Source organism: Arachis hypogaea, chromosome 13 (assembly GCF_003086295.3).
Source record: "Arachis hypogaea cultivar Tifrunner chromosome 13, arahy.Tifrunner.gnm2.J5K5, whole genome shotgun sequence".
NCBI lineage: Eukaryota > Viridiplantae > Streptophyta > Magnoliopsida > Fabales > Fabaceae > Arachis > Arachis hypogaea.
The window spans coordinates 48,316,409-48,385,709 of record NC_092048.1 but is presented as its reverse complement, the minus strand read 5'-3'; the positions used below and the strand labels follow the sequence as shown (position 1 = coordinate 48,385,709).

The following is a 69,301-nucleotide window of genomic DNA, read 5'->3' as shown; positions in this document are numbered from 1 at the left end:
TCCTAGGGAGAACGATCCGGAATTAAACTTTCGGTATTTGATTTAAATTTATGACGTCTTTTACAAAACTTTAAAGAGCGTTGAATTCCAATTTAGAGCTACGAGGAATCTTGAGCTTTTTTGTACTTGTAAAATTTTTAAACTGGTGTTTAGCGTACCCCAAATATAAAAAAATTATTCTTCACATACAAGTTATTTACACATACAAATTTATATAAGTCATTTATATTGTATTATTTAAAAATTTTTGGTGTATGTGTATTGATAAGTTTTGTATATTCAAAATTCTTCTTCTTCTTTCTTGCATTATAAAAGTAAATTTTATTAAGTTAGGGTTAACTTGTATAAACTTGTATGCCAAAAAGACTTGTAAGTGTAGCAGGTCTCAATATAAAAACATGTAGTTCCCTCATATTTTACTTTTCACTTTTCACCCTTCACTATTCACTATTCTAAGTAATTTTGTTCTTCTATTCCTTTTAAATTTAATTTATTGTTGTATTATTTTATAATTTTAACATATTTATTTAGTTAGATTAAATTTTCATGTTAGTTATAGTTAGTTTGATAATTATTTAGTTTGATAATTAGATGATATAGTTAGTTTAGATTACTATCTATTGTTAGTTTAGATAATAAACGATTATGTGTAAGACCCAAAACTTTTGAAAAGTCTTATTATGATCAAGTATCAAAATCATATAGTTATTTATAGCCTTAATTTCAGAAATTATTTTATTAAAGATAATTAAGGCAGATTGTGATTTATTGAATTTGAGACAAGTTATGATTTATTATCCAATTTGATAATTATTGGATTATTTTCTATAATTATATTATAAAGTTGGTAGTTGTGAAATAATAAGGATTTTTATATGATTCGGATTAAATAATTAATATTTTAAATATTAATACTGTTACTTTGGAAAATAAAGGGTTTAATTATATTATTTCTAATTATTTTGATTTGGACATTTTATGGAAAATAATTTGTAAAATTGATGAGCAAATAGTATTTTTATACACTAATTTTGTTGGGTTAAAATTTGTTCCTAATTACTATATTACCCCTACTTTTATTTGAAATTAAAAAATTAACCCTCCTAAGTTTCAAAAATGAAACCCTAATCCTATACCCAGCAGCCGCCACCTTTCTTCTTCCCCTCAGCAGCTGCAACCTCTCTTTCCCAAGCAGACACACACACGCACAGCTTCCCCCATAACCCAGCAGCTGCGCAGCCCTATCCTAGCCACAACACAGTTTTCTATCTCTCTTTCCATGAACGGAAAGCAATAGAAGCAGAAAGAGAGAGATGGAGCAGAGTTGCGATCCGGGGAGGGGATGAGCCGCGCGGTCGTCGGTCACCTCGGCGCCGTGCTCAGATCGCGTCCAGCCCTCGTCGCCGCCGACCCGTGACGCTGCCTTCAGAATCGCGCGAAGGACAGAGGGAGGAGAGAGAGAGAGATCGAGGCGAGCCTTGAGGAAGGGAGTTGCACGAAAATGGAGAAGGAGAATGGCATCGTCCCTTGCCGTGATCGGAGCTTGCTGCCGCCGCGTTGCTCGGGACTGTCGCGCTGCCACTGTCGCTGGGAAGACCGCCGCCGCTGTCCGAGAGGCCACCTCTACTGCGAAGGTGGGAAGCCGCTCTGCCCAATCTCCGTCTGTGCTGCCAGACCCACCGCGGCCAGCTGTCACAGGGTCACCGTCAAGCCGTGTCGGAGGAGGAGCGCCGCCGCTGTGCCTCCATCGTCACTGAGGACGCCGGTTGTCACTGCCGCCATCAGAAAAGGGCTCAGGTCGCCGCCGGTGTCGCTACCGGATAAGAGAGCTGCATCTCTGTGATTCTGACCGCTGGGGATGGTCCTGTGACTTCCGAGATCTCCGCCGGAGCTCTGGGCTGAGCCTCTACCGCTTGGGACCCTGCTGCTGTCACCGAAAAAGGTTGCCGGTAAGGGTTTTAATTGTGGTTTCTGTCTTTTTTGAATTCCGGGAATACTATAGTCGCTGCGTGTTGGTTTCAGATGTCGTTATTGGAATTTGTCGCCGCTGCCGCTTGAGGTGGCTGCCAAGCTGTTGCCGAGCCGGCCCGGAGAACGCCGCTATTTCGGTTCAGCCGTCCTTTCTTAGTTTCGGTAAGTATTTATGTTTCGGAAAGCCACGCGTTAGTATTCTGTTGTGTTCGGTTAAGGAATATGAGTTTTGATAACGTGGGGTTGAGTCCTGATTATTATATGTTGCGAATAGTGTTGTGATGGTTATTGCGAAAGTGGCTGGGAGCTGAGGTTTTGGTTGCCGTCAGTCCGGGTTGAGGCGGAAAGGACTTGAAGAGGCGTTTGGGTTATGGAATTGCGTTTTGAGATAGGGGCACTTTCCAAAACTATACTTTATGTATTGGAATTATTACATATGGATACTAATGTGAGAAAATGTGTATTTGGTGATTATATCGGCCTTATGTATTATTTGATTGTCTCGAAAGCTTATGAATGATTGTTTGGCTGAATTGTTGTGTGGCTTTGTGAAATGTAATGTTTGGAAGTTGATTCTTTAAAGATTTGAAATATGAGTTTAATCCGTTGAGGATTGGTTCGAAGTGAGTCAATTATTTTGATGATGTGAAAGATAGAATACTCTTGAAATTCAGCCGGGGTTGCTTTAATTGATTTGGTTTTGATAAATGATTTATTGCTGAACTGATTCTTTTAAACTTTGGGAACGAGTTAAATCGGTTGATATTGAGTTGATTTTGAAATGGTTTCCTTGAGATATGCCACTGAGGTATTTAGCTTGCTTTTGAATTGATTTCTGGTTTCGGGCTGTTAAAAAGGAATGAGAAAACGGTTTAGTTGGGACCCGAACCGGGTGGCAAAGTCCAAGTTTTAGGGGAGGTGCTGCCGAAATTTCTATAAAATCCGAGTCTTTATTGAAATGTTGTCGGGCAAATGATGAGTTAAAGACTTCTACTATTTTATTTGAATTATCAAGAAAAGGATGATTCATGCTTTCGAAATGAGTTAGTAAAGAGGAAATTGTGATTTAGTCTTGCTTCTTAAGAAAGGCATTGTATCTCTTTCAGGAGAAAGTTATTTAGATGAAACTTGTGTTTTAAAGCTGTTTGAATGTAAAAAGGGTTTATGCCTTTGAATTTGACTTGGGGGTTTCAATTAAAAAAGTTTTAATGATTTTGAAAGGACCTGAATGTCTATTGACAAGTTTCATTTTGAAATATTTTGAGAAAGGTTTTAAGTACTCTTTGAATTCTGAATTCTGGCAAGACTAAGGCAATTTTGAACAGTTGAAACGCTTTAGAATTTATCATGGGGGTTGAAGTTGGTTTTGCCTAAGTAAAGGAAACGGCTTTGAAAGAAGTAAATGATTACATGACTCGGTTTGGCTTAGATCCTATTTTATTACTCAAATCGGAAAGTCAAGGTTTTAATGATTTTAAATGAATTTGGCGAAATGAGTTATGTTATTCTCCCCTAAAGACTTGGGACTCTGCCAAGGAACTTTTGTTATAAAATCCCATTGTTGGATGGATGATTTTGAATATTTCAAAATAAATCTTTAACTTGCCATGGTTATGGAAGTTTGGAAAGAGGATGCCGAGAGTGGCATTGTTTTCAAAGGGGAATTTACCTTGAGTAAAAGTGGCTTATGAGCCTGAGATGATTTGAGAAATGAGGTCTTTAAAGCCAAGGCTGAAAAGAGTTGAAACTCGATTTCAAAGTGAAATGAATTGAGAAAAATGATTTATGGCTTAAGTGCCGATTTTATGAATTTAATGATGTTGAATGGTGGAAGTGCTGTTTTATTGTGAGCCAGAATGGCTGTGTATGATTTATGAATATTGGCTGGTTCTGGATTGAACCGTGAGCCGGAATGGCTGTGTATGATATTGATTTATGGCTGATTGTCGAATGAGTTATGGGCCGTATGGCTGACTATGAATTATGAATTTAAGCCGGATGGCTAAGATGGATGTTGATCCATGGCTGGGACTGAATGAATATATGCTTGAGATACCTGAGTAGTAGCAAGGGTTGTGGTTCGTCCCACTTGCTCCAGGTTAGAGACTGTGACGCCTGGGTAGTAGCGGTAGTAGTGGTGATTTCACTCGCTCCAGGTTGAGCTTTTAAACACCCGCCTGGGTAGTAGCCGCAGTAGTGGTTATTCCACTAGCTCTGGGTTGAGCGGGTAGTAGCAATGGGGTTGTAGCTCAAACCTACTTGCTCCGCGATTGCTGTTTCTGTCCATGGTTAGCTACCAGGACATGTCGGGTTGGCTATATAACCGACAGATGATATCATCAGCCACTAGGGACAGGCATGCATCATATGCATTTATGTGACATTGTTTGGGTGTGCATATTATACTTGGTTTGCCTATGTGATTAATTGCTAATTGTTCTACTTGCAATAACTGTTTGCTTGTGCTTGCATCTTCCTATTTGTGTTTGCTACTGGGACTCTGTTGGATTGTGGTGATTAGTTGATGGTTGGATTGTTTGGGCCTAGGGCCGTGGTTGAAATGAGATGGACCGATGGTTGGTTTCGGTTTTGTGTGTTTCTGATTTGGAAAAATATGAAAGGCTATTTTGTTTTAGCATAGATAAACCGTTTTGAAAGACTTTTGAGTTTTTGAGAATTGAATGGTTCCTCTTTCAGAAAAGATTTCCGACTTTGCTTTTATTCTAAACCGATGTTTTTGAAAAGAGGCATGAGACGGTTATTAATCACTGGTACAGTTTATCTTCAAGTATCCTATTACAGTAATTCCCAAAAACCCTCTACTGAGAACCCTTTCGAGGATGATGTTCTTACCCCCCTACATTTTCCCCCTTTCAGGATATGGGCGCAGAAGTCACGAAGAGTTTATTTTGTTATTGAGATGCTCTGTGTTGCTTTAGATTATTATTTTTGTACCCTCGCCTTTATCTTGATTTATTCTGTAAGAGGGATAGGAATTGTATTGGTTAATGTTTGTAATATTATTTATGTATATGTATGTATATATATGGATGTACTCTTTATGAGTTTTTGTAAGTTGTATGGTATCTATGGATGTACGTTATCGAACGAAAGTAATTTTCGGGAGCGGTTTTGCGGTTTAAAGTTTTAAACAGGCTCATATTTTAGTATTAAATAGTATAAGTGTCGTCGTAATGTCCGACCTATCAGAGTCGCGCAGCCGGAAGCGTGAGCTTTGGTAGTTATGGTGTTACATTATGGTATCAGAGCAGTCCTTCCTGTAGAGCCTGAGGAATAGACCGACTATGCTTCAACTGCATACTCTGAGTGTTTGTCATGTATTAGGTCTTGTCGAATGACGAGAATTAGAGCTTTATGCACATGACGGTCTATTGATTAACGATGTTAGTCTCGCATTGCATAATTCTTGGAATTAAGTTTGGCCGGCTTAATACCAGTGAATTACGTATATGAAAGCACTGATGGGTTATCATAGATGAAATCCGAGTTTTGAGTAAAGTGAATCGCGGGTTTTGGAAAGGTTGGAAACTATTTCTCGAGGCTATTCAGTTGTGTATCTTGGATTTTGTTCGAGTTGACCTGTTCTTTTATATCCTAACTTGAAGTTCTTGTTTGCTAGTCCTCTTTGAAAAGCAGTTTGATTTTTCAACTCTATTCCTCTATCCATATTGATTCTTGTTTGACCTTAAGTGCATATGCTGGTTTAAGATCCTTGTTGCATTTATCTTCCTCTGTTTGAGTTCTTCTTGATTCAAGTATTCTTTGATATAGCCTTGAACTTGTCTTAATGTGCTGTGACTTTTAACTCCGGATTCCGAGTTCATTCTTAGAGAACTTGTTGATTCAATTTTCCTCTTATTTGACAGTGATTACAGCTAATTTTGAGATTTTTATAAAAATTGCTGTTGACTAGATATACACTTATCTATACGTGGAACTTTGAAGATTTCTTATACAGTTTAACAACTATTTATTTCTAATACCTCACCTGTACTTTTACTGGTTTGCGAAACCGCATTTACCTTAAATTACAATTTGACTTTCTAGTAATTTTACTATAGTTCCAATGCACATCTTCATTTGATTATGTATTTGGGGTGTTTTTCAAAATTCTGGAAAGAAAGGGAATTTTTCACTTTTATCCCGATTGAGTTTCATTTGATAAACTTTACTTAATTCATTTTGATTTGAGTTTGATTTAGCATACTACATGGTTTATGCTATTGTTGTTCTTTTGAAAATGTTGGACTCATAGCTTTCTTCTTATGATCAGACTCGCTCCTTCTTAAGCTTTTCACCTCTATGAATGTCATACATGATTCTGTTTTTAACTAACCTTTTACATCTTGTGAAATTACCATTGATCTTGGTTTGTCCTCTCTTGTGAATCTCATCCGTATGCGAGTCAGTTTGATTTGTTTCAAATTAGTGCATTGTTTATTCTCTCATTTTCTCTACAAGAATTTTTAGTTAAAGATTTACCTTTGAGAAATTGCTAATGATTGAGTTGTCTTTTCCTATGACTTTTGTATTCTTTTGGATCAATTGAAAGCTTGTTTGATGACTCATGCCTAGTGAATCTTGTTTGGACTACTTTGGTTTAAGATCCTTTCTTGCAAGGCTTGACTCCTTTTTAGTACATCTTAAACTTCTTGAATGTTCTTCTGAGATGGTGATTTTAAGAACACTTTTGGGAGTCTTGTTCTGAACTTTTTAAAGAAATTTTGGATTCTCTTGTAAGAAGTTTTAAACGGAATTTATTTTCTGTTGCTTGATTTAGATTGAAACCATTGTTCGATTTTGACGAAGTTAATTTAAAAGTTGGCATGCGCTATTTTAAATGAAGTTTTGAAAAGCTCCATTGTTTAGTGGAAACCAGTTCGTTTGTAACGCACCACTTATTTCCTTTACCAAGTTGTAAGCAAGTTTTTACCACGGAGTTTCTTTTCTAAAAAGAGTTTAACTTCCTCTTTCGTACTTGCTAAAACTTTTATACACACTTGTTAAATATGGACTTTGGAAATTTTTGAACAAGCATTTGATTACTTCCGAGTTTTTATGAATTGCTTTTGGTTAGGTCGTGCACCTAACTATCTTTCTAAAATACTTGAGGAAATATTTTAGCTATTAGTCGAACTTGTGTGCATTTTGTTTTAGAACTCTACAAAGTCTACTTCAACATGAATTTGCATTAAAGCAAAGACACGATTATGCTTTTGTTACTCTCTTGAAAAATGGTTGTTGCTTAACTTCTCTTTTAGACCGCAAAGTGATTTTTTTCGCAAGTTTTCGGCTCTTCTAATGAACAGCATATTTGGAAGTATTTTAATTATGCTCTTGAGTTCTGTGAGCTTGGTCTTGGGTCTGAGATATTCTTTTCTGTAAACCTTATACCTCTTCGACTCAGCTTGAGTTTGTTTTAAACTGATGCGCTGGTTTTCTTCCTATCGATCCTGTTGAACTTCTTTGATCCAAGGATTATCTTTGAAGTTGTCACTTGATTTATTTCTAGCAAACTTCATTGCTTGAGCGTCTTTGGTTATCTGGAAATTGGATACCTTCCCTTAAACCTGAGTATTACCCTTGACAATTGTCTCTCCGTTCTAAATCTGGTATCCTTCTGAGTAGACTCGAGAATTGTTTTGATATCACGTGCGACTTGTAGACATAGTAACGCGATGCGTTAGTTCTTTAAGATGTGATGTGTGTATACGGAAGTTGAAGCGGTAGGTGTGCAACGTTATGAGTTGTGGGTGTTTTGTTCCTTGCGGATGGGTTTGCGGTTGTAAGGCTTGTGATCGAGTATGGGATTGTAAAGTGCTTGATGGAGTTGGAAAGTTGAAACCTTGGGGTTGATATGAGATTAGTGTGCGGATATTGAGCCCATCGTTTTAACTCCATCCTGTTTTATAGCCTTTGATGCCTTGCCCTATTATCACATGATTGACCCATATTATCTTTTGCATTGAGCCTATCTTGTAACGTTTGCTTTGCAATCACACTCCTACCTTTACATCCTTATGCTTATGACTACTTTGAAAATAGTATATATGATTATATTGAGATATTTTTGCTTCTTCCTTAAATGTGTTCAAGGGTGAATTGTTATGGAATTTCTTTCCTTTTGAATTAATTTTCGAGGACGAAAATTTTTATAAGGTGGGTAGGATGTAAGACCCAAAACTTTTGAAAAGTCTTATTATGATCAAGTCTCAAAATCATATAGTTATTTATAGCCTTAATTTCAGAAATTATTTTATTAAAGATAATTAAGGCAGATTGTGATTTATTGAATTTGAGACAAGTTATGATTTATTATCCAATTTGATAATTGGATTATTTTCTATAATTATATTATAAAGTTGGTAGTTGCGAAATAATAAGGATTTTTATATGATTCGGATTAAATAATTAATATTTTAAATATTAATACTGTTACTTTGGAAAATAAAGGGTTTAATTATATTATTTCTAATTATTTTGATTTGGACATTTTATGGAAAATAATTTGTAAAATTGATGAGCAAATAGTATTTTTATACACTAATTTTGTTGGGTTAAAATTTGTTCCTAATTACTATATTACCCCTACTTTTATTTGAAATTACAAAAGTAACCCTAACCCTAAGTTTCAAAAATGAAACCCTAATCCTATACCCAGCAGCCGCCACCTTTCTTCTTCCCCTCAGCAGCTGCAACCTCTATTTCCCAAGTAGACACACACACGCACAGCTTCCCCCACAACCCAGCAGCTGCGCAGCCCTATCCTAGCCACAACACAGTTTTCTATCTCTCTTTCCATGAACGGAAAGCAATAGAAGCAGAAAGGGAGAGATGGAGCAGAGTTGCGATCCGGGGAGGGGATGAGCCACGCGGTCGTCGGTCACCTCGGCGCCGTGCTCAGATCGCGTCCAGCCCTCGTCGCCGCCGACCCGTGACACTGCCTTCAGAATCGCGCGAAGGACAGAGGGAGGAGAGAGAGAGATCGAGGCGAGCCTTGAGGAAGGGAGCTGCACGAAAATGGAGAAGGAGAACGGCGCCGTCCCTTGCCGTGATCGGAGCTTGCTGCCGCCACGTTGCTCGTGACTGTCGTGCCGCCACTGTCGCTGGGAAGACCGCTGCTGCTGTCCGAGAGGCCACCTCTGCTGCGAAGGTGGGAAGCCGCTCTGCCCAATCTCCGTCTGTGCTGCCAGACCCACCGCGGCCAGCTGTCACAGGGTCGCCGTCAAGCCGTGTCGGAGGAGGAACGCCACCGATGTGCCTCCATCGTCACTGAGGACGCCGGTTGTCGCTGCCGCCATCAGAAAAGGGCTCAGGTCGCCGCCGGTGTCGCTACCGGATAAGGGAGCTGCATCTCTGTGATTCTGACCGCTGGGGATGGTCCTGTGACTTCCGGGATCTCTGCCGGAGCTCTGGGCTGAGCCTCTACCGCTTGAGACCCTGCTGCTGTCGCCGGAAAAGGGTGCCGGTAAGGGTTTTAATTGTGGTTTCTGTCCTTTTTGAATTCCGGGAATACTATAGTCGCTGCGTGTTGGTTTCAGATGTCGTGATCGGAATTTGTCGCCGCTGCCGCTTGAGGTGGCTGCCGGGCTGTTGCCGAGCCGGCCCGGAGAACGCCACTGTTTCGGTTCAGCCGTCCTTTCTTAGTTTCGGTAAGTATTTATGTTTCGGAAAGCCACGCGTTAGTATTCTGTTGTGTTCGGTTAAGGAATATGAGTTTTGATAACGTGGAGTTGAGTCCTGATTATTATATGTTGCGAATAGTGTTGCGATGGTTATTGCGAAAGTGGCTGGGAGCTGAGGTTTTGGTTGCCGTCAGTCCGGGTTGAGGCGGAAAGGACTTGAAGAGGCGTTTGTGTTATGGAATTGCGTTTTGAGGTAGGGGCGCTTTCCAAAACTATACTTTATGTATTGGAATTATTACATATGGATACTAATGTGAGAAAATGTGTATTTGGTGATTATATCGGCCTTATGTATTATTTGATTGTCTCGAAAGCTTATGAATGATTGTTTGGCTGAATTGTTGTGTGGCTTTGTGAAATGTAATGTTTGGAAGTTGATTCTTTAAAGATTTGAAATATGAGTTTAATCCGTTGAGGATTGGTTCGAAGTGAGTCAATTATTTTGATGATGTGAAAGATAGAATACTCTTGAAATTCAGCCTGGGTTGCTTTAATTGATTTGGTTTTGATAAATGATTTATTGCTGAACTGATTCTTTTAAACTTTGGGAACGAGTTAAATCGGTTGATATTGAGTTGATTTTGAAATGGTTTCCTTGAGATATGCCACTGAGGCATTTAGCTTGCTTTTGAATTGATTTCTGGTTTCGGGCTATTAAAAAGGAATGAGAAAACGGTTTAGTTGGGATCCGAACTGGGTGGCAAAGTCCAAGTTTTAGGGGAGGTGCTGCCAAAATTTCTATAAAATCCGAGTCTTTATTGAAATGTTGTCGGGCAAATGATGAGTTAAAGACTTCTACTATTTTATTTGAATTATCAAGAAAAGGATGATTCATGCTTTCGAAATGAGTTAGTAAAGAGAAAATTGTGATTTAGTCTTGCTTCTTAAGAAAGGCATTGTATCTCTTTCAGGAGAAAGTTATTTAGATGAAACTTGTGTTTTAAAGCTGTTTGAATGTAAAAAGGATTTATGCCTTTGAATTTGACTTGGGGGTTTCAATTAAAGAAGTTTTAATGATTTTGAAAGGACCTGAATGTCTATTGACAAGTTTCATTTTGAAATGTTTTGAGAAAGGTTTTAAGTACTCTTTGAATTCTGAATTCTGGCAAGACTAAGGCAATTTTGAACAGTTGAAACGCTTTAGAATTTATCATGGGGGTTGAAGTTGGTTTTGCCTAAGTAAAGGAAACGGCTTTGAAAGAAGTAAATGATTACATGACTCGGTTTGGCTTAGATCCTATTTTATTACTCAAATCGGAAAGTCAAGGTTTTAATGATTTTAAATGAATTTGGCGAAATGAGTTATGTTATTCTCCCCTAAAGACTTGGGACTCTGCCAAGGAACTTTTGTTATAAAATCCCATTGTTGGATGGATGATTTTGAATGTTTCAAAATAAATCTTTAACTTGCCATGGTTATGGAAGTTTAGAAAGAGGATGCCGAGAGTGGCATTGTTTTCAAAGGGGAATTTACCTTGAGTAAAAGTGGCTTATGAGCCTGAGATGATTTGAGAAATGAGGTCTTTAAAGCCAAGGCTGAAAAGAGTTGAAACTCGATTTCAAAGTGAAATGAATTGAGAAAAATGATTTATGGCTTAAGTGCCGATTTTATGAATTTAATGATGTTGAATGGTGGAAGTGCTGTTTTATTGTGAGCCAGAATGGCTGTGTATGATTTATGAATATTGGCTGGTTCTAGATTGAACCGTGAGCCAGAATGGCTGTGTATGATATTGATTTATGGCTGATTGCCGAATGAGTTATGGGCTGTATGGCTGACTATGAATTATGAATTTAAGCCGGATGGCTAAGATGGATGTTGATCCATGGCTGGGACTGAATGAATATATGCTTGAGATACCTGGGTAGTAGCAAGGGTTGTGGTTCGTCCCACTTGCTCCAGGTTAGAGACTGTGACGCCTGGGTAGTAGCGGTAGTAGTGGTGATTCCACTCGCTCCAGGTTGAGCTTTTAAACACCTGCCTGGGTAGTAGCTGCAGAAGTGGTTATTCCACTGGCTCTGGGTTGAGCGGGTAGTAGCAACGGGGTTGTAGCTCAAACCTACTTGCTCCGCGATGGGTGTTTCTGTCCATGGTTAGCTACCAGGACGTGTCGGGTTGGCTATATAACCGACAGATGATATCACCAGCCACTAGGGACAGGCATGCATCATATGCATTTATGTGACATTGTTTGGGTGTGCATATTATACTTGGTTTGCCTATGTGATTAATTGCTAATTGTTCTACTTGCAATAACTGTTTGCTTGTGCTTGCATCTTCCTATTTGTGTTTGCTACTGGGACTCTGTTGGATTGTGGTGATTAGTTGATGGTTGGATTGTTTGGGCCTAGGGCCGTGGTTGAAATGAGATGGACCGATGGTTGATTTCGGTTTTGTGTGTTTCTGATTTGGAAAAATATGAAAGGCTATTTTGTTTTAGCATAGATAAACCGTTTTGAAAGACTTTTGAGTTTTTGAGAATTGAATGGTTCCTCTTTCAGAAAAGATTTTCGACTTTACTTTTATTCTAAACCGATGTTTTTGAAAAGAGGTATGAGACGGTTATTAATCACTGGTATGGTTTATCTTCAAGTATCCTATTACAGTAATTCCCAAAAACCCTCTACTGAGAACCCTTTCGAGGATGATGTTCTCACCCCCCTACATTTTTCCCCTTTCAGGATATGGGCGCAGAAGTCACGAAGAGTTTATTTTGTTATTGAGATGCTCTGTGTTGCTTTAGATTATTATTTTTGTACCCTCGCCTTTATCTTGATTTATTCTGTAAGAGGGATAGGAATTGTATTGGTTAATGTTTGTAATATTATTTATGTATATGTATGTATATATATGGATGTACTCTTTATGAGTTTTTGTAAGTTGTATGGTATCTATGGATGTACGTTATCGAACGAAAGTAATTTTCGGGAGCGGTTTTGCGGTTTAAAGTTTTAAACAGGCTCATATTTTAGTATTAAATAGTATAAGTGTCGTCGTAATGTCCGACCTATCAGAGTCGCGCAGTCGGAAGCGTGAGCTTTGGTAGTTATGGTGTTACATTATGTAATTGTGGTAGGAGACTAATAGATATTAGTTAACGAAAAAATTTTAGATTATTATTTTATTTGAACTAATTAGGTTTAGAGTAAAATTATAATTTATAGTTTAGGTGTTTAGATTTATTTCCAGTGTGTTTGATAATAAGCTAGTTAATTTTATTTTTTTTAATTAGATTATTGTTTCATTTGAACTGATTATGGTTTAGAGTAAAATTATAGTTTATGATTTTGGTATTTAAATTTATTTTTAATATGTTTGATAACAAGTTAGTTAATTTTAAATTATTTTAGTTATATTATTGTTTCATTTGAGCTGATTATAGTTTATGATTTTTGTATTTAGTTTTAACTCCTTGTTCTTAAAATGTGTCATGAAGTTGGTAGCAATATGTCTTGTACAAAATGCTTGGAAGGCAAGTGGTGATTTTCATCCACTTCCATTGGCATTTAACGCAGCATTAATCGATTTGTGCTTGTCTGAAATCACCAATAGGCCTGGTTGGAGTATCATATGCTGCCTCAAATAAGAAAGGAAAAATGATCAAGCTTCATTCGTCTTACCCTCGACTACAGAAAATGCAATAGGCAATATGTTTGAATTGCAATATAGAGCAATAGCTATAAATAAAGTGCCTTCGTATTTACCATACAGGTGAGTGCCATCAATGGAAATAAGTGGTTTGCAGTGCTTAAAAGTATCAGTACAAAAAAAATGTTCAGAACACTTGATAAAACATAATACTATCGACTGAAGTAGGCCAAGACTGTGTTACAAGTTGCACCTAGGTACCTAAATAACCCTTGTTGTTATAATATATAAGTGATGAATTAATTAAACATAGATAAGTAAAAACATTGTAATGAATCTTATAAGGTAATAATACATTTGCATTGCGAATAACCAACGAGAAAGCTCGTTGTATGATTTTTTTCAATCTCTATATATTTTAGTAATGACTCTCTACTTTGCACGTCTGTATGACACCTTGTAACTAAAGTAATTTTTCACATTCCCTTGAAAAACTCTTATGCCGATGGTTGGATTTGCTTTAATCATTGTGAATATGTGCTGAGCAATCACCTTCGAATCTAACCTTCTATAGTCTTAATCCATTGACATTTGCATACAAGTATGAGGACCATTGTATCTCCTCACCTCCTATTAATGTCCAAAACATGAAGTTCGCCGAGAGAGGCAGTCAACCTTGTGAAAATGACAAAGTTCGTTGAGGGGAGCGACGAACTTGCTCTAGGCACCAAAAAATAAAATTGGGTTTTTGAAATTAAAATTGGAATAATTTTTTTTGGAAATAAAGATTTTTTATTTTATTATAGAAAAAATTCTATGAAATTTTACTATGTTGTTACCCATCTTTATAATAATAAATAGTTTCTAAAAAATAAGAGTAATTATCTAAATTCGTTTTTTGAAATCGGATACTTTAGTTCCTCAGGTTTCAAAATACAAAAAATAGTACTCGATGTTTACTTCCGTTAAATAATACAGTCTCTCTCTATTAGTTACTAACGGTAATTACTGACGTAGAACGTTGACTCGTACATGTAGCCATTAAGTGTTCACGTGTACAATCTAGACAAATCAATCCCAAAAATGAAGTATAAAATAGTCTCCGAAGAATTAAAAAATCTCAAAGTTCCTAAAAAAATTAAAAAAAAATTTCAAAATAATCCCTTTAAATTATTTATATATAATTAATTTTAAATTGATAAATTTTAATTTTTAAAATGTTTATCTATTTACCTCTAATTTGATTATTCATATGTACAAAAAAAAATTTATGCATTTTCAAATTCTAAATTATAAATTAATTTTAAAGTTTTTCAAAAAATAAATTAAAATAATTAAATAAATTTATAGTTATTTTTTATCATATAAAATATTAATTTAATTTGTAAGTATCATATTCTATGATCATTTTTTAATGATGAATAAGAGAATGAACTAGTGGAGAATTTTTATTTAACGTAAAATTTTTTACACAAATAATTGAGAATATTTGTGCAAATACTCATGAAAGTAACACTTTAAAATTTGCATGCAATACAAACTAAGTCATCTATGAAATCAAATTAGTAAGTTTTGGTCAATTACAAGGTCAATGTGGATGATTTACATAATTGCAATACAATGTGAAAACTCCTAATACTTTACAATACTTGAAGAAAAAATGTCTTGGCAAATTCAAGCGTTTTGTTGATGTTTTATTTTTGAGTTTTGAAATTCATTGGTAGTAAAATTGCATAAAATTGACATGCAGTTAAAGCTATTTGTACTATTACAATTAATAGTTATATAAAAAAATAGATTTTTTCACTTATAAATATTTTTTAAGTTTATTTAGCGCCAACATCTTAGAAGTTTAGGTATATAAATAATGTTTTTTATAATGCAACAATCTCTTAAATTTAGTTGTTTATGATTTTTACATCACCTCCATGTAAGTATCATATGTTAATAATTAAATAATATTATTTTTTATGACATTTTAGTGTCAATAAATAAAATTATCTTTTTAGATTATATTTTATTATTTTTTGTATTCTTTATTTATTATATATCTTTTTAATAATATTTTATTATTCTAATTAATAAAAATATTATAAGACGTTTACTTTTGAAAAAGATTAAAAACATTTGAAGATATTGTTTTAAAATTTTAAAAATTTTTTAGGAACTGTTTTAAGATTTTTTAAATTTTTTGAAGATTATTTTGTACTTTATTTTAGGATTGATTTGTCTATTTTTCACATGTAGACACTTAACAGCCACGTGTGTCAGTTAATGTTTTACGTCAATAATTATTGTTAGTAACTAACGAAAAGAAATTGTATTGTCTAACAAAAATAAACGTTAAAGACTATTTTTTATATTTTGAAATTTTAATGAATTTCAAAAATTTCAAAAAATAATTTAAGTAATTACTCTAAAAATAATTAATAGACGGTAAAGATTATAGGTGGTAATAATTTGTAAGACTTTTAAAAATTAAAAAATATGTTTTATCCTCTGCCAAATGTATTTATTTCTTATTATATCTGTATATTTTGTGTTTATTAAGTGTTTATTACACTATTCAAACACAATATCTATCTCACATTTGATACCTTATATATAGTTGTAAAGCTTTTAAAAAATTTAAAAAGAAAAATATGTTTTACTCTCTGTCAAATGTATTCATTTCTTATTGTATCTTTGTATTTTGTATGTGTTCAATTTTTTTTTAGTTACGGTATTCAAGTGTTTAATTTCAGTGTGAAACATGAGAATATTGGATCATTTTAATATTTTATATTACTATAATAGTAGTATAAAATGTCATTGTTATTTTATAAAAAAATATTATTTTAATTATTAAAAAATAAAATATTAATAACATTTGGTAAAAAGTATTATTTAAATTATAAAGAAATAAAACATAAATATTATTAACGTTTTGTAAAAATTCACAACAATATATAACACATAATTTAGATTATTTTTCAAAATTTCACCACTCATAATCTAATATATATATATATATAAGGCTTCCCTTTGCAGCGTTTATTGCGTTTTTTACCCCCTCAAAATTGACTCTCCCACTGCTCAAGGGACAAACGTTGGATGGATCATGGATGCATTTCAAAGTTTGAATTGCTACAAGGCAAAACAGTACAACTAATAATACCTCAATCAATGGCCTGTCCCATAATATAAGAAAAGAGATATAATATTTAAACACTTGAAATTTTGATATTAATAATTAATAAATACGAAACTCAAAAGAAAAAGAAAAGTAAAAGAAATTAGTGTGAAATATCACATAAAAGTCGCATCAATATGACAAAAAATACTAAAATTTAAATGTTCAAAAAAAATTTTCTCTAATATTAATCAATGAGAAGACGACGAAAGAAGTCTCAAGATGTAGACACATGTGGACCGAAATGAATGGTCTATATCCAGCCAATGAAAGAGGGTGTGCGGCAGACCAACACCTTCCCCATTCCCCATCGGATTCAGGTCCCATGAAAAGGGAAAGGCTGAATCTTCAACTTTTCAACTTTATCCAACCCAGGTCATCTTGCCTTTGAAATCATTAATTTAACTACTAACACAAAAAACGTTGGTATATCTCATTAGCACATCATTTTATTCATTTCGGATATATATACCCCTCATCATTCAATAAATTCTTCAAATTAAAACCAAATTATGAGTTTAAAAATTAATTATTTTTACTTATATAATATATACCTATTTAATTATATTTCTTATTATAGATAACTATATTTAAGTATTAGATATTTTATAGATATATTTTTCTTAGCACCAATTACATATTTAAGCCTTAAATTCAATATTACTAATTAGAAAAAAAGGAATGTTTACTATTTTTTTTTTCAAAATTAAGAATGAAATTCGAACTCACAATTTCTAAGTGAGTATAAAAAGAATATGCCATTTAAACTTTTAACTATATATAAGTGTCAGAATTATATTTTAGTACACAGAGATGTAGTGTTGATAAAAAAATTTGATTATACTACTATAAAAATTTTGATTATTCAAGTTTGGAGTATTTAATTATTTTGAGCCAATTATTTTGTTAAAAAAAACATATGAAACAACATATATAAATATACTAAACTATATAATGACTAATTTAGCAACAAAGTTTTCACAATAATATTTGTTATAATAATTTTTAATTATATATAAAATTTAAATTCATGGATGGTATATATTAAATAAGATATTTAGAATATTGAACAAATAATATATAAAAAATAATTTCCTACACAACATAACCTAAGTCAGTCCAAAGGAGTAAGGAACATAAGCTAAGTGTGGTGCTGTTGAAGTTGTCCTTGAGTTACCAATGTCCACCGTACCCATAAGGCAAAGATGGCCCCCCACATATTCCTTAAAATCTCAAGCAGAGATGCCGCCGCCGCTGCGAGAATTCTCGGCGGGAAAAGGATGGGAAAAGAGCCCAACAGGTGTTCTACAAATTGGGCAATCAAAGTGAGAGTAAAGCCACATGTCTATACAAAGAGCATGAAACGAGTGCTTGCACCTTGGAAGCTTCCTCACTTCCTCTCCTTCTTCAAACGCTGATAAACAAACAGGGCACTCATCGCTACCACCATCAACAAAAACGAAAGAACCTTCCTTTGATGTTGCTGATGTCATTTTTTCTTTCTTGTACTTGAAACTTGAGAGCAAGTAGTTCCTTTGCGATGCTGCATAGTAATTATTGTTTTCAAAGCTTCTAACTCCTTCACCGGAATTAGTGGTAGTAACAACCACCTGAATCAACCTATTATTATTATTTGGTGTTGTTGGAGACTGATCCGGCGCGTTGCGGCGGCGGTTGCAGCGTTTGATGATGATGAGGTTGTATATGGCAAGCACTATGGCTGCGGTTCCAACCACAACAAGGCCATAGTACAACATCGGCATGCCGTTCTTGTTGCTTGGGGTGGAAGATGATGGAGGAGGGGGTGACACTGTGAAGGGGCTTAGAACATCGCTCATATTTTTCTTTGGTTTTGGGAAAAATTGTTGGGCGAGAGGGAATTTGGAGAACGACAACAATAAGCTTGGAGAATGTATAATTATTTTCGGGACAACTTTAGACATTAGAACATATCTTATCCATGGGGTTAGATGATACATTTATTACGCATTTAATTTTATTTTTTTGCAAAATTAGATTAATATTATTACAGAAATGTTTGATAACTATAAAAAATCAGCCAAAAACGATCATAATTTATATTATTTATCATTTATTAATGGTTGTGACAATTAATTAATGTTAAATAAGATAAATTCTGTCTGTTTTTTTTTTTTTGCCTAATATAATCAGTATAAATTGTTTTAGTTAGTGCATAATCAAACTAAATCCGATATTCAAGTTAAGCTAAGTAGGTCATTTACAAATAATCTGTAATAATTAAACTACTGTGCGGCCAAAATTTTTACATAGGTCATGCATGTATACATGCACGTTCTATTTCGTCTTTTTATTCGTTGTTCATTTTTTTTTTCTTATTTATTTCTCCTCTGATTTTTCTCCTCTTTCATTGTTTTTTTTTTTTCGGCTTTCTTAGATAAACAATAAAATTTGTGAAGAACACGAACAACGAACTACAATTCTGATCCAACAAAATTTTAAACAAAAAAATTTATTCCTAATTATCTTCACCAAAAACCTTATTTTACACATTTCAATTTTAACTATCCTTTTTTACTCTATTGACCACCGCAACACTACACTCCCAAACCCTCTTATCGACGGCACTCCATACAAGCATGGACCTACATTGAAGGAGGAGTGGGCATTTGCCCCACAGGATTTAAAAAAAAAACTAATACATACCTTTATACATATATATCCAAAATAAAATATAAATATTTTTTTTGTATTTTATATTAAAAAAATATTTTATTAAATTTAATATTTAATAATAATTATATTATTAAATTTAATTTAGTATAAAAATAAAAAATAAAAAAACTCAAAAAATAGTGATAATTAATTTTATTATATTAGCAATTAGTTAATAATTAAATTAAAATTTAGTTTTCTAATTAAACACAACTTATATTATTAGTGACCTTTTAAAAAATATTTAACATAAAAAAACATATTATCTATATATTAATATACTCTATTAATATTTATTATTAAAATAATCTTGATTATAGTAATTATTTTGGATAAAAGATTTATTTATACTATAAAAATTATAATAAGTAGATTTTATAATTAAATATGAGATAATAAAAAGTAAAATAATTGTTTAAGAATATATGTAGAAAAATAATATTTAGTCATGTTAAAAATAAAAAAAAGTCATTATAAATTATTTTTTTATTATTTTAAATATTATATTGAGTGAAATTATCTTTTTATTATTTTAAATACTATAATAAGTGATTGTGTGTATGTTTCTAATTCTTATCAATATGTATAGATAGTTCTAATTTAAAATTTTAAATATGTCTAAATAAATTTGGGTTGGTCGAGTGATTAGCTTAATCGTCAGCTTAAACAAGTGTTAGGAGTTCGAATTTTATTTCGTGTGTGTAGTAATTCATTGACCCTCTTAAATAAAACTTAAAGTCATGATAGATTAGTTCTTAATTTATTGGATATTGTGAAAAATAAAAAATATATATCTATACCTAAATTTTATTATTTTTTTGCCCCCACAACTAAATTTTTCTGGGTCCGTCACTAACTCCATACTTCATCGGCCACACCGGTCAGTGTTAATCCGTCTCTCATAGCAAGCATCAACATTGTCGCTTCTTCTTTATCTAGCCCTTTTATCGGCGAAAAAACTAAACATATAATTAAAAATGAAATTAACCATCCGCATACCTAATAAAATGAACATCTAGTATAATTTAATTGTATATACTTAAATCCAATCCAAAAAATTAAACATCCAATTTAAAATAAAAATAACCATCCACATATTTAGTAAAATAAACATCCAGTATACAACGATACCAACACGACACCTACAACACTAACCATGGTTCTCCGCTAGTACCACATAGGAAGCCAGTTTCTAAGAGTACCTCAGGGGGTACCATGGGAGCATTCACAACGGTTGAGGACAGCTCACCCTTCAAGGCACCAAGCACAACCTCTGCAATCTTAATAGCAACACCCTCCTAAACCTCTTTAGTGCTAGCTCCAAGATAAAGGGTCACGGTAATGTTGTGGTGTTGAACGAGTTTGTTGTGTTTTGTTGGGGGTTCCTCAGTGAACACATCAAGGGCTGTCTGAGCCACAATTCCGTCATCAAGGGCCTTAACGAGTGCATCTTCGTCAATAACACCTCCTCTAGCCACGTTGACGATGCGGACGCCCTTCTTCATCTGAGAGGAGAAGGTGCTACGGTGGTCGAACGGCGCAGCTGCCTACGCGAGAAAAAGGGACTAAGGTGGTCGTCTTTGCTGCTGCAAATTGCAGGGTGAAGAAGGACAGCAGTGGTCAGGCGACTCTACTACGAATCGCGAAGTGGCGTGGGGTTGCATCGTGTGAGGAGGAAGCCGCGATGGTAGACGGTATTTGGCAGCGCTGCACCTTACGGTGGTTGAAGCTACGGCGCCGTCCGTCGTGGCGTGGTAGAAGGAGAAAACGTGAGATGGAAGAGGGGGGAAGGGTTGAGATGAAATGGAAACGTAATGTGATGGAAGAAGTTACATTACCTAACCCTAATAATTTAAATTCAAAAATTGATTATTAATTATTCTAATAAATTGAGAATCTAATTTAATAATTAATTTAACCTTCTTTTTTAAGCCATTGTTCATGCTGTTGAATATTTACATTATTTATTTATATGTTTTTCTTCCAACAGATTTTATGGGTTTTTTTTTTTGTTCCCTTTAATCCTGAGGTTCTACAATTTGGGCCTGAGCTAAAAGAAAATTTTGCTCAAAGTAGTTGGCCCAAAAATTAACAAAATAAGTTATTGTAATTTACTCTCCTAATATGTCAATTCTTAGATGTTATTTTTGAACGGTTAAAAAGTACGAAAGAACACTTATTGCCCTTAAATCAAAGGATGTGTGTTCCTTAGATGCAGAAGCTTATAATGTTAGCCTAATTTTTAAAGTAGACTAATATAATTATGTTGTATTTTAAAAAGGTTATGCTATAAATTTACATCTAAGAAACTGATGCGACTTGGTTTAAGGGTAAGAAGTATTCATTCACACCTTTTTAATCTGCTAGGACCATCATATAGGAACTGTTACATTGCAGCTATAGACAAGGAATATGATGGTGCAACACTAATATTTGGACTATTAAATATTCTTAATAATAAAATATATTTTTTAATTTTTTTAATAATTATTATATAATTTTATTTACAAATTAATTTTTTGTTTATTATTTAATTTTAAAATTTATTTTTTATTTTATAAATTATTATTTTATTATTGATCTATTTTATTTTTAGAATTCTATCTTAATTTTTTTAAATTATTTTAATTTAGAAATCCTAATTTTATTTTTTTACTTAAGATTAATAATTGGTGCATAATTTATCATTAATTTATTTTTTAATTAACCAATTCTATAATTGTAATCGTTTATTAATCTCTTTGATTATCAATTTAGACATAAAAATAAGTATAAAATCTTGATCATGCACGTCATGCTTCAATTTATTTGATTCAAAAATAATTATTATCTTTTTTGAAAAAAAAAATTATATCTAATTTTGGGCATTGAACTTGATGGCAGTTCTAACTCGAGCGGCGGTGGAATGAGTTTCGCTCCAACGGCACTTGGACCTTCAAGCCCCTCAAAAGCATATTCAAACATGCAAATGTTTATTTTTCAATATTTGATATCTGCTGTCAGGACATTTTTAACTCTGGTGATGTTATGACCGAAAGGATCGTGTAATCATAATTCTCCTTGATTTTGTTTTTAACATCACGTTGATCCATTTTATTTATTTCTGCATATCTGTATTTCACCTTGTGCATTCGGGTATCATTTGTAATTTATCAATTTGGATAATTTAATCGATTGTGTTACTAATGCATAATTCAATCGATTGTGTTATACTTCTAATCGATTTTTTGACACTACTCATTTCTTATCAATTGTTTGGTGTCAAATAAATCGATTGAATTAACAACAAACACGATTTTGAAATTTTCTAATTTTTACAAATGTAACGGATAAAAAAAAAGGACTCGTTAATTCACATTGTCAAAATATTTATGGAGGTCATGATTAATGGAAGATCTATTTTGTTATTATTTCTAATTGTTAATAAACATAAATGATGAATAATAAAATAATGATTATAAAATAAAAATAGGTTTTAGAATAAAATAATAGATAAAAAATTAATTTATAAATAAAATTAAATAAAGACTATTTAATAATTATTGAAAGATTAAAAATATATTTTATTACTGAGACTATTTAATAGTCCAAATATTACGGAACATCAAATCCTTTGTCACAGTTTTATTCACTGATGTTGAGTTGAGAACACAACTAATTTAAATGATGATGACAAACATTGATTTATTGGGTTAAATATCCAATTAGTTTTGATTACTTTAGTTAGTAATACAGGCCAAACATTAAAGAAGCAGCAGCCCAAAGCAATGGAACCAAAAAACAAAGATTGTTGGTGGGTTCTTTAATCTATAAACAAAATCCAAAGAAATGAAACAAAGAAATTAATTGGGCTGAATGGAAAGTCAAGCGAATCCAAGCTCAAGTTGATTTATCCAAGTTGAAGCCAACTAAAGCCAACGTTTACAAAACTTTTTTCGGTTAGATTCAAGAAGAGAGAGAGAAAGCTTTATCATTTTAGTTCATTCACCAGAGAAGAATAAAAGAGAAAAGTAAATCAAAAAAGCAAAGGTCTAATCGTCCTAATCAAAGCAGGTTAAACTAAGTCAGAGGATAAAGGTGATTTATTTCTATTTACATGCAAGTTAATTTTTTCACTTCTTTTTCATATTTCTGCAACACCATTTTGGGATAAATGGAGAAAGCGGTTTCTGAATTTTACTGCTGTGAATCAATGGTCTACAAAATTACTTGGAGCTAAAGTACATTTTCAATGGTTTGAATTTGGGATTATCACTAAATAAGCTCACTTCTACTATCATGTTGTCTTCGGTCAAACAAATGTTTCAAAAGTTGAAATCCCTAATTTAGGGGTTGATTGAAGAAAGAGAAGGGATGAACCATGTGAGCTCAAGATCCAAGGAGTTGACTTGAGAGAAACCCTAACTGGGTCTCAGCACAAGATACAAAAAAAAAAAAAAAGAAAAGGTTTCTGATAAGAGATCAAGGAGAGAGAACCCGAATTGAGAGAGAGTGAAAATCTCACAACTAAGTTTGAAGTCTTAGAAGCATTACACCTACACTAAAGGGAGCACTCAACTAAGATAAAGAACAAAGTAATGAGTTCAGATGCTAGGTTCTGTGCATAGAGTTAAAGCTGTGATTCATCAATCTCCTTCATATTTTTTTGTTTTGTATTCCTGTTTCAATGTATATCTTTCTGCATTTTCTTTGAGAGGTAAAAGGCAAGAAAGAGAGACAATGAAAAAAATCAAATAGTGAAAAAGGTTGAGAGAAACACTTGAGAGAAAAACCAAGAGTGATTTTAGATTTTTCTTGGTTGTATTTTTTGTCTTGTGTCAAGTACCTGTATGGTGCCCCTTACTAAGTTGGGTAAACAATCAGTATAAAGAGTTTAGGTATTAGCATAACCAAGTTAAGTTTAGGAAAAAACTTGTGTGTCCAAATAGGATTGTGTGAATCCTAGAAAATTAGTGTAGGTAATACTTTGACTATAGTAAAAATTCCACCACAGTTATGGTCGAGACTGGATGTAGGTTGCATTACACAAGACAACTGAACCAAGATACATGAATGTGTCAACTTCTTCCTTTCCTTTGCTGTTCAGTTTTTTAAAATTTATGAGACAAAACGAAATTGTCTTTATCTTCCGCTACACAGATCAAACATAAATCTAGATTGAAATTTGATATTAAAGACTTAAGTAATAGAAAGTAAAAAAATGCCATAAATTTAACCCCTTTTCTCTAAATTTTCTGTAACTTTCAACTGATTTTACTGTATTAATAGAGTAAATTAAAATTAAATTATTTTGTTAATTAAATCCTTTGCCACAGTCTTATTCACTGATTTCACTGTATTAATTAAAATTAAATTATTTTGTTAATTTTTTAATGGGTCAACTACTTTAAATAAAACAAACCTTTTAGTATGGGCCCAAATTATGGAGCCACTAGGAGTGAATAAAATTAACCCACATTCATTTCACATAATAGTGTATATATAATAAGAGACAATTTTAATATTTTTAGCTTATGTTGTTCAATTCAGTAGTTTGATTTTATTTTTTTAACTCTCTTCAGGTGCTTCTGTCACATTAATGATGATCTGAGAATAAGAAAGAAAATTTAGTCATTAGTGATAAAAAAAAGTTCTTATAATTTTCGAACTTTACTTAACCAAATTAAATGGATATTAAATAAATATGAATTGGTCTAATTATTATTTGTATAGCATGGTTAGTTAAGAAATTAAAGTTATGTTTTTAATTATTTTTAATATATTAAAAAACAATTTTTTAATTAAATTTTAAATCAGTGTATTAATTGAAGGCAAAGTGGTTCGAAAATACCTATTAAATTTATGTAAAGAGCATAATTTTTCTTATAAATGTTACTCTAATTTATGGTGTTATTGATGAATATTCTTTTACCATCGTTGATCAAAAGTAAATTTGTCAAATACAAATTGTAAATTGCTTCTATTTTTTGTAAGTTCATAACTTCACATTGATATTTGCATTTACATCTTTGTTTGGTTCTTACCTTGTAACAATCTTTTGAAAATCGTTCAAATAAATTCTTTTAAGTAATATTTGAGAAGAAAATTTTTATAAATATACTAAATCATAAAATAAACAAATTTATATTTATTATTTAATATCATTTAAATAAATAATTTATTCACTAAAATAAAATTTAATTTGTTCAATCTTATTTTACTTTCAATTAAGAAAAAAAGTATATCAATTTTTTATGTCATCATAATCATTTCAGTATCTCCTATAGTATATTTTTATCATAAAAACACTAATAAAACACTGTGAAATTAAAAACACTAATAAAACACTGTGAAATTAAATATATTGTAAAATTGATTTAATTTTAATTTGGTTATTTATTACTAATACATATATTATGGCTTGTACTACGTAATAAATGATATCGTTTTTGTTTTTTGTTTTTATTTTTATCTTTTTTGTTGTTTTTCTAGACAATGAAGGATATTGTTATCATAAGCACATAAGCTTTTTAAGAATAGTAGCATTCTAACAGGTTTTGTGGTCGTTCACTTCAATAGTGGTTCTACAATTTTGGACCCGAGATAAAAGAAAATTTTTATTTAAAGTAATGTGTTATGGCAAATTTTAGAAGGTTAAATTTAACGATGTGTGTATAATTTTTTGGAGTGTTTGAAAATATTCTAGATGATTCTGAAACGTTTTAGAATGCCTTAGAAGGTCTCGGAATACCCTATAAGGTTTTAGAAGACTCTAGAAGGTGATAGAGTATTCTAGAAGAGTGTGGATGTATATAAAAGTATAAAAAGTAGTATGGAATAATCTAAAAATATTTACAGAAATATAGTAAGATTACTATAGATATTTGTAGTAAAAATTCTAGATGATCAATCTCGATCGTTAATTAAATTTAATCCTAACCATCCATATAGGAGGTGGATGGCTATAAGTAGGGATGAGAATTAGAGTTTGGGTATGTGTGAGTCATTTGTAATAAACACTTGAGTAATCAAGTGTTCTTTCCACCAAAGCTTCATTTCTCTTGTGTTCTTAGCTTTCTTGCTAAATATTGAGGGTTAGACTGACCTGGTCTTAACTTAAGAGGTTGAGCAAGTCTGAGTGTCGGCATGGTAGCATTAAAGTGTGTCCAAAGCCGTGATAATTTGGCATCAGAGCAAGATTCGAGAGGGAGCACAAGTGACTTGTATGTATGACTTCTAGTGTAACCATGGAGCATGTTGAGTCTTAAAGGGGTAGAGATATTGTTCCTTCTCAATGGAGAAGCAAGAAGGTGTGCTCTTCAAATGAGCGTAGTGGTAAAAACTTCTTAGAAGAGAGAGTTTTGATGTTCGAGAATGTTCTATTGTCTATGGATGAGTGCTTCCAAAGGATAGAACATAACAAGGAGACCCTGATGTAGGAAAATTGTCGGTAAAGAATTTCTCAATGAAATCTCGTTGCAAGTATAGTTCTAAACCAACAAACAATTCTCAACCAAAGTTTAATTTTTTGTCACAAGTACAAACCCCAATAAAAATAACCGAAGTATTTAAACCTCGGGTCGTCTCTCAAGGAATTGCAGTGAGGTATGCGTATTATTGGTTATGGTATCCAAGGGGTGGGTTGGTAAAAGTGCAAGAAACTAAAAGTAACAACTAAAGAAAGCAAGTAATAAAGAGAGACATTCATGGCAAGGATTAAGAATCTAAGCTTTCTATCCTAATCACTAATCATATTACAATAATTATCAAGAGCTTATCTTATTTAGTCATCTCCAACAATGGAAGAAGGTACAATGTTATCTTCACACAAGAGAAAGTTAAATAAGACTAGTTAATCTCAATCCAAAAGTCCTAATCAATTTACTAATTGAATTAGCAAAATATTAGCGTCGATGGAAACAATATTAACTAACAACTCTAGATCACCAACATAAGTTGGGTATTCATGACTCAAGATTGCCTAATTCCTCTTTCCAACCCAAGAATGCTAAAAAATCTACTCTAACATCCAACCAAGTATTTTGTCAAACACTTGGAAGGCATAAAAGGAAAGCATATTAAATTGCAAGAAATATAAAAACTAACAACTACCCAATACAAGAAATCAACAATAGCAACTCAAAACAACAATAAAAGAACATCAAACATTAAATTGCATTGAAAGGAAATTCAAATCCAACAAAAGTGCATCAACATAAAAGAGGCATGAAAAGGGAAATTAACAAGAAAACTAAGAAGAACAAAGATGTAAGAACAAGAAATTGTAAAGGAAACAAGATGAAAACAAGAAATTAAACCTAGATCTAAAATGCAATTAACCTAAAACCCTAATTCTAGAGAGAAGAGGGAGCTTCTCTCTCTAGAAAACTAACCTACATGGTCCTAAGCTAAAACTAATTGCTCCCCCCTTTGTCCAATCTTCAATTCTTCATGAAATAGTCTCTGGAATGAGTTGGATTTGGGCCTGGGATGCTCAGAAATCGCCCTCAGCGTTTTCACTTTAATGAGGTCACGTGCTGGCTGTGACGCGTACGCATGAATCATACGTACGTGTTGTCTGGCTTTTTCTTCTCATGCGTACGCGTCATGTCACGCGTACGCGTCGCCTGGACGATGCACCTCTTCACGCGTGCGCATCTGTCACGCGTGCACGTCGCTCTAAGCACTCTAAATCCTTGTTTTTCCATGAATTCTCCACTTTGCATGCTTTTCTCTTTACTTCTTTCATCCAATACTTGCCTTATGAATCTGAAATCACTCAACAAACATATCAAGACATCGAATGGAATTAAAGTGAATTAAATTTAGCTATTTTAAGGCCTAAAAAGCATGTTTTCACACTTAAGCACAAATTTAGGGAGAATTACAAAACCATGCTATTTCATTGAATAAATATGAGAAAAATTGATAAAATCTCCTAAATTAAGCACAAGATAAACCACAAAATTGGGGTTTATCAAACCTCCCAACACTTAAACTAAGCATGTCCTCATGCTAAACTCAAGAAAGAAACAAAGGGTATCAACATTTATTCAATGCAAACTACTTAAATGCAACCTATCTAAATGCAACTATCTAAATGAATGCATCTACTTAGTTAAATTAAATCAATTTCCAAGAAAACATGATGAACATGAGGGCTAAGGCAATAGCAACCAAGTCAAACCCACAATTGAATTGAGTTATTATTTATTAAAGGGAATTTACAAACTTGCAAGAAAAGTGATGATCATAGGTGAAAACATGTAATTGAGCAATCGAACCATTACCGAATGTGTATTCGCTCTAGTCACTTAAATGTATAGGGTTGATTCACTCAATTCTCCCCTAATCATGCTTTCCAATATTTGTTTTTCATCTAACAATCAACAATTATTCCATGCATACATACAAATATCACGAGGACTTCTCCATAGGTTGTAATGGGGCTAGGGTCAAGGTAGGATTGTATATGGTTAAGTGAGCTTGAAATTTGAATCTTTGATTAACCTAAGCTTCCCACCTAAACTATATAATAACGTATACAATTCTAAACAAACCTAACTGCCCATTCTTCACTTATCACATACTCATGCATTTTTTTTTATCACAACTCATATGCATTGATTATTATTGAACTTCACTTTAGGGCATTTCGTCCCCTTTTTATTGCTTTTCTTTTTCTATTTTTTTCTTTTTCTATATATTTTTTTTCTTTTTATTTTTATCATTTTTTTAAAACTAAATATATACAAACCATCAATGCATATGATTTAAACATAATTGATACATGAGTATGTACCCAATTCCCATAATTTTCAACAAAATTACAAAATACACTTTTATCTCTACCCAATGTTCCCAACTCTCTCCCAAAATTAAATGATAAATACTCTCACTAGCCTAAGATAATCAAAGATCCAAATTAAGGACATTTATTATTTTTCACTTTAAGGCTAGTAATATGCTAAAATTAAGAACAAATGGGGTTTAGCATAGGCTCAAAATTGGCTAACAATGGAAGATAAAAGGTAAGGCTATTTAGATAAGTGAGCTAATTGAAACAATGACCTCAATCATATAAATGCATTCATACACAGAATAATGGATATAAAGAATCAAATAAATCAAAGATTACAATCATAGAAAGAGAATAATACACACAAGAATGAAAATAAATGGTTATATGATGTAACCACACAATTAGGCTCAAAACTCACATGCTTGTATTCTTAGCTCAAAACATGATCCACAATGTATATAATTCAAGCAAGTTCTAAAAGTTTTATTTTCAAATCAATTGGGGTGCCCTATAGATAAATTTCTTGAAAATTTCATCATTTTGACTAAACTTATTATATATGTATGCAAAATAAGAAAATGCAACAAAAATCCTAAAAGACCTAAAAATGAAATGCGAAAGTGTTGGGATAGAAATTTGTCACCCAAAAACGCCGATTGGTCGGACGACCTCCCCACACTTAAAAGTTTGCACCATCCTCGGTGCATTCAAAGATGAGCAAGGGGGTATGGCGACTCTCCGAATGCCACCTTCAGCCGGTGGATCAACCAGTGCTGCGTGTTCTTCCTCCCGCTTCCATTTTTTGCTTATGATGACTCATCCATGAAAATAGAAGACATGATAGTAAGAAAAGTAAATGCAAAAGCAAGGAAGCGTAAATTGTTAGAATGAGGTAAAAACCACTAGAATGAAGTGATTGAATTAGTGTGACATTAATGAAACAAGTGTGTGAGTTCTAAATTGGGCGCCGTTTAGAACACACACATTAGCATAGAAAGCTATGTCACAATTACACAAAAAAAATATGCACTTCACTCATTTTAGTGTGCTTGAGATACTTTAAAGAAAACTTGTAGGTTAAGACAACCAAACAAGTAGTGAAGAAGCATAAAAGCATTCAAGCAAAAGTCAAGTAATTGTGAATTGGATAATGAATGGACATTGATTGATGTGTAAGTAAACTTAGTGAACTAATTGAAATGTAAAGCTCACACATCAAACAATGACATATATTGAAGTTGTTGCAACACCTAAGTGACATAGATGTGGAAGACATGGGTGCTATAGAACTTAAGAAAAGAGGGATAGAGATTAAACTCAATCACATAGCAAGCATGGTCCACAAAGCTTGAAAAGCTCAAAAATGTCACTAGGTAAGCTTTTGATCCAATTCCATAATTCCACAATCTCAACGCATGAAATAGATGATGTGAATAAAGATCAATCATAAGAAGCATCGCCTAAAAAAATTGCATTGATAATACATGATGAGCGGATAATTTATACGCTTTTTGTCATTGTTTTTAGTATGTTTTTAGTAGGATCTAGTTAATTTTAGGGATGTTTTTATTAGTTTTTATGTTAAATTCACATTTCTGGATTTTACTATGAGTTTGTGTGTTTTTCTGTGATTTCAGGTATTTTCTGGCTGAAATTGAGGGACTTGAGCAAAAATCAGATTCAGAGGTTGAAGAAGGACTGCTGATGCTGTTGGATTCTGACCTCCCTGCACTCAAAGTGGATTTTCTGGAGCTAAAGAATTCCAAATGGCGCGCTCTCAACGGCGTTGGAAAGTAGACATCCAGGGCTTTCCAGAAATATATAATAGTCCATACTTTGCCCAAGTTTAGATGATGCAAAAGGGCATTGAATGCCAATTCTACGCTGTAGTCTGGAGTTAAACGCCAGAAACACGTCACGAACCAGAGTTGAACGCCAAAAACACGTTACAAACTGGCGTTCAACTCCAAGAATGATCTCTCCACGTGTAAACTTCAAGCTCAGCCCAAGCACACACTAAGTGGGCCCCGGAAGTGGATTTATGCATCAATTACTTACTTCTGTAAACCCTAGTAGCTAGTTTAGTATAAATAGGACTTTTTACTATTGTATTAGGATATCTTATGATCTTTTGAACCATCTTTGGATCATATTGATCACGTTTGGGGGCTGGCCATTCGGCCATGCCTGAACCTTTTACTTATGTATTTTTCAACGGTAGAGTTTCTGCACTCCATAGATTAAGGTGTGGAGCTCTGCTGTTCCTCATGATTTAATGCAAAGTACTACTGTTTTATATTCAATTCAACTTATTCCGCTTCTAAGATATCCATTCGCACCCAAGAACATGATGAATGTGATGATTATGTGATGCTCATCATCATTCTCACTTATGAACGTGTGCTTGACAAACACTTCCGTTCTACATGCAAACAAGCTAGAATGAGTATCTCTTAGATATCTAATACAGAGGACCGAGTCCGAGATATTAGAATCTTCGTGGTATAAGTTAGAACCCATGGATGGCCATTCCTGAGATCCGGAAAGTCTAAACCTTGTCTGTGGTATTCCGAGTAGGATCTAGGAAGGGATGGCTGTGACGAACTCCAAACTCGCGAGTGCTGGGCATAGTGACAGACGCAAAAGGAGGGTGAACCCTATTCCAGTATGATCGAGAACCTCCAGATGATTAGCCGTGCCGTGACAGAGCATTTGGACCTTTTTCACAAAGAGGATGGGATGTAGCCATTGACAACGGTGATGCCCTATATAAAGCTTGCCATGGAAAGGAGTAGGAAGGATTGGATGAAGACAGCAGTAAAGCAGAGGTTCAGAGGAACGAAAGCATCTCTATACACTTATCTGAAATTCTCACCAATGAATTACATACGTATTTCTATCTTTATTTTCTGTTTATTTATTATTATTATTCGAAAACTCCATAACCATTTGATATCTGCCTGACTGAGATTTACAAGGTGACCATAGCTTACTTCAAGCCGACAATCTCCGTGGGATCGACCCTTATTCACGTAAGGTTTTATTACTTGGACGACCCAGTGCACTTGCTGGTTAGTTGTATCGAAGTTGTGACAAATTATAAATTAAGATTAGAGCACCAAGTCTTTGGAGCCATTACCAGGGATCACAATTTCGTGCACCAAGTTTTTGGCACCGTTGCTGGGGATTGTTCGAGTTTGGACAACTGATGGTTCATCTTGTTGCTCAGATTAGGTAACTTTCTTTTCGTTTTCTTTTCAAAAAAAAAAAAAATCGTTTTCAAAAATCTTTCAAAAAATATTTTCCTTTTGTTTTCGAAAATTATTTTGGAATTTTTAAGAATGAATTCTAGAGTTTCATGAAGCATGTAGAAGCCTGGCTGGCTGTAGAGCCACGTCTAAATTCATTTGGACTGAGGCTTCCAAGTCATCATTACAAGAGCAAGCTAGTTGTTGCTAATAAAATTTGTTGTTGTATGACTGATTGGTATCTTCTAAAGCTTGGCTGGCTATTAAGCCATGTCTAACCCTTAGATTGGAGCTTTAGACTAAATAGCACAAGATTCCTGGAATTCATGTTAAAATTTTTGAAATCCTTATTTTCTTTTTCAAATAATTTTCGAAAAATACAAAAAAAAATTTATAAAATCATAAAAATAAAAAATATTTTGTGTTTCTTGTTTGAGTCTTGAGTCAATTTTTAAGTTTGGTGTCAGTTGCATTTTTTCTCTAAAAAATTTATGCATTCTTCGAAAATTCATGCATTCATAGTGTTCTTCATGATCTTCAAGTTGTTCTTGGCCAGTCTTCTTGTTTGATCTTCATATTTTCTTGTTTTGTGTCTTTTCTTGTTTTTCATATGCATTTTTCGTTTGTTAGAGTCCAAGCATTAAAGATTTCTAAGTTTGGTGTCTTGCATGTTTTCTTTTCTTGAAAATTTTTCAAAAATAAGTTCTTGATGTCTATCTTGACATTCATAGTGTTCTTGGTGTTCATCTTGACATTCATAATGTTCTTGCATGCATCACATGTTTAGATCCAAAATTTTCATGCATTGCATCATTTTTCATGTTTTTCTCTCTCATCATTAAAAATTCAAAAATCAAAAAATATATTTCCTTTTTTTTCTCTCATAAATTTCGAAAATTTGGATTGACTTTTTCAAAAATTTTAAAAATTCAATTGTTTATTATGAGTCAAATCAAATTTTCAATTTAAAAATCTTATCTTTTTCAAAATCTTTTTCAAAAATCAAATCTTTTTCATTTTTCTTATTTATTTTTGAAAATTTTAAAAATATTTTTCAAAAATATTTTTCTTAATTTTATTTCATAATTTTCAAAAATATCATCAACAATTAATGTTTTGATTCAAAAATTTCAAGTTTGTTACTTACCTGTTAAGAAAGATTCAAACTTTAAGTTCTAAAATCATATCTTGTGATTTCTTGTGAATCAAGTCATTAATTGTGATTTTAAAAATAAAATCTTTTTCAAAACTAATTTCAATCATATCTTTTCAAAAATATCTTTTTATCTTATCTTTTTCAAAATCATATCTTTTTAATCATACCTCTTCATATCATATCTTTTTCAAATATCTTTTCTAACTTCTTATCTTCTTATCTTTTCAAAATTGAATTTCAAATCTTTTTCAACTAACTAATTGACTTTTTATTTGTTTCTTATCTTTTTCAAAACTACCTAACTAACTATCCCTCTCTAATTTTCGAAAATACCTCCCTCTTTTTCAAAAATTCTTTCAATTTTTAATTTTAATTTTAATTTTATCTTAATTTTCGAAAATCATTAACTCTTTTTCAAAAATTATTTTCGAAAACTTCTCTCTCTCATCTTCTTCTATTTATTTATTTATTTACTAACACTTCTCTTCATCTCATATCTCTGCTCTCCTCACCCTTGTGTTTGGATTCTCCTCCCTTCTCTTTCCTTACATTACATTCTTTTCTTCTTCTACTCACACAAAGGAATCTCTATACTGTGACATAGAGAATTCCATATTTTCTTTGTTATTCCCTTCTTTGTCATATGAGCAGGAGCAAGGACAAGAACATTCTTGTTGAAGCAGATCCTGAACCTGAAAGGACTCTGAAAAAGAAACTAAGAGAAGTTAAAATACAACAATCCAGAGACAACCTTACAGGAATTTTCGAACAGGAAGAGGAGATGGCAGCCGAAAATAATACTAATGCAAGGAGGATGCTTGGTGAATTTACTGCACTAATTCCAATTTACATGGAAGAAGCATCTCCATCCCTGCCATTGGAGCAAACAACTTTGAGCTGAAACCTCAATTAGTTTCTCTGATGCAGCAGAACTGCAAGTTTCATGGACTTCCACCTGAAGATCCTTTTCAGTTCTTAACTGAATTCTTGCAGATATGTGATACTGTTAAGACTAATGGAGTAGATTCTGAAGTCTACAGGCTCATGCTTTTCCCATTTGCTGTAAGAGACAGAGCTAGAGTGTGGTTGGACTCTCAACCCAAGGATAGCCTGAACTCTTGGGATAAGCTGGTCAAGGCTTTCTTAGCCAAGTTCTTTCCTCCTCAAAAGCTGAGTAAGCTTAGAGTGGATGTTCAAACCTTCAGACAAAAAGAAGGTGAATCCCTCTATGAAGCTTGGGAGAGATACAAGAAACTGACCAAAAAGTGTCCTTCTGACATGCTTTCAGAATGGACCATCCTGGATATATTCTATGATGGTCTGTCTGAATTAGCTAAGATGTCATTGGATACTTCTGTAGGTGGATCCATTCACCTAAAGAAAACGCCTGCAGAAGCTCAAGAACTCATTGACATGGTTGCTAATAATCAGTTCATGTACACTTCTGAGAGGAATCCTGTGAGTAATGGGACGCCTCAGAAGAAGGGAGTTCTTGAAATTGATACTCTGAATGCCATATTGGCTCAGAATAAAATATTGACTCAGCAAGTCAATATGATTTCTCAGAGTCTGAATGGAATGCAAGCTGCATCCAACAGCACTCAAGAGGCATCTTCTGAAGAAGAAGCTTATGATCCTGAGAACCCTGCAATAGCAGAGGTGAATTATATGGGTGAACCATATGGAAACACCTATAATCCCTCATGGAAAAATCACCCAAATCTCTCATGGAAGGATCAAAAGCCTCAAAAAGGCTTTAATAATGGTGGAAGAAACAGGTTTAACAATAGCAAGCCTTTTCCATCATCCACTCAGCAACAGATAGAGAACTCGGAATAAAATACCTCTAATTTAGCAAATTTAGTCTCTGATTTATCTAAGGCCACTCTGAGTTTCATGAATGAAACAAGGTCCTCCATTAGAAATTTGGAGGCACAAGTGGGCCAGCTGAGTAAAAGGATCACTAAAATCCCTCCTAGTACTCTCCCAAGCAATACAGAAGAAAATCCAAAAGGAGAGTGCAAGGCCATTGAATTGACCATCATGGCCGAACCCACAAGAGGGGAGAAGGACGTGAATCCCAGTGAGGAAGACCTCCTGGGACGTCCAGCGATCAATAAGGAGTTTCCCTTTGAGGAACCAAAGGACTCTGAGGCTCATCTAGAGACCATAGAGATTCCATTAAACCTCCTTACGCCCTTCATGAGCTCTGATGAGTATTCCTCTTCAGAAGAGAATGAGGATGTTACTAAAGAGCAAGTTGCCAAGTTTCTTGGTGCAATCATGAAGCTGAATGCCAATTTATTTGGTAATGAGACTTGGAAAAATGAACCTCCCCTGTTCATCATTGAACTAAATGCATTGGATCAACTGAGATTGCCTCAGAAGAAATAGGATCCTGGAAAGTTCCTAACACCTTATACCATAGGCACCATGACCTTTGAGAAGGCTTTATGTGACCTTGGGTCAGGAATAAACCTCATGCCACTCTCTGTAATGGAGAAACTGGGAATCTTTGAGGTGTAAGCTGCTAGAATCTCATTAGAGATGGCAGACAATTCAAGAAAAGAGACTTATGGACAGGTAGAGGACGTGTTAGTAAAGGTTGAAGGCCTTTATATCCCTGCTGATTTCATAATCCTAGATACTGGGAAGGATAAGGATGAATCCATCATCCTTGAAAGACCCTTCCTAGCCACAGCAAGAGCTGTGATTGATGTTGACAGAGGTGAACTAGTCCTTCAGTTGAATGAGGACTCCCTTGTGTTTAAAATTCAAGGACATTCTTCTGTAAACATGGAAAAGAGGCACAATAAGCTTCTCTCAAAACAGAGTCATACAGAGCCCCCACAATCAAACTCTAAGTTTGGTGTTGGAAGTCTATAAAATTGACCTGATCACCTGTGTGGAGCCATGAGAGCCCACTGTGAAGCTATTGACATTAAAGAAGCGCTTGTTGGAAGGTAACCCAATTTTTATTTATCTAATTTTATTTTTATTTTTATTGTTCTTTCATGTTTTATTAGGTTCATGATCATGTGGAGTCACAAAATAAATAGAAAAATCAAAAACAGCAGAAGAAAAATCACACCCTGGAGGAAGAACTTACTGGCATTTAAACGCCAGTAAGGAGCATCTGGCTGGCGTTCAACGCCAGAACAGAGCATGGAGCTGGCGCTGAACGCCAGAAACAAGTATGGAGCTGGCGTTCAACGCCAGAAATATGCTGCACATGGGCGTTGAACGCCCAGAACAAGCATCACTTCGGCGTTTAAACGCCAGAAATGCATGCAAAGGCATTTTACATGCCTAATTAGTGCAGGGATGTAAATCCTTGACACCTCAGGATCTGTGGACCCCACATGATCACCTCAGGATCTGTGGACCCCACAGGATCCCCACCTACTTCCACTCATATTCTTCCCTCTTCTTAATGTTCATTTTCTCTTTCCCAAACCCTTCACCAATCACCATAATCTCTCTTCTCTGTTTTCCATTCACCACTCACATCCATACACCCCACCTACCTTCAAAATTCAAAATCTCTTTACCACCCAAGTCCACCCATATAGCCGAATACACACATCCCTCCATCTCCTCCATATCTTCTTCTTCTTCTACTATTCTTTCTTCTTTTGCTCGAGGGCGAGCAACATTCTAAGTTTGGTGTGGTAAAAGCATAGTTCTTTTTTATTTTTCCATAACCATTGATAGCACCTAAGGCCTGAGAAACCTATAGAAAGAGGAAAGGGAAGACAAAAGCTTCCATCAAGGGTCTATAGCTCAGTGGTAGAACATTTAAATGCAAATCAAGAGATCCCTGAGATACCTCAGGGGATACATTTTCCTCCACACAATTATTGGGAGCAACTAAGGGTGGAACATCAAGGGCACTCCATCATCCTCCATGAAATTAGAGAAGATCAAAGAGCAATGAGGGAGGAGCAACAAAGACAAGGAAGAGACATAGAAGAGCTCAAGGACATCATTGGTTCCTCAAGAAGGAAACGCCACCATCACTAAGGTGGACTCATTCCTTGTTCTTACATTCTCTGTTTTTTGTTTTCTTATGTTAAATTTTTATCTATGTTTGTGTCTTTATTACATGATCATTAGTGTCTAAGTGTCTATGCCTTAAAGAAGTGAATATGAATCCATCACCTCTCTTAAATGAAAAATGTTTTAAAAGAAAAAATAAAAGAACAAGAAGTACATGGTTTCAAATTCATCCTTGAAACTAGTCTAATTATTTTGATGTGGTGACAATACTTTTTGTTTTCTGAATGAATGCTTGAACAGTGCATATGTCTTTTGAAGTTGTTGTTTAAGAATGTTAAATATGTTGGCTCTTGAAAGAATGATGACAAGGAGACATGTTATTTGATAATCTGAAAAATCATAAAAATGATTCTTGAAGCAAGAAAAAGCAGTGAATACAAAAGCTTGCAGAAAAAAAAAAAGAAAAAAAATAGCGAAAAAAAAAAGAAGAACAAGCAAGCAGAAAAAGCCAAAAGCTCTTAAAACCAAAAGGCAAGAGCAAAAAGCCAGTAACCCTTAAAACCAAAAGGCAAGGGTAAATAAAAAGGATCCCAAGGCTTTGAGCATCAGTGGATAGGAGGGCCTAAAGGAAAAAAATCCTGGCCTAAGTGGCTAAACCAAGCTGTCCCTAACCATGTGCTTGTGGCGTGAAGGTGTCAAGTGAAAACTTGAGACTGAGCGATTAAAGTCAAGGTCTAAAGCAAAAGAAGAGTGTGCTTAAGAACCCTGGACACCTCTAATTGGGGACTTTAGCAAAGCTGAGTCACAATCTGAAAAGGTTCACCCAATTATGTGTCTGTGGCATTTATGTATCCGGTGGTAATACTGGAAAACAAAGTGCTTAGGGCCACGGCCAAGACTCATAAAGTAGCTGTGTTCAAGAATCAACATACTGAACTAGGAGAATCAATAACACTATCTGAACTCTGAGTTCCTATAGACGCCAATCAATCTGAACTTCAATGGATAAAGTGAGATGCCAAAACTATTCAAGAGGCAAAAAGCTACAAGTCCCGCTCATCTGATTGGAGCTATGTTTCATTGATAGTTTGGAATTTATAGTATATTCTCTTCTTTTTATCCCATTTGATTTTCAGTTGCTTGGGGACAAGCAACAATTTAAGTTTGGTGTTGTGATGAGCGGATAATTTATACGCTTTTTGGCATTGTTTTTAGTATGTTTTTAGTAGGATCTAGTTACTTTTAGGGATGTTTTTATTAGTTTTTATGTTAAATTCACATTTCTGGACTTTACTATGAGTTTGTGTATTTTTCTGTGATTTCAGGTATTTTCTGGCTGAAATTGAGGGACTTGAGCAAAAATCAGATTCAGAGGTTGAAGAAGGACTGCTGATGCTGTTGGATTCTGACCTCTCTGCACTCAAAGTGGATTTTCTGGAGCTACAGAACTCCAAATGGCGCGCTCTCAATGGCGTTGGAAAGTAGACATCCAGGGCTTTCCAGAAATATATAATAGTCCATACTTTTCCCAAGTTTAGATGACGCAAAAGGGCGTTGAACGCCAGTTCTACGCTGCAGTCTGGAGTTAAACGCCAGAAACACGTCACGAACCAGAGTTGAACGCCAAAAACACGTTACAAACTGGCGTTCAACTCCAAGAATGACCTCTCCACGTGTAAACTTCAAGCTCAGCCCAAGCACACACTAAGTGGGCCCCGGAAGTGGATTTATGCATCAATTACTTACTTCTGTAAACCCTAGTAGCTAGTTTAGTATAAATAGGACTTTTTACTATTGTATTAGGATATCTTATGATCTTTTGAACCATCTTTGGATCATATTGATCACGTTTGGGGGCTGGCCATTCGGCCATGCCTGAACCTTTTACTTATGTATTTTTCAACGGTAGAGTTTCTGCACTCCATAGATTAAGGTGTGGAGCTCTGCTGTTCCTCATGATTTAATGCAAAGTACTACTGTTTTATATTCAATTCAACTTATTTCGCTTCTAAGATATCCATTCGCACCCAAGAACATGATGAATGTGATGATTATGTGACGCTCATCATCATTCTCACTTATGAACGCGTGCCTGACAAACACTTCTGTTCTACATGCAAACAAGCTAGAATGAGTATCTCTTAGATATCTAATACAGAGGACCGAGTCCGAGATATTAGAATCTTCGTGGTATAAGTTAGAACCCATGGATGGCCATTCCTGAGATCCGGAAAGTCTAAACCTTGTCTGTGGTATTCCGAGTAGGATCTGGGAAGGGATGGCTGTGACGAACTTCAAACTCGCGAGTGCTGGGCGTAGTGACAGACGCAAAAGAAGGGTGAACCCTATTCCAGTATGATCGAGAACCTCCAGATGATTAGCCGTGCCGTGACAGAGCATTTGGACCTTTTTCACAAAGAGGATGGGATGTAGCCATTGACAACGGTGATGCCCTATATAAAGCTTGCCATGGAAAGGAGTAGGAAGGATTGGATGAAGACAGCAGGAAAGCAGAGGTTCAGAGGAACGAAAGCATCTCTATACACTTATCTGAAATTCTCACCAATGAATTACATAAGTATTTCTATCTTTATTTTCTGTTTATTTATTATTATTATTTGAAAACTCCATAACCATTTGATATCCGCCTGACTGAGATTTACAAGGTGACCATAGCTTGCTTCAAGCCGACAATCTCCGTGGGATCGACCCTTACTCACGTAAGGTTTTATTACTTGGACGACCCAGTGCACTTGCTGGTTAGTTGTATCGAAGTTGTGACAAATTATAAATTAAGATTAGAGCACCAAGTCTTTGGAGCCATTACCAGGGATCACAATTTCGTGCATCAATACACTATTGTCTAATCATAAAGAAATACTTTAAATTACATGGTGGCCAAAACATACAATTCAAAAGATTTAGAAAGCTTGAAGGCTATGTCATACACTTGGTATTCACAAAACATTAAGCATTAGGAGCTCAAAACCAAGTAGCAAATTGTAACCTCAACAAAAAATCTAACAATGAATAACAAAAATAATTATGCTAATAATAGCATCAAGTTAATAGGCAGCAACGAACAGTAAACAAAATTGATAATTCAACACTTATCATGAAAAAAAAAAATTTAAACAAAAATAAAACTAACTAATTAGCTAACTAACTAAACTAATTAATGGTTGATGGTATATGATAGTGTTGGATGATGGGTAAGATAAGGGAAGAAGAGAATAAATGGAAAGAAGAGATGAAAAAAAAGGGTGGTGAAACAGGGCAATCCGCGCGTACGAATAAGTGATGCGTAAGCGTGGTGACATAAAATGAGCGCGACGCATATGCGCGGGTCACGCATACGCGTGACGAACAAATTAGAGAGGCGACGCGTATGCATGGGGTGACGCGTACGCGTGGGTGGACTTTGTGCTAGAGGGATGATGAGCGGATAATTTATACGCTTTTTGGCATTGTTTTTAGTATATTTTTAGTATATTTTAATTAATTTTTATTATATTTTTATTAGTTTTTATTTAAAATTCACTTTTATGGACTTTACTATGAGTTTGTGTGTTTTTCTGTGATTTCAGGTATTTTTTGGCTGAAATTGAGGGACCTGAGCAAAAATCTGATTCAGAGGCTGAAAAAGAAGTGCAGATGCTGTTGGATTCTGACCTCCCTGCACTCAAAGTGGATTTTCTGGAGCTACAGAAGCCCAGTTGGCGCGCTCTCAACTGCGTTGGAAAGTAGACATTCTGGGCTTTCCAGAAATATATAATAGTTTATACTTTGTCCGAGATTTGATGGCCCAAACAGGCGTTCTAAGTCAGCTCAAGAATTCTGGCATTTAACTCCAGAATTGGCACAAAAGCTGGAGTTAAACGCCCAAACTGGGACAAAAGCTGGCGTTTAACTCCAAGAAAAGTCTCTACACATGAAAGCTTCAATGCTCAGCCCAAGCACACACCAAGTGGGCCCCGGAAGTGGATTTTTACACTAAACACCCTAGCTTACTCATTTTCTGTAACCCTAGGTCACCAGTTTACTATAAAAACTACTTTTAGTGATTCATCTTGTACCTCATGACATTCTACACGTTTCATATTGTATCTTCTATGGCATGAGTCTCTAAACCCCATTGTTGGGGGTGAGGAGCTCTGCTGTTCTTCATGAATTAATGCAATTACTACTATTTTCCATTCTATCACGCTTGCTTCTATTCTAAGATATTCATTCGCACTTCAACCTGATGAATGTGATAATCTGTGACACTCATCATCATTCTCACCTATGAATGTGTGCCTGACAACCACCTCCATTCTACATGCAATCAAGCTTGAATGTGTATCTCTTGGGTTTCTAATCTAAGATTGGAACCTTCGTGGTACAAGCTAGAATTATTGGCGGTCATTCCTGAGATCCGGAATGTCTAAACCTTGTCTGTGGTATTCTGAGTAGGATCTGGGAAGGGATGACTGTGACGAGCTTCAAACTCACGATTGTTGGGAGTGTGACAGACAAAAAAGGATTAATGGATCCTATTCCGACATGATCGAGAACCGACAAATGATTAGCCGTGCGGTGACAGCGCATTTGGAACATTTTCACTGAGAGGACGGGAAGTAGCCATTGACAACGGTGATGCCCAACATAAAGCTTGCCATAGAAGGAGCCTTGCGTGCATGAAGAAGAAGATAGTAGGAAAGCAGAGATTCAGAAGACAAAGAGTCTCCAAAGCCTCAACCTGTTCTTCATTACTGCATAACAAGTATTTATTTCATGTTCTTTTACTTTTTACAATTAAATCTAAGAATTATTGATATCCTGACTAAGAGTTACAAGATAACCATAGCTTGCTTCAAGCCGACAATCTCCGTGGGATCGACCCTTACTCACGTAAGGTATTACTTGGACGACCCAATGCACTTGCTGGTTAGTTGTGCGGAGTTGCAAAAGTGTAATTGTAATTTCGTGCACCAAATTTTTGGCGCTGTTGCCGGGGATTGTTTGAGTTTGGACAACTGACGGTTATCTTGTTGCTTAGATTAGGAGTATTTTATTTTTGTTGGTTTGGAGTCTTTTATTTGAGTTTAGTTTCATATTTTAAGTTTGGTGTCAATTGCATGCTTTTATTTTCTTTCAATTTTTCGAATTTGCATGTTCTTAGTTCTTTCTTGATCTTTAAAAAATTCTAAGTTTGGTGTCTTCTTTGTGTTTTCCTTTAAATTTTCGAAAATTTATGTTTGATTTTCTAAAAATTTTAAGTTTGGTGTCTTCTTTATGTTTTCCTTTAATTTTTTGAAAATTTTTGTTTGATTCTCTAAAAATTTTAAGTTTGGTGTGTTTTTGTGCTTTTATTTACTTTAAAATTTTTCAAAAATTTGTTCTTGGTGTTCATCTTGATCTTCAAAGTGTTCTTGGTGTTCATCTTGACATTCAAAGTTTTCTTGTTTGTTCTTTGTGTTTTGATCTAAAATTTCTAAGTTTAGTGTCATTTTGTTGTTTTTCTCTTTCCGCATTAAAATTCAAAAATAAAAAAATATCCTTTCCTTATTTTACTCATAAATTTCGAAATTTTGCATTAATTTAGTCAAAGATTTTCAAAATCATATCTTTTTTTTGTTAAGTCAAAATTCTAATTTCAAAAATTGATATTTTCAAATCTCTTTCAAAAATCAAATCTCTTTAATTTCTTCAATCATATCTTTTCAATCATATCTTTTTTTTAATTGCAATCATATCTTCTCAATCATATTTTTTTCAAAATAATTTTCAATCATATCTTTTTTTTATAAATTGCAATCATATCTTCTCAATCATATCTTTTTCAAAATAATTTTCAATCATATCTTTTTGATTGCTAATTTCAAAATATTTTTCAAAAAAATCACTTAACTACTTTCCTCTTTCACATTTCGAAATTAAGTAAGCATTTTTTTTTCAAAATCTTTTTAATTAATTAATTAATTTAGTTTTCAATTTGCTTTGATTTTATTTTCTTTTAGTTTTTGAAATTTTATTTTATTTTCCATTTATTTTATTTTATTATTTTCGGTCACTTTTAATTAAATAAAATAAAAAATAAAAATATAATTTAATTGCAATTCATATCAATTCCTTTTTCTCCATCATGGACATAAGTGGAAACGAATAGTCCAGAAGGACTCTGTGGTCATATGCTAACCCCATTACAGCTGCATATAGGAGTAGTATCTGTATATCTCCCATCAAAGCAAGCAGCTTTGAGCTAAATCTTCAGCTCATTATCATGGTGCAGCAAAATTGCCAGTATTCTGGTCTTCCACAGGAAGAACCTACTGAGTTTCTGGCACAGTTCTTACAAATTGTTGACACAGTACGTGATAAAGAAGTGGATCAGGATGTCTACAGATTATTATTGTTTCCATTTGCTGTAAAAGATCAAGCTAAGAGGTGGTTAAATAACTAACCCACAGCAAGCATAAAAATATGGAGACAATTAACAGACAAATTCCTGAATCAATTTTACCCTCCAAAAAGGATGACACAGCTAAGGCTGGATATCCAAGGCTTTAAACAAGAGGATCATGAATCCCTTTATAATGCCTGGGAGAGGTATAGAGGGATGCTAAGAAAATGCCCCTCTAAAATGTTTTCAGAGTGGGTATAGTTAGACATCTTTTACTATGGGCTTACAAAAAGAGCACAAATGTCTCTAGACCACTCCGCTGGTGGATCTATACACATGAGAAAAACAATTGAAGAGGCTCAAGAACTCATAGACACAGTTGCTAGAAATCAACATCTGTACTCAAACAGTGAGTCCTCCATAAAAGAAGAGGCTAGGGCAGAAACTACTGAACCTGATCCTCAAGAATAGATTATGGAACTTAATCAGCAATTACTCCTTATGACAAAACAATTAGCAGAATTCAAAGAGATGCTCCAAGACACTAAAAATGCTAACAAGAATATGGAAGCACAATTGAATCAGACAAGACAGTAGCTATCTAAACAGATAACAGGAGAATGCCAAGCTGTTCAACTAAGGAGCGGAAAGATATTGAATAAAACAGCTCAAAGTAGCAGAAAGCCAAGAAAGGAACAACTGACAGAGGATGACCAAACCACTGCCCAAAATCCCTCTGAGGACAGCAAGAGCCCAGAGAGGAATAATTCTGGCGTTCAAACGCCAGAAAAGGGTGAAAGACTGGCGTTAAACGCCCAGTGGATGCCCAATCCTAGCATTCAAACGCCAATGAGGGATCAGACACCTGCAAGTGCTGATAGTAACCCCTCTAAGAAGGCTTCTCCAACCACCTCTGTAGGGACTAAACCTGCAGCAACTAAGGTTGAAGAATATAAAGCCAAGATGCCTTACCCTCAGAAACTCCGCCAAGCGGAGCAGGATAAAAAATTTGCCCGCTTTACAGACTATCTCAGGACTCTTGAGATAAAGATCCCATTTGCAGAGGCACTTGAGCAAATACTCTCTTATGCTAAGTTCATGAAAGAGATCTTAAGTCATAAGAAGGATTGGAGAGAAACTGAAAAAGTATTTCTCACTGAAGAATTCAATGCAGTCATTCTGAAAAGCTTACCAGAGAAGCTTCAAGATCCAGGGAGCTTTATGATACCATGCACAATAGAGGGTGCTTGTACTAAGACAGCTCTATGTGACCTTGGAGCAAGTATCAATCTAATACCTGCATCCACCATCAGAAAGCTTGGCTTGACTGAAGAGGTCAAACCAACCCGGATATGTCTTCAACTTGCTGATGGCTCCATTAAATACCCATCAGGCATAATTGAGGACATGATTGTCAAGGTTGGGCCATTTGCCTTTCCCACTGACTTTGTAGTGCTGGAAATGGAGGAGCACAAGAGTGCAACACTAATTCTAGGAAGACCTTTCCTAGCAACTGGACGAACTCTCATTGATGTCCAAAAAGGGGAAGTGACCCTGAGAGTTAATGAGGACGAGTTCAAGTTAAATGTTGTCAAAGCTATGCAGCATCCAGACACGTCAAATGACTGCATGAGCGTTGATACTATTGACTCCCTGGTGGAAGAGGTCAATATGACTGAAAGTCTTGAATCAGAGCTAGAGGACATCTTTAAAGATGTTCAGCCTGATCTGGAGGAATCAGAGGAAATAAAAGAACCTCTGAAAATCCCTCAGGAAGAGGAGAAACCTCCTAAACCCGAGGTCAAACCACTACCACCATCCCTGAAATATGCATTTCTGGGAGAGGGTGACACTTTTCCAGTGATCATAAGCTCTGCTTTAAATCCACAGGAAGAGAAAGCACTAATTCAAGTGCTAAGGACACACAAGACAGCTCTTGGGTGGTCCATAAGTGACCTTAAGGGCATTAGCCCAGCAAGATGCATGCACAAGATCCTATTGGAGGATGATGCTAACCAGTGGTTCAACCACAGAGGCGACTAAATCCAGCCATGAAGGAAGTGGTGCAGAAAGAGGTCACTAAGTTACTAGAGGCTGAGATTATTTATCCTATTTCTGATAGCCCCTGGGTGAGCCCTGTCCATGTTGTCCCCAAGAAGGGAGGCATGACAGTGGTTCATAATGAAAAGAATGAACTGGTTCCTACAAGAACAGTTACAGGGTGGCGTATGTGTATTGACTACAGAAGGCTCAATACAGCCACCCGAAAGGATCACTTTCCTTTACCATTCATAGACCAGATGCTAGAGAGACTAGTAGGTCATGAATATTACTGCTTTTTGGATGGCTATTCAGGTTACAACCAAATTGCAGTGGATCCTCAGGACCAAGAGAAAACAGCATTCACATGTCCTTCTGGAGTATTTGCCTACAGAAGGATGCCTTTTGGTCTGTGCAATGCACCTGCGACCTTTCAGAGATGCATGCTCTCTATTTTCTCTGATATGGTGGAAAAATTTCTGGAAGTCTTCGTGGATGACTTTTCAGTATTTGGAGACTCATTCAGCTCCTGTCTTGACCATTTAGCACTTGTTTTGAAAAGATGCCAAGAGACCAACCTAGTTTTAAACTGGGAAAAATGTCACTTCATGGTGACTGAAGGAATTGTCCTTGGGCATAAAATTTCAAACAAGGGAATAGAGGTGGATCGAGCTAAAGTGGAAGTAATTGAAAAATTACCACCACCTGCCAATGTAAAGGTAATCAGAAGCTTTCTGGGACATGCAGGATTCTATAGGAGGTTCATAAAGGATTTTTCAAAAATTGCAAAACCTCTAAGCAACCTGCTAGCTGCTGACACGCCATTTGTGTTTGACATAGAGTGTCTGTAGGCGTTTGAAACCCTGAAAGCCAAGCTGGTCACAGCACCAATCATCTCTGCACCTGACTGGACATTACCATTCGAACTAATGTGTGATGCAAGTGACCATGCCATTGGTGCAGTGTTGGGACAGAGGCATAACAAGCTTCTGCACGTCATTTACTATGCTAGCCGTGTTTTAAATGATGCACAGAAGAATTACACAACCATAGAAAAAGAGTTACTTGCAGTAGTTTATGCCATTGACAAATTTAGATCCTATTTAATAGGTTCAAAAGTGATTGTGTATACTGACCATGCTGCTCTTAAATACCTACTCACAAAGCAGGATTCAAAACCCAGGCTCATAAGATGGGTGTTGCTTCTGCAAGAGTTTGATATAGAAATAAGAGACAGAAAAGGGACAGAGAACTAGGTAGCTGATCACCTGTCCCGGATAGAACCAGTAGCAGGGGCGTCCCACCCTCCTACTGAGATCTCTGAAACCTTTCTGGATGAGCAACTTTTCGCCATTCAGGAAGCACCATGGTTTGCAGATAGGAAAAGGAAGAAGCATGAAAGGCTTCTCTCAATACAGAGTCAAATAAAACTCCACATTCAAACTCTAAGTTTGGTGTTGGAAGGCCACAACCAAACTCTAAGTTTGGTGTTAAGAGGCCATCATCATGCTCTGAGTATCTGTGAGGCTCCATGAGAGCCCACTGTCAAACTACTGACATTAAAGAAGCGCTTGTTGGGAGGCAACCCAATTTTACTTATCTATGTTAATTTCTATTTTCCATTGTTATTTTATGTTTTCTATAGGTTGATGATCATGTGAAGTCACAAAAACAACTGAAAAAGCAAAAACAGAATGAAAAATAGTATTAAAAATAGCACACACTGGAGGAGAAACTTACTGGCATTTAAACGCCAGTAAGGGTAGCAGAATGGGCGTTAAACGCCCAGTCTGGCACCATTTTGGGCGTTTAACGCCAGAAATGGGCACAAGCCTGGCGTTTAACGCCAGAAAAGGGCAAGAAGTTGGCGTTAAATGCCAGAAATGGGTAGCAACCTGGCGTTTAACGCCAGGATTGGCAGCAGAGGGCGTTTTGCACGCCTGATTGGTGCAGGGATGAGAAATCCTTGACACCTCAGGATCTGTGGACCCCACAGGATCCCCACCAACCTCAACTCACTCTCTTTCACTTCTTCACAACTTTTCATAATACTCTTCCCAAAATAACCTCTACCAATCACCTTCATTACTCCTCCAAAACCATCATACAAACCACCTACACCCACCCACTCAAATTCAAACTATCACTCCTTCCTTTTCTACATCATAACCACCTAAACCCCCTTGGCCGAATAATTTACACACCTCCATCTCCTCCATCTCTTCTTCTTCTCCTCCTTTCTTCATTCTTTTGCTCGAGGACGAGCAAACCTTTTAAGTTTGGTGTGGAAAAGCTCAGCTTTTTTGTTTTTCCATAACCATTTATGACACCTAAGGCCGGAGAAACCTCTAGAAAGAGGAAAGGAAAGGCAATTTCTTCCACCTTCGAGTCATGAGAGATGGAGAGATTCATCTCAAAGGACCATCAAGACCACTTCTATGAAGTTGTAGCCAAGACTCCTCATTGAAGAGGACAAGCCCATCACTAAGAAAAGGATAGAGCAAATTAGAGAAGAGCAACAAAGGCAAGGAAGAGACATTGAGGAGCTCAAGCACTCTATAAGATCTTCAATAGGAAGAACTAGCCGCCATCACTAAGGTGGACCCGTTCTTTAATTTCCTTGTTCTTTATTTTCTGTTTTTCGAATTTTTATGCTTTATGTTTATCTATGTTTGTGTCTTTATTACATGATCATTAGTGTCTATGCCTTGAAGCAATGAAAATGAATCCATCACCTTTATTAAATGAAAAATATTTTTAATTGAAAAAGAAAAAGAAGTGCATGAATTTCGAATTTTAAAACAGTTTAATTATTTTGATGTGGTGGCAATACTTTTGTCTTTCTGAATGAATGCTTGAATAGTACATATTTTTGATATTGTTGATTCATGAATGTTAAAATTGTTGGCTCTTGAAAGAATGATGGGAAAAGGAGAAATGTTATTTGATAATCTGAAAAATCATAAAAGTGATTCTTGAAGCAAGAAAAAGCAGTGAAAAGCTTGCAGAAAAAAGGATATATGCGAAAAAAAAGAGAAAAAAAGAAAGAAAAAAGAAAAGCAAGCAGAAAAAGCCAATACCCCTTTAAACCAAAAGGCAAGGGTGATAAAAAGGATCAAAGGCTTTGAGCATCAGTGGATAGGAGGGCCCACAGGAATAAAATCCTGGCCTAAGCGGCTAAACCAAGCTGTCCCTAACCATGTGCTTGTGGCGTGAAGGTGTCAAGTGAAAGCTTGAGACTGAGCGATTAAAGTCCTGGTCCAAAAGCAAAAAGAGTGTGCTTAAGAGCTCTGGACACCTCTAATTGGAGACTCTAGCAAAGCTGAGTCACAATCTGAAAAGGTTCACCCAGTTATGTGTCTGTGGCATTTATGTATCCGGTGGTAATACTGGAAAACAAAATGCTTTGGGTCACGGCCAAGACTCATAAAGTAGCTGTGTTCAAGAATCAACATACTTAACTAGGAGAATCAATAACACTATCTGGATTCTGAGTTCCTATAGAAGCCAATCATTCTGAACTTCAAAGGATAAAGTGAGATGCCAAAACTGTTCAGAAGCAAAAAGCTAAAAGCCCCGCTCATCTAATTAATACTGATCTTCATAAATATTTTTGGAATTCATTGTATATTCTCTTCTTTTTATTCTATTTGATTTTCAGTTGCTTGGGGACAAGCAACAATTTAAGTTTGGTGTTGTGATGAGCGAATAATTTATACGCTTTTTGGCATTATTTTTAGTATGTTTTTAGTATATTTTAATTAGTTTTTATTATATTTTTATTAGTTTTTATTTAAAATTCACTTTTCTGGACTTTACTATGAGTTTATGTTTTTTTTTGTGATTTTAGGTATTTTCTGGCTGAAATTGAGGGACCTGAGCAAAAATCTGATTCAGAGGCTGAAAAAGGACTGCAAGTGCTGTTGGATTCTGACCTCCCTGCACTAAAAGTGGATTTTCTGGAGCTACAGAAGCCCAATTGGCGCGCTCTCAATTGCGTTGGAAAGTAGCCATCCTGTACTTTTCAGCAATATATAATAGTTCATACTTTGTCCGAGATTTGATGGCCCAAACAGGCGTTCCAAATCAGCTTAAGAATTTTGGCGTTTAACTCCAGAATTGGCACAAAAGCTGGAGTTAAATGCCCAAACTGGCACAAAATCTGGCGTTTAACTCCAAGAAAAGTCTCTACACATGAAAGCTTCAATGCTCAGCCTAAGCACACACCAAGTGGGACCTGGAAGTGGATTTTTACACTAAACACCCTAGCTTACTCATTTTCTGTAACCCTAGGTCACCAGTTTACTATAAAAACTACTTTTAGTGATTCATCTTGTACCTCATGACATTCTACACGTTTCATATTGTATCTTCTACGACATGAGTCTCTAAACCCCACTGTTGGGGGTGAGGAGCTCTGCTGTTCTTCATGAATTAATGCAATTACTACTGTTTTCAATTCTATCACGCTTGCTTCTATTCTAAGATATTCATTCGCACTTCAACCTGATGAATGTGATGATCCGTGACACTCATCATCATTCTCACCTATGAACACGTGCCTGACAACCACCTCCGTTCTACATGCAATCAAGCTTGAATGTGTATCTCTTGAGTTTCTAATCTAAGATTGGAACCTTCGTGGTACAAGCTAGAATTATTGGCGGTCATTCCTGAGATCCGGAACGTCTAAACCTTGTCTGTGATATTCTGAGTAGGATCTGGGAAGGGATAACTGTGACGAGCTTCAAACTCGCGATTGTTGGGCGTGTGACATACGAAAAAAGATCAATGGATCCTATTCCGACATGATCGAGAACCGACAGATGATTAGCCGTGCGGCGACAGCGCATTTGGAACATTTTCACTGAGAGGACGGGAAGTAGCCATTGACAACGGTGATGCCCAACATAAAGCTTGCCATGGAAGGAGCCTTGCGTGCATGAAGAAGAAGATAGTAGGAAAGCAGAGATTCAGAAGACAAAGCATCTCCAAAGCCTCAACCTGTTCTTCATTACTGCATAATAAGTATTTATTTCATGTTCTTTTACTTTTTGCAATTAAATCTGAGAATTATTGATATCCTGACTAAGAGTTACAAGATAACCATAGCTTGCTTCAAGCCGGCAATCTCCGTGGGATCGATCCTTACTCACGTAAGGTATTACTTGGACGACCCAGTGCACTTGCTGGTTAGTTGTGCAGAGTTGCAAAAGTGTGATAGTAATTTCGTGCACCAAGGGACAACTCCAGCCCAAAACTCGCGCAACTCTCTAGAATTTGTATGGGAGTTAAAAAAGTGGATGTCATGCGTACGCGTGGCCGAGGCGTACACGTGAGTGGTCGAAAAACTTGGGGGTCACGCGTATGCGTGGGTGACGCGTACGCGTGGCATGGTGCTCTGTTTTGCAAAATTTTTCCAAGTTCTTGCACCAACCAAGCATTCCGAACCTCCAAACAGCTACCAAAACACCATAAAACCTTATTAAACCTACTAGACTCCCGAATAAACTCAACTAACTAAAGAAAACATGAAATTAAACTAATTTTTACCAATATATACAAAAGAGGAAAATGAAAAGATGTTACCATGGTGGGTGTCTCCCACCTAGCACTTTTAGTTTAAGTCTTTAAGTTGGATAATTGGTGAGCTCCTTGTCATGGTGGCTTGTGCTTGTACTCATCCTTGAACTTCCACCAATGCTTGAACTTCTAATAAGCTCCATTCTTTAAAATTAATGCTACCAATCCTTAATGGAGTTCCGCACAAGCTAAGGGCTCCCAAAATTGATCCTCATGTATTCCCGGATCCCAAACCTTGTTTCTACACCCGTCTTTAAGTTGATCATCATTAGTCCATCTGGGTGCCATAATCTTGGAATTCTCACTCAAGCGACCAAACATCATCCTAGACCCAAGAAATCTAGCTCTACACCAACCCTTGCTATTAAGCCTTGAACATGCAACTATCATGAACTTTGATTCACAATTCCAACCACTAACCATCTCCCTTTTGCTCTTAAAGCCACAAAGAGCTCTAAGTTGACCATCCGTCTCAAGCAAACCATATTCAAGTGGGATTATAAAGCTTAGGGATAAGAGATTTACCCACTTGAATGAAAGAATGGATGGTGATGACTTGGAGAGAGGTGTTTCCAATGTCCTTGCAAGCTCTACTCCCTTGTGTTCTTCCTTAATTACCTCCACCTCTAAGAAAGCTTCTTCAATTTCAACCTCTTCCTCTTGGTAGCTTTCTTCCAATTCAATCTCTTCTTCATTGCTTACCAAGGGCATGGGAGGTTGTGCCTCTTCTTCTTTAATCTCTATGTCAAGTCCAATGGGAAAGGATTCAATTGTAGATAAAAATTCATCAATGATTGAATCCATCTCTTGATCAACCTTCTTAAAGTCTCCAACTATGATATGCCTTAGAGGTTGTACACCCTCCTCAACATCAATTTCAAGCTTCCTGGAAGAGGGCTCCATGATTCTACATTTCCATGGACTTTCCACATCTCCTAAATCTTCAACCACTCCTGCCTCTTCTTCAACAATCATAGCTTCCTCCAATTGTTCCAATACAAAGTCTAACTCCTCATTCTCCACCGAATTTTCTAATCTCTCCTTCATGCTACGCTCTCATTTGATTCTTCACATGTGGCTATGGAAGTACTTTGACTGCATGAGTATCGGGAGGCCAAAGTGTTTACTACCTTGGTCAAGGCGGCTGTGAATTCTAGTACCTCCCTTTTCATCTCTTTTTGCCCTTGAAGTAACAAAGTGAGAGAATCATCCATTGGGGATTGGGGGTGGATGGGAGGGTTCATTATTTTGGAGAAAAGGTTCATAATAGGAAGGTGGTTCTTCTTGGTAGAAATATGGAGGTGGTGTATATTGAGGTGGTTCTTGGGAGTAATTGTGATGGAGTTGTGGTGGTTCTATAGATTTTCTTACATAATGGTCACAAGGGTGAGGTAAGGGTGATTGGTTGTATAATGGATGAGGATCATAGGAAGGTATTTGGTAAAAAGGGGCTTGTGAGTATGGTTGAGGGATATGTTGAGGATGAGGCACATAGGCATATGGTTGTTGATAGTCACAAGGAGGTCTACCATAGCCATTGGATTGATATGTATCATGGAATAGTTGTTGCTCATAGTGCATTGGAGGAGGTTGTTGCCAAGAAGATTGATCACAAACATATAGTTCCTCCCACCTTTAATTGTTCCATCCTTGATGCATGCTGTCATTGTAATCTCCACCTCCTACAACATAGTTGTAACCATAATCATACCCAAATGGGTGAGAATTCATAATAAAAAGAGAAAATAAAAATAAAAACTAATAAGAAATAATGAAAATAAACTCCTAAAACTAGAAATAATTAACAAAGAAACGAAAAGGCAAACATATTCACAATATTCACAATAACCAATAATAAGGCACACATTTCAACTCCCCGGCAACGGCGCCAAAAATTTGATGAAGGAAAATTGTCGGTAAAGAATTTCATAAAAATAGTTACATTGCAAGTATAGTTCTAAACCAACAATGAATCCTCAAATCAAATTTTAATATGGTTGTCACTAGTTCAACCCCAATAAAATAACCGAGAGTATTAATCCCGAGTCGTTCTCCCTAGGAATTACAATGAAGTGCTTTATTATTGGCTATGAAGGAATATTTTGGGGTTTTTGTAATAAGGAACAAGAAATGTAAATAGCAAAAGAAATAAGCTAATAACTAAGAAATCTCTTGGCAAGGAATGAGAACTAGAAATCCCATCCTCCTTATCATCATCAATTGTGATAAGAATTGTCCATTGCTCCCACTTAGTTAACCTCTAATTATGACAAAAAGTCAATTGGATACAATTAACTTGAGTCCACAAGTCCTAGTCAACTCCTAAGGAAAGACTAGCTTTAGTGGCATTCAAATCAACTAGCAACTTCCAATTATCAATCAACAAAAGAGTTTGATAACTCAAGAGTCTCCAATTACTCAACCCAAGCCAAGAGGAGAAAAATCTAACTCATGACTAAAAGAAAAATTTCATCAAACACCTAGTGGGCATAAACATAGAGCATGGTAAATTGCAAGAAATAATAAAAGCTATAACTATCAAAAGCAAGAAATCAACAATAGAAACCAAGGCAAACATTAAAAGACATGAAAACATGAATTACATTAAAAGGAAATGGAAATCAACAAAAGAGTGCATGAACTAAAATTAACAAAATAAAGGAATTAACAAGAAAAGTAAAGTACTAGAACAAATAAAAGTAAAGGAAAACTAAATTGAAGGAGAAAGAGATCTAGATCTAAAAAGGAGTAAAACTAAGAATCCTAATCTAGAGAGAGGAGAGAGCCTCTCTCTCTAGAAAACTACATCTGAACTAAAAGTGTGTATGAATGGTGATCCCCCCATCCTCCTTCACTCCCAGCCTCTTATCTGCATATTGGGCTCGAAACTGGGCCAGAGATCAGCTCAGAAATCGCCCCCAGCGATTTCACTTTAGTGAGGCACGTGCCGCTCGTCACGTGTACGTGTCAGCCACGTGTACGCGTCGCTGGACGAAGCTCAAGGTCACGTGTACGCGTCAATTGGAGTATAGCACGATCACGCGCACGCGTCGTCCATGCGTGCGCGTAGCATCAGCTTCTCAAATCTTCATTTTCTTGTTCTCCTTTCACTTTTGTATGCTTCTTTTCTATCCTCTAAGCCATTCCTACCCTATAATCTCTGAAATCACTTAACAAACATATCACGGCCTCGAATGGTAATAAGAGAGGATTAAAAATTAGTGATTTTAAGGCCTTGGAAGCATGTTTTCATTCATAGCACAAAATTAGGAAGGAATCTTAAAACCATGCAAATTGTATGAATAAGTGTGAGAATAGTTGACAAAATTCACTAAATTTAGCACAAGGTAAACCCTGTAATTGGGGTTTATCAGACCCTCGAGGCTCACGTATTAGGAAAACTAGATGCTTTCAAAGAAAGCATGCTCCAAATCGAAGAGAAACTTGAGAATTTCTTGAAGCTATTTGAAGAAGTTCGAGCTTGGTTCGAGGAGGCAAAATCTCGACTAACCATCATAAGAGAGACAACAAAGATTGATCTTCCAAAGCTAAAGGAGTTCAAGGGCACGAGGGACGCTCGAAAGGTGGAGAACTTTCTATGGCAAATGGAGAGGTACTTCGAAGGCCAAGGAGTTGTCGAAAAAGCAATAAAGGTAGGCACTGTAGCTCTCTACTTTTCTGATAATGCTACTTTGTAGTGGAAGAGAAAATGCGTTGAATGGAGAAAGGTACTTGTAACATAGCCACATGGTAAGATTTCAAAAGGGAGTTGAAAAGGAAATTCTTCCATGAGAATGTGGTCTATGAAGCAAGGAAGAAGTTGAGGGAGTTGAAGCACAAGAGTACGATTAGTGACTATGTAAAGGAGTTCACTACTCTCACGCTTCAAATCCCCAATTTAGCATCAGAGGATGCATTTTCTTCTTTATTGATGGACTCCAACCTTGGACAAAGCAAGAACTACAAAAAAGTAATATTAATGATTTCAATGAAGCCATTGTGGTGGTGACGATCGGTTTTTCTATCGGTAAAGAAATATAAAAATATGACCGCGTTATAAGTATAGCTTCTAAACCAACAGAAAATCCTTTCATACAAATGTTTTGGTTGTCACAAGTAACAAACCCCTTTAAAATTTATAACCGAAGTATTTAAACCTCAGGTCGTCTTCTCAAGGAACTGCAGGGAGGTGTTCTTATTATTGGTTATGAGTTTTGTAAATTGGGGATTTTGAAGGTAAGGAACAAGTAATTTAAATGACAAATAAAATAAATAAATAACTGTAAAATAAAATCTTGGCAAGGTATGAAAATTCGGAAGTCCTATCCTAGTTACTCCTATGAGAATTGAAGTTAATCCCACTTAGTTAACCTTTACGAAAGCAAGGAAAAGTCAAGTGAACTAATTAGTTAGATTCCCAAGTCCTAGCCAACTCCTAAGGAAAGACTAGAGTTAGTGGAATTCCAGTCAATTAGCCGACATAACAATCAATCACGATAAGTTGATAACTCAAGAGCCTCCAGTTAATCAATTAAAGCCAAGAATATAAAAAGCTAAACAAGAATCATAAATCTAAAATACCTCAATTGCATTAATAAGAGAAAATCAATCTAAACATAGAGATTTCATAAGCCAATTTGTCAACATAAGTAATTAAATGAGAGCATTAAACTATCTGAAAGTAAAAGAGAAATATAAAGTAAAAGAAATATTGAACCTGATGAAGAGTTGAAATCCTAAATCCTTTAAGAGGAGTCCTAATCCTAAAACCTAAGAGAGAGGAGAGAATCTCTCTCTAAAAACTACATCTAAACTATAAAAAGTGAATGTAAGATAGCATGATTATAAATGAATGGATTTCTCCACTTTATAGCCTCTAATCTGTGTTTTCTGGGCCACAAACTGGGTCAAAAACAGCCCAGAAATCGCTGGAGAAGAAATCTGCCACGCTGATTTTTGTCACTACGACGCGTCCATGTGGAGCACGCGTTCGCGTTGTCTAGCATCAAGAAAACTATGGCATATTATATATCAAATCGAAGCCCCGGATGTTAGCTTTCCAACACAACTGGAACCACGTCGTTTGGACCTCTGTAGTTAAAGTTATAGCCGTTTGAGTGCGAAGAGGTCAGGCTGACATCTTTGCAGTTCCTTCAACTTCTTGTATTCCTTCCATTTTTGCATGCTTCCTTTCCATCCTCTAAGCCATTCCTGCCCTATAAACTCTGAAATCACTTAACACACATATCAAGGTATCTAATGGTAATAAGAGAGGATTAATATTAGCAATTTAAAGGCCCAGGAAATATGTTTTCAATCATAGCACAAAATTAGGAAGGAAAACGTAAAACCATGCAAATAGTATGAATAAGTGGGTAAAGAGTTGATAAAAATCACTCAATTGAGTACAAGATAAACCATGAAATAGTGATTTATCAACCTCCCCACACTTAAACATTAGCATGTCCTCATGCTAAGCCCAAGAGAAACTATAAAGGAGTGAAGAGGAATGGTAGAATGTATGAAATGCAACCTATCTATATGAATCCAACTACATGAAGAATGCTTTTTCCTACTTAGTTTAAAAGTAAATAAATTCTCCAAGAATAAATATGAACTGGATTTCACTAATTCAAATCATAAAAATGAAGTACAAATAGGCTTGTAGAAGGAAATAGCTCATGAAAGCCGGGAACAAAGAATCGAGCATCGAACCCTCACTGGAAGTGTATGCACTCTAATCACTCAAGTATTTTAGGTTCGATTCTCTCAATTCTCTACTAACCTTGCTTTCTAAGGCTTGCTCTTCATCTAACAATCAACATAAATTTAATGCATAGATACACATATCAAGAGGTCTTTTAAGGGTTGTAATGGAGTTAGGGTCAAGGTAGGATTGTATTTGGCCAAGTGGACTAAAATCTGAATCCTTAATTAACCATGTAATCACAATACCACATCTAACTATCCATTAACCATGTTTTCCACATATTCATGCATTCTAATTTCAAGTACACACTACAAGAAAAAGGCGTATTTGTAACAAAAAAAAATTGTTACAAAACGTCGAAATTTTGAAACAAAAGTTTTTTGTAACAAAAAAAGGGGCCATTGCAGTAAGTCTTGTTACAAAAAGTTTTTGTAACAAAAAATGAAATTGTTACAATTCAATACGATATTTTGTAATTTTTTCTGATACAAAAAACCAGAACCCGTTACAAAAGTGGTAACAAATTTTGATCTTGAAGGTATTTTTCGTGACGGTCTATTTTTTTCCTATAAAAAAATTTTGTTATAAAATGTAACATGATTTTGTAACATTTTTTTTCTTTAGTTACAAAAGTAAATTAATTATTTTGTAACAATTTTTTTTTTACAAATTACATGCATAATTTACTAAATTATTTTTTAAATTAACTAATATATTAACGATTTTAATAAGCAAGTTTACATGTATATAATATGCCAAAACATACATAAGTCAAACAAGATCCTTTTAACTAAAATTGTTTTGAAACAAAATAACATTAGTGAGTACATTGATTAGTTCAACCAAAACATAGAAGTTCTAACATAAAAGTTCAACCAAAACATAAAAGTTCTAACATAGATTAGTGTCTCTATGCATCAAAACATTCTTGAGCCCTCAAGGTAGCATATGGTCACCATTTCAGCACTCCTGTAAATAAGAAAAACTGAAACAAAAAAGTTAGAAACAAGATATAACACTAATTATAATTTTTCCACTAAGTTTTATCCAAAATATTTAGAAAAATTTTGGCAGAACCTCCCCTAAAACTTGGATATTTCCACCATCTACGGTTCCAACAAACACAACCAATTCACAAGTTATGTCTCAGCCAATACCCAACCAAATTTATCAAACCAAATAATAGGACATTTGTCATTTTTCAACCATGACACAATTTACAAAGTGTTATTGCAATCTGGGTTTCAAGTTTGTCTAGAACGTCCACCTTCAATTCCTTGGAACAAAGCTCTCCAAAGAAAATACTTAGATGTATCAACGGTTCACAAAATTCTTTGGGCAAAAGCTCACGAATTGCAAGTGGTAGTAGCCATTCTATTAGGACATGGCAATCATGGCTCTTCAAGCCATAAATTTTGCAATCTTCAACGTGCACACACCTACCAATATTTGATGAATACGAATCAGGCAACTTGAGATCTTTCAAGAACTGACAAAGAAGTTGCCTTTCATTCTCCTTCCTAGTCTTTGACAAAGTATATTTGGCTATCGGCATCACAAACTTGTTGCCCACTCTACGAGGATGAAGGTCTCTCTTGATACCCATAAGTTGAAGATCAAGTCGTGCATTAAGATTATCCTTTGTCTTTTCATCTAAATTTAACAGTGTACCCATTATATTATCGAAGATGTTCTTCTCTATATGCATTACATCTAAATTATGACGTAACAATAATGTCTTCTAATAAGGCAACTAAAAAAATGCTTTTCTTTTTCCAATTTCCAGCCACCTTGTCATGCTCAGACTTCTTTCTCTTTTTAGTATTGTTCCCAAACTCCGTTTGTTCAAAAGTCTTGAATTCTTCCAGGACATCATAACCAGAAAGTGGCTTAGGTGCTTCACCAAGTTCCCTGGTATTGTCGAAAGAACTCTTATTTCTTCGCCATGGATGATCATGCGGCAAATAGCAGCGATGACCTACATAGCAATGCTTGTGTCCATGTTTCAGCCTCTTAGAACTAGTTTCTCTGTGGCAACACACACATGCTAGTGCACCTTTAGTGCTCCAACCGGATAACATGGCATAGGCTGGATAATCATTTATTGTCCATAAAACTGCAGCAAACAACTTAAAGTTCCATTTCTGAATCACATCAAATGTTTCAACACCCTCTTCCCACAATTCTTTCAATTCTTCAATTAACGGTTCTAAGTATACATCAATAGAATTGCCAGGGGATTTAGGGCCTGGAATAAATAGAGATAACATCCAATTTGAAGTTTCAAAAACCATCCAAGGAGGATAGTTATATGGAATGAGAACAACTGGCCAAGTACTATAGGAAATGTTCATATTGCCGAACGGATTGAATCCATCACTAGCAACTCCAAGCCTGATATTTCTAGCATCACGTGCAAACCATTCGTGCTCCTCATTGAATGTCTTCCACGCCATCGAATCTGCTGGGTGTTTTAGGACTCCATCATCAAGTCATTTCTCTTTATGCCACCTTATTGCTAGCGCTGTTTCTTCACACATGAAGATCTTTTATAGCCTAGGTTTTAACGGAAATTATCTAAGTATCTTCTGGGGTACCTTCCTCTGAAGGTTATCCTTTTTATTCCCCTTCCCCTTCACCCATCTAGATTGCTTACACTTTGGACATTCATCAAGATCAGCATATGCTTGCCCCCGAAACAAAATGCAATCATTCACACAAGCATCTATCTTCTCGTAATCTAATCCCAAATCTCGAATCACTTTTCGAGCATCATAAAATGAAGTTGGACAAGAATTTTCCTTCGGAAATATGATTTTTAGAAAGAGCAACAAAGCATCAACTGAATTGTTGCTCTATCCATAGCGACATTTCATTTGAAACAACTAGACAATGAAAGATAACCTTGATATCCCACTGTCCGGATACAGGCTTTGCTCATCATCCCTCATTAGCCTCTGGAACCTCTTTGCCCCCTGATGAGGTTCTTCTTCTATATTGTCATCTACGTTGGTAGCGAAATCTCTCAGCGTCTCCCCTAGTGTTTCTCCTCTAAAGATGTTATACAACATCTCATAAGTGGCAGAATCATTCTCCCTTTTAGAATCAATTTCATTTAGATCAGACACATCTATAGTGGATGTATCTTGAAGTATCTCACCATGATGCACCCATGTTTTATAAGAGGTCACTATCCCTCATTGGCGCACATGATGATGAACTTCATTTCTAAATTTGAACAAAAAATTGTTGCATTTGGGACAAGGACAACGTATTTGATTTTTCACACCAGGTTGAGAGAATGCAATATCCAAAAAAATTCATCGAGGCACTTCCTAAACTCAGGAGTACGCCTATCAAAATTAACCCAATATTTCTGGTAATTGACCATTGGACTAATTTTTGCAGGAGACGAGAATGGATAGAAGGATGTAAAGAGTGAAAAAAAGAGAGCAGCATGACATAACATAGCATCACAGCAACTATCACTTTCAAATTCACCAAAAAAAGTACAAAAAATAGAATCAAGCATGTTACACGCCAATACTTTCAACCACAACAACATCAGCATAAGCAACTAACAATATTTTCAACCACAATATCAGCAGAATCAAGGTTCAATATTTCAGCTAAGATTATCAACTAACAGCATATTTAACAATACTCCAATAAACTGAAGTTACCTTTAGCAGAAATGTAATCGGACCAGACCAGACCAGCAGGAGAAGAAGGACAGCCGAATCAGACCAGCAGAGGCAAAGGACAATGCCGGATGAGCAGAGCAGCATAAACTATCCTAAATCAATGCAATGTAAAATACACAAAATTAATAACAAAATTTAATCAATATTTCTAATTTACTAAGGATCACGTAGTTACCTACTTTACTCAATTCACAAACACAAGAATATAAAAAAACAGAATCGAAATCACTAAAAAGAAAGCAAAAGCTAATAACACTAATATAGTCAAACAGATATAAAACTAATATTTTCAGTCACAACATCAGTAGAATCAAGGTTCAATACTAAATTAAATTGAACTTACCTTCAGCAGAGGAGACGATCGGAGCAGACCGACAGCAGACCAACGAACCACGGCTGAACTAGAAGAAATTAAAGACTGCTACACAACACCAGAAGAAGACCCTTTTATTAAATCTTCGTCATTTCACTATCAAGCTAGAAGACAAACTTTTTAGTGCTAATAAAAATTTCTACTGCTTTATTATCCAGTTTTCCCAACTTTAGTATACAAGCCTCAAGAAAGGAAAAAGAACAAACAGAACAATATATTGAATAAGTTAGTTTTACATACAGATACAGTTAGGAATTAGCATCAATTTTTCTCTTCTAAACCTATAATAAAATAGCAAGAATGAAGTCCACAACATTAATATAGAATAACTACATATTAGAAAATAAAGTCACCTCTACACTGCAGAATGTCAGAAGCAGAACCAAACTCAGCACTCAGCGACGGGTTGGGACCGTTCCACCGTCGAGGACGTAGGCCACTGGCGAGGAGGGGTGACCGCACGAGCAGAGCTTCGGCATGAACAAAGCTTCGGCACGAACAGAGCTTCGGCACGAACAGAGCATAGCCAGCAGAGGACTCACCCAACAAGACGACCACAGAAACGGAGGTAGCAGATACAGAAGAGGCACGACGCGGAGGCAGAGAAGGCGGAAGGCAGTGGAGCCAAGACGGCCAGGATGACACAGACGGATGTGAGCAGTGGTGCAGACGACACATATTCGAGGAGCGACTAGAGGACCACGACGCCGCCAGAGACGTCTCCCAGGGGCTACGCCGGTGAGTCTACCTTCGGCAGCAGCTCCATTTACCCTCGTAGGTAGGGTTTGTTGACGGCGCGATGGTTGAGAGTGACTGAGTGTGAGGCTTCGAGTGAGGTGGGGGAATGGGGGAACCTTAGGATTTTTTTACCGTTTTACATTCACTACCTATTAGCCCCTGGGTTTTTACAGTGCATTTAGCTCTTTAAATTTTTTTGGGAATATTTTTAATTATTGTTATTTATATTTATAAATTAATATAAAAAAATTTAAATTTCACAAATTAGTTTTAAGTTATCTTAAAATTCTGATTATTAAAAATTATATACTAATTTTTTAAAGGCATATAAATTAATATTTACATCATTTAAAAATTAATGAATATGTAAAAAATAATATATAAAATATATTTTAAAAGAATTATATAAACAATTTTTTTAATTTCTGAAACAAAATCAAATTATTTTAAAAAAATATATAGACAATTTTTTTAATTCTTAAAGTTTTTAACATTTTGAAAAAAAATTATAAATTATACATATATTTTGTGACACAAAAAAAAAATTTGTTACAAACAATGTTAAATTTGGTGACAAATTAATTTTTTGTTATAAAATAATTTGAGTTTTTCAGACAAAAAGATATTTTGTTACAAAACATTTGGATTTTTTGAAACAAAAAACTATTTTGTTACAAAATACTACGAATTTTTGCAACAACTTTACTTTTTGTTACAAAATATTACAATATTTTGTAACAACACACCAGCGCGTTACAAAAACTACCATTATTTGTAACAAAATAAAATGGATTGTTACAAAATATCTGGATGTTTTGTAATAACTTGTAATGTTGTTACAAAACATAGTTTTTTTGTAACAATCAGCAATTATTAATACAAAAAATGTTTTTTTTTAACAATTTTAAATTTGATACAAATTTTTTGTTACAAATGTTCCATTTTCATGTAGTGACAGTACTGACGTGGCGGAGATTGGCGAGTTAAGAAATTGTTATAAGAGATACATTGCAAGTACAGTTCTTAACCAGCCGAAAATCCACTTATCAATTTAGAAGGGATTGCCACAAAATTAAAATTAAAATACTGGGAGTATGAATCCCAGGTCATCTCCCAACGAGTTACAGGAAGATGTGCTATTTTATTAATCAGATATTTTCTAAAAATGGTTTGAGTTGATAAACAGGAAATTAAATTAGAGAATTTATGTAATTTAAATAAAAACCTTGACCGGGAGTAGATTAGTTGGAAGCCCTATCCTTGATGGAGTTCTCTCAAGATAAAAGTGATAATTAAAGGTTGTTCTGCTTAGTTATCTTTTACTAGGTAGAGGAAAGTCAAGCAAGTTGGAAGGCAATTTCTATTCACAAGTCCCAATCCTCTCTCTTGGGAAGGACTAGTGTCAGTGACTAGAGGGTGATCCAACAATAAACCCAATTACAATTTTTCTCTTGAGTATTCCAACTCAAGGTTCTCCTTTCAATCATCTCCCAATCAAGTATGGAACTACTCGCTCATTATGAATGTAAATTTTGCAAAATAAGGAAGAGAAATAAGGAGAAACATGATAAATAATAATAATCAAGGAAACCAATTAAAAATAATAATAATTCTTGTATTAATAAATTCTAAAAATAATCTAATAGTAACTCTGAATAAATTAAGGACATGGAAGAGTAAGTGACATGTAAGGAAACAAACTAGAATGACGAAGTCTTGACGGAGGTAATAACTCTTCTCAATATCCCAATCCAAAAAGCAACAAAATCAAAATCCTAAGAACTATGAAAATGTGTAGAGAGAAAACCTAGAGGAGGAGTAAATTCAGATCTAAAACTAAAACTATGCAGAATGAATGTTCTCTTTTTTTGGTTTCTGCATGTTTTCCGGCTCTAATCTGCTTTTCTGGGCCAAAAACTGGGTCAAAACAGGGCCCAAAATCGCCCCCAACGAATTCTGCAGATTCTGCAGATCGCGCATGTCACGCGATCGCGTCATCCAGGCGTTCGCGTCATCTAGCGTTTTGCCTTGCCACGCGTGTGCGTCGTCCACGCCTTCGCGTCACCTGTGCAGTTTCCAATCCGCACGGTCGCATGAGCCATGCGTCCGCGTCACTGCAATTTCCTTTATGTCGTGCGGTCGCGTGAGCCATGCGTCCGCGTCACTTCTCGCTAGTCATCTCCTCAATTTCTTGTGTTCCTTCCATTTTTGCAAGCTTCCTTTCTAATTTCCAAGTCATTCATGCCCTATAAAGCCTGAAACACTTAACACACAGATCACTGCATCGAATGGAATAAAGGAGAATTAAAAATACAAAATTAAAAGTCTCTAGGAAGCAAGTTTTCAACCATGAAGTATTTTAGGAAGGAATTATAAATGCATGCTAATCATATGAATAAGTGGGTAAAGATTTGATAAAATCGTACAATTAAGCACAATATAAACCATAAAATAGTGGTTTATCAACCTCCCCACAGTTAAACATTAGCATGTCCTCATGCTTAGTTGAAGAAGATAAAATAAATGAGTAGGAACATGTAAAACTCATGCAATGCATTGCAACCTATATATGTGAATGCAACTATATGATTCTTGTCCACTTGGTCAAAAGTAAATAAGCTCTTCAAGACAATCACAAATCAAATTCCACTAATTCAATTCTTATTCAGTAAAAACAGATAAAAATGCAAGAAGGTAGCTCATGAAAGCAGAGAACATAGAACTTAAGCATTGAACCCTCACTGATGATGTATGTATGCTCTAATCTCTCTAGTGTATAGGGTAATCACTCTATCCTTCTCTAATCATGCTTTCTAATTTTTGTTCTTCTCCTAACCAATCAACAACAATTAATATACCAATGAAAACATCATGAAGTCTTTTCAAGGTTGTAATGGGGCCAAGGTATGGGTAAGGGTACATATATGGCTAAGTAAGCTTATAAATTGAATCTTTAATTAACCCAAGCTTTCACCTAATCACACATATACATTTTTTTATAGCTTAAATTTCACACCTAGCTACCCAATATTTTCCTTTCACATTCCTTACTCATGTATCAACTTTTATTTTAATTTTATCATACATGTATTGATCTTTGAATTCTTAACTTAACATTGGGGTAATTTTGTCCCCTTATTTAATTATTGAATATTTTTGGATTTTTTTTAACATAAATATAAATGTAGTTTATCAATGCACATAGATTTTTAATTTTTATAGTTTTACATGAGTAGGCACCCAAATTCCTATTATATTATCATGACACATTTCCTTATTATCTTTTGTTCCCACAATTTTCTCATACTTAATTGACACACAATTCTATCTCAAGCTAACCAAAGATTCAATTGGGATATATAGTTGTTTTTCTGCTTAAGGCTAGTGATGTGGTAAAATACAGAACAAATGGGATTTAAAGGCTCAAAGTGGCTAATAAAGGTAATTGAAAGGGTAGGCTTATTTGGGATAAGTGAGCTAAACAAATAATGGCCTCAATCATATGCAAGCATACAAATATATTAAATATTGGACATATAGGATGAAACAAAATATAAATTACAATCATAGAGAAGTAAACACACAAGAACAAAATAATTATGGTTAAATAATGTAACCTTGTATAAAGGCTCAAAGTCTCACAGGTTGTGTGTTCTTTAGCTCAAAAACTATGTTCCAAATACAACTTCAAGCAAATTTAACATAAAAGTTTTAATTAAAATTAGTGAAATTTTGTTCTAAAAATAGGGTCTTAGAAGAAACTTATTGTCTTTTCAATCAAGTAGAACATGCATGCAACTAATCTATTACTATGCAATTTATCCTATTCTACAAAATAAAAACTAACCAAATATCCTATTTTATTGGTGTTAGGGAAGAGAAATTACCTCCGGAAGTCAGGTACTGACCGACCTCCCCACACTTAAGGCTTTGCACCATCCTCGGTGCCATCTGTTAGGAACAAAGGTGGGCTGGTAGCAGTATCTCCACAGTCGGGACCGTCATGGCTCCCTGTGCTGGTAAAGAAAGTGGAGTCCGGGGTGTCTGAGTCTCTGTATTTTCCTTTAAGTAGCTCCTTGAGGTATGTGAATCGGCGCTTGTTACGGTGCTCTCTCAGCTTTGTTTTGTGTTCCTGCCGATCCAACTTTTCAAGTATCTGATGGAGCAGTTGATTGGTTGTAGGTGCTTGTGGTGTTGAAGGAGGAATGTCTTCAGCCGGTTCAGTAGGCTGGCTTGTGGTGGCTACTGGAAGTCTGATATATTTCCCGTTAGGGACATACTGATCATCTCGTAGAAGCATGGCTTTGGTGTCCCCAGCTCTGTAGGAGACTCCGGCTGCTGAGACAAGATCTGAGACCAAAGCGGGAAAAGGTAAGTTGCCCGCGATTTGTACATGTCCCATAGCATTCTGGATGTGTCTTGGTAGGTTCAGAGGTTGAGCTGTAATGATGCACCATAGTAGAACGGCCATGTCTGCAGTGAAGGAGGACTCATGGGTGCTCGGAAAGACGTAATGGGACATAATCTGTGCCCATACTTGAGCCTCCAAGGTAAGTGCGAAAGCTGATATTCCCTTATGACGGGAACGATGGTTTCCGTAGATCCATCTGCTGCCAGGTAGTGCGATAACTCTGAGAACAGCGTCCCAGTCAAATTGGTACATCTGGTGCTTGAGTGCGGCCTCTTGAAATGCGTCCAGTCCTTCTGAAGTAGGGAGAAGATCTAAAGCTCGTTAAATGGCCTCTTCTGTAATGGGGATTTACTTCTGACAGACATAGACAGACTGCAGGGTTGGCAGGTGAAAATTGGAGTAGAACTCGACTACCCAGGAAAGATTAACCTACCGTCGCTGTCTTTGTAGGAAACCCCATTGTCTTCGTGCAATTAGCGGTTCAAAAATTCAGCGATATGGGCTGGGAGGATAAGAAGGTATTCGTTGTTATAACTCTTTTTTGCCAGGATGGAGAATATCTGCTCACAGTAGCGATTGGTAAATCGCACAGTGTCCTTTGCTGGGAAGGCTTTCTCTTTATCATCAACCTTTATAATCCTCTTAATTCTTTTTGTTGAGGGTTTAACTACAGTTGAAGATGGCTCTGCCACTAATACTCGTTTTGTTCCTCTCCTTGCTGTTAATTTGGGAGCAGCTTTCTCCTTGCCTTTCTTGATGGCCATCCTAAAAGAAAGAAAGGAAAAGTATGTTAAAATGTCAAGGGTTGGAGCAAGGACGAGGGCGGAAAAAGTGGTAATCAATGCACATTAAAGGATGAATGATGTTAACACATGGTCATGACTACATGTGGAAAATCATCAATGGAAATATAGCAAGTGCATATGGGGACAATTAAATGCTAGGTGTTTATTGGTATGCAGGCAAAGGCATGAGTAGCATAGATCAAGCATTCAATGTCCAAGTTAGATTACCAAGCCTTTCAAACTGATAATTTGTTTGTAATGACAATTATATTTAAATAATAAAATATAAAAAATGGTTTTGTGAAAAATAGGCATATAGAGTGGTAGATTAAAAGAAATCCAAAAATAGTGCACAATGCCATACGGGCGTTTTCACAAACACATAGCATGCATGATAAAAAGCTAATGAAAATAATAAATTGAACATGCAAGCAACCCTGAAAAATTAATATATAATTGCCAAACAAGTCCTTAACAATCCACAAGTAAACCATAAGGAATAATAATGACCCTACGAAATATCTAACACCAATTAAAAGAAAAAAGAAAGAAAAAGAAAACATGGATATGTGAAAAGAAAAAGAAAAGGAGAAGAAAACATAAATTAAGAAGAATAGAAAAGTAAGGAGGGATGAAAAAAAGAAAAACCTTGATAATGGTGGTGAGAGAGAGAAAGTAAAAAGTGAGAAAGAAGGAAGGAAGAAGAAATGGGAAGAAAATAATGAGGAGGGAAAAGAAAAAGTAGGATTTGGGGAAGAGAAAGATAAGATATCTGGCAAATTAGGATAAGCTGTGCGGCGCAAGCGACGCAGACGCGTAGGGTACGCGTTCGCGTGGATGGCGCTTAAATGAATTGACGCAGTCGCGTCGGTCATGCGGACACGTGACGCATTTTGTGCTACAGGCGCGAGGGCAGCCTCGCGCTCGCACAACTCTCTGTTCAAAACTCATTATTGCCAAATTCCAGGGTGACGCGGTCACGTGGTTGACGCGATCGCGTGAGTGGCCATTATTGGGATATGACGCGGACGCGTGAGCCATGCGTCCACGTGGTAAGGCTTGTGCGTTCAGCACCAGTCCAGCACCACTCTAGCACAACATTCGGTCGTACACCCTTTCTTACGTCGATTTTCATGTCACGCGTCCGCGTGAGTGACGCGGACGCGTGGGAGGCATGTTTCTCATGTGACGCGGACGCGTCAGCGACGCGGTCGCGTAGGGTGATTTGTGCCAAAGGCATGCCTCCAGCCACGCTCCCGCGTGACTTTCTGTTCGATTTCTTATTCTTTCTGAGTCACCTGCGATGCTGTCGCGTCGCGTGCTCTCCCTCTCTCTTTTTTTTAAATAAAAATATGCAAATACAGATGCAAAATAAATGTGCTAATAAGGAGAAGAGTTATTGAAAAAGAAAACTAAGAATAAAAAAAGGAACGATCATACCATGGTGGGTTGTCTCCCACCTAACACTTTGCTTTAACGTCCGTAAGTTGGACGCTCCACTAGCTCAGTCTTCCGCTGTGAGTGGATCTTCCAAGAGGAAGGTTTCTAACTCCTTGTTTTTCGTCACCTTCTCACCATGATATAGCATCAAACGATGTCTATTAACTTTGATGAATTCAAATCTTGAAGGATGACTCAGGTGGAAAACTCTGTATGGCTCAGCCTTCTCTACTCTATATAGACCTTCCCATTTTGATCTCAACTTGCCTGGCATGAGCTTCAGTCTAGAGTTGTAAAGGAGGACTAAGTCCCCAGGTTGGAACTCTCTCCTCTTGATGTGCTTATCATGTACAGCCTTCATCTTTTCCTTGTATAGCCTTGAGTTTTCATAAGCTTTTAGGCGAAGGCTTTCTAATTCTTGCAGTTGCAACTTCCTTTCAGCTCCGGCTTTCTCAAATCCCATGTTGCACTCCTTTACTACCCAAAAGGCTTTTGCTCTACCTCAACTGGGAGGTGACAGGCTTTTCCATAAACTAAGCGGAAGAGGCTCATCCCTATGGGTGTCTTGTATGCATTTCTGTATGCCCAGAGTGCATCTTGTAGCCTGGTGCTCCAGTCTCTTCTATGAGGTTTGACTATCTTCTGCAATATACGCTTTATCTCTCTGTTAGACACCTTAGCTTGCCCATTAGTCTGGGGATGGTAGGCTGTTGCTACTTTATGAATTATCCCATGCTTCTTCAGTAATTCTGTTAGTCTCCTGTTACAAAAATGGGTGCCTTGATCGCTCACGATTGCTCGTGGTGATCCAAAGCA

At 35.7% G+C, this 69,301-nt stretch overlaps 1 long non-coding RNA gene and 1 other non-coding gene across 2 annotated transcripts; one reads left to right on the top strand and one right to left on the bottom strand.

The window, feature by feature from the left end:
• Positions 1 to 8,604: 8,604 nt before the first annotated feature.
• LOC112735912 (uncharacterized) lies at positions 8,605 to 12,595 on the top strand. The gene is made up of 4 exons (XR_003168614.3): positions 8,605 to 9,460; positions 9,534 to 9,644; positions 9,757 to 9,870; positions 12,360 to 12,595. It is a non-coding gene; the product is annotated as an uncharacterized lncRNA (long non-coding RNA).
• Positions 12,596 to 34,493: 21,898 nt separating this feature from the next.
• Positions 34,494 to 34,601, bottom strand: LOC112738678 (small nucleolar RNA R71). Its single transcript, XR_003169624.1, has one exon. It is a non-coding gene; the product is annotated as a small nucleolar RNA R71 (small nucleolar RNA).
• Between the last annotated feature and the right edge of the window lie 34,700 nt (positions 34,602 to 69,301).